Genomic DNA, 72,089 nt, shown 5'->3' with positions numbered 1-72,089 from the left:
TTGTGATAGCCCAAAAGAATGTGCAGTGCTGCTATATGGGCATCATTTCACCAAACTTGTGTATAATATTCCGTTGCATGTAGAACTTTAACTGTAATTTCCTTAAAACTAGGTTTCCGTCACTTACCTCCTTTTTGTTCTAAGCCCCTCAAATATAATTAGTATCATTATTACGCTATTATCATTACTACTACCACTACTACTGTATTTTATATTATGTATAATAAGTCTAATTCTGTACCTAATACTTTTCCATTTTTGTATTTCTTTGTATTACTAGTATGTATAGCAGGCCTGATTTCAACACGGAACCGATATCTACTTTCCTTTCTGTATATTACTTATTCTCTACCTTACACTATTAGACCTATACATTCAACCAGAGCTAGTAGATCTGAAAATCCACGATCCGCCACAGCTCCGATCTCGGCTCTGACTATTTCTCCGGGCCTATTCTCCGAGAGGAAAAGAGTGCTCCGACGTCACAACTCGACCAGTTGGTAATGACTGGTATAGTGGAGTTGTTACGACCGATAATATTTGTAGTATAATTGCACATACTGTATCTTATGCCAGGTGCTGTGATTGTATAATTAATATTCGTCATGGACTCAAAAGAAACGTTTTTGGAAGAATTTATAGAATTATATAGACAAAATAGTTGCTAGTGGGATATGAAGTCAGAAGATCATCTTCATAGGCCTATCAGTTTTCTGTTACCAAATATCTTAGACAGATAACTTTCCCTTTGCAGTTATATTTTGCTTCGTGATTTTGCCTCGTACTAAGTTCAATAAAGCGTTAAATTTTCCACTATGCATTCTTGAACAATTTTTCTAATCAACACGTTCATTTTCACGCAACTCTCATAGTAAATTAATATCAGAGTACATATTTCTTTTTAACAACCTATCCTTGCAACACTTTGTTCTTTTCTTTTTCTTCCCTTCAGTATCATCTAACAAAGCACTACCGCAAGAATCGTAGCTTTCTTCTTCTTTGGTTGCATGGACTGATACTAGTTTTTCTGTTCCCGTCTACTCCGCGGACACCACCGGCATGAAAACATTCACATTTTAGCGATCAGTAGAGATGGTAGATTTTTGCAGTAACGTTAAATGGGAATTGTGCCCAAATTATATCAAAATAAATTATTTTATGTTTAAAAACATGTTAAGTATATTAGAATAGTCTTATAATCCGCCATAAAATGTGAAGTTGAATACAAATTGCAAAATGTACTGTATATGGTTCTGCGAAATAAGAGTAAAATTACATTTTATAAGGCATTTACGTGGTTTTCTTTTTGTAAAAACAATCGAATTTATCTGAAGGCCCCGAAGATAGGTTCTTAAATTTTTTTTCAAATACAAATAGTTCGGTAAATCTACCTTCTCTAGCAATCAGTAAAATCGTACTACCTGTCAATCTAGTTATTTACGTTTGTGGGAAAACAGCGAACAAGTCTAAACGAATTTATTTTCAACTTCTAGTACGACGTATCTTACAACATGTCGTTTCGTCTGTGGACCGTTTCAGAGTTCGTGGATATCCTGAATACCGCAATCCTTTGCGCCGGCAAATGGGCAAATGCCGACAAATCGGCCATTGTTATTCCAACGCGCGCTATTTCCGTATGCAATCGTACAGAAATGTGTGTAATGTGAGTAAGAAAAAATGCCGTGCTGTTGTGTCCCAAACTTTTCACAGAGAACTGGAAAAGATGTCCGTTTGTTTTCTCTGCCAGAAGGTGAAAGAAATAAAGAAAGAAGAAAGAAGTGGATTATAAATATAAAAAGGGAGGACCACTACCCCAGCGAGCATACATTTGTGAGATTTGTTTATTGTCTAGAAAGAAGAAAATAACTACAGTATTACAATGTTTTCATATATCTGATGCCTGTTATAGTTAATTTATCCTCTACTTTAATTCCATTTTATTTTACTGCATGGTTTTTTCTTAAATGTAGGTCTATTCCTTTACAGAAACATTTTAGCGAAAATCAATTTGAAAATAAACGACAAGATAACAAGAGACCGTTGCGATGGGATGCTGTTCCTACTATACTTGAACACAGACCACCAACTAAACGTAGAAAATCGCCAGCGATCAGGAATATGTCAGTTGGTAAGATCAATATTATTTTATTATTTTTGTTCCTACTTTTAAATCAATCTAATAAAGCGAAAAGAAGCTTGGCAATTACAACGCTTACAGAAGCAATAATTTTATATAATAGGTTGTCGTATGTGACTGCTGCAATGAAGAAATGGTTAGTACCGGTAATGCTTCCTTTTTTATTCAATATTGTTTAATATTATTACAGATGATAGGGAAGATCCATGTGTTGCAGATAGACAAATAATATCTGACAACGAATCAGAAATTCAGGGTAATGTTGAAGTAAATCCTGAAGTATTAGAACTTCGAAGAAAATTAAAATTATCTCAGAAGAAAGTAAGAGCACTGACCTGTCAATTAGATTCTACAGACACATAGGCTATCTCAAAAAATATTTGGGGAAGATCAGCTGCAGTTTTTGAAACAGGGTACTATTAGAGGTTCACAATGGCAAACGAAACAGTCAAAAAGGCGATGCAGCTCTATTTAACATGTGGCTCTAATGAATAGCTTACGGATTCAGAATTATCCTCTGCCAAGCATTAGAATACTACAGAAAAGGATGGGGAATTATAAATTTAGTTTCGGCATCATCGATGAAATGTTCCCATTACTGAAAATAAAAGTAGACCGCATGAATCCGGAAGAAAAACGCTGTGTTCTCTTAATGGACGAGACGGTCATAAAACCAGGGATCAATTTTGACAATTCAACTGGAGAGGTAATAGGTAACTCTTGCTATAATGTGCAGTTTATTGTTATTATTATTATTATTATTATTATTATTATTATCATTATTATTACTATTATTTTATATCTGTATTCATTCGTAAACGTCCATTACAGGTAGGCTGACAATACCAGCATCAGGTTCCCTTGTGAAAGATGAACTTGCAACACACGCTCTGGTTTTTATGATTGCGGGCCTGACTACGCGTTGGAAGCAATGAATAGGCACCGGATGTTTATGTAATATCACAGTCTACTATATACAGTCGCGAAGCTCAATATGTAGTAAAAATGCAAACATGGGTAGTTACCCACCACTAGGATCGCTACTATCGCCTCATCATCGCAGATCTCTCTCCTAGTAGACGACAAAATATGTTACACTTTCGTTGTGTTCTTTTGGAAATATTAACACCTTCCTTCCATTATTGAAATATTAAATGCATAAAGTTAATTTATTATTTTAATGAAATATATTAAATTCCACCATAAACTCGAAGATACCTGCAAGAAATAGGTTAATATTATTTTTGTTTGTGCAAAACGAACTGAAATTTACTATAATCGCTTCACTCATTCAAGATTATAGTGATAATTAACTATGAAACCAATAAATATTAATTTGCATTTCCCTTTACAATAATAATAATGGAAATATGAATTAATGGAGTAACTTAGGTGTACCGGTACTTGTAGTGTAGGCTTACGTAGTTAACAAAGTGGGATGAGGTTAAGCAATAATAATCACACCAGAATTGGAAATAAAACGTGATCAATAAATTTTATTGTAACAGACTTTTTCTATGTCTCTAGTAAAGTAACAAATAAAAATAACAACAAAATTAACAGCTATAATTAAAAACATACCCTTTGAAAAAAAAAAGCAGGCCTAAGCAATAATAATAATCCCACCAGAATTGAAAATAAAACGTGATCAATAAATTTCATTAAAACAAACTTAATTTTTCTACGTCTCTAGTAAAATATTATTATTCCAATTATTGTATTTTAGCCATTAACATTTCCATTACAACCAATAACGAACATTTCACAAGCATCAATGTGAAATACGCAACGAGCTAGCACTCGATGGAAATACGACACAGTCCAAAGTCGACCGTGGACAGTCTATTGTTTTTAATTGCTAACCGCTTGGAGCGCTTTATCACGAGATTTGCAAAAAATCACCTCAAGCTTCGCGACTGTATATAGTAGACTGTGTAATATCAAGGTGTGAAATATGTACATATTTATGTAAGAAAAATAAGCTGAATATGTACCAAAATATGTAAAATCATGGAAATATTTAATATCAATATCCGGCAGGTATAGGATAGGTAAGACTCTCCAGTTGTGTTTTCATAGAGCACCCGACCTTTTTTCAGCGCACACTTGACACATTACTATTTTTCCATCTGTAGTGAAAGCTTCGCAATCCATGATTTTATTTTTGTCGTTAGGGTTGAAGATACAGGGGCCATTTTAGTTAGTTAAAAGCAGTTGATAAACTCACTTTCACTTTATACTGTAAGTACTAAAACTAGAGAACTGAGTGAAATGAATGACAACAGTAATGCAAGCACTGTTTCGCTTTACTGGATTAGGAGAAAATAAGAGGAGATGTGGGACACATGCATTTTAGCTGCTCCATGTAAGAAACAAGTATCTACTAAAACTTCAAACTATAGGCATTTACAAACTGTTGTTTGAAAAGTGACATTCCTGTCTCATTCAGAAGGGTAGGATAATTCCAGCCGAGAACCATACTTTCTAATTGCTCGGAAAATTCCATTTCCATATAGATCTACTAAATTTAAAATAAAGAGGTCAAGCAATAACCTAATATCATGTCAGACTTGACACGGGTTTTCCCTGGAAGAATTAGGAAGAGGATGGGTAAGGTTGCAAATTGCATGGGAACGACTTGTTAAGACGTGTGCAAAACAATTTTTCCCTTGAAATTATTCAAAACAATTATAGTTCGAGACAAATCAAGTCGTCCTCTACCACTGAACCGCATGAAGGCAACGCTACTTTCTGAGTGATTTTTACAATACATGGTAGTTGTATGAGAACGGTTACCTTTTGTTCACTCATATTTACAATGGGTGGTATGGAGTGAGTGCCTCTATTACTTCCTGAAAATAAGGACGTTATGTTTCGTCCCGAAATATATCCTTTCGTAGGTAGGTAAGAAGACTTTTTAAATCTGTGTATTTCAAATTATAAACTTCCCCAGCAGATTTTTTTTTCCTTTCAGAGAAGTAAAAATGAATGAAACCCCTAAATATGTAGATTTGTGTAATACGAAGCCATAATATGTAATGTGGGGTAAATATGTAAACATATGTAGTATCAAATTTTAATATATTAATGGTAATTACAAGATTCGGAAAGATTTGTTATTTATATACGGTTAGGTTGAAAGGAATATAATATGTAATTAAATAAAAATTCGGTCCCTACTTATGAATTTACAGGAAGTTCGTACAGTGCAAACGAAGCAGCAAGAAATACGAAAGAAATAATCCAGAAGTGTCATGACATTGCACTGCACGTAAGTGTTATTGTAAGCGACATGGGTTCGCCAAATCAAGCAATTTGGCGTTTGAACGGGGTTGTATGTTCTAGATATAACTGGCCAAAACACTTCACGCAGCATCCGTGTGATCCCGATGACAAGTTGTATTACATGCCTGACACGCCTCACGTGTTCAACAACTTAAGGTTGGCTCTAACTGATGGTCACACATTCTTTCTGTCTGATAACATAAAAACAAAGTATAATTTGCCTTCAAATGAAGTTTCAATTGAGCCAGCGAAAACAGTTTTTCGAGTTGAGAAAAATGTCCAACTGAAACTTGCTCCGAGGTTAAAAGAAAATGCTAAGTTATGCAACCTGGACATTATGAAAAAATGAATGTTGGGCTGGCGATATCTTGATAAATCGTGATGTTGCTGTTGCAATTAAATACTACATCACTCAAGGTAAAATTTCTCCATGTCACTACACTACCGCTTGCTTTTTTTTTTTTAAACATTTTCGAGAAATGGTTTCGAGTGATGAATTCGCGGTCACAGACTCTGGCTTTAAGTTATGATCAACCAGATATCTACAACGAAACATCTTTCTTGATATAAATAATTAACATGACGACTGAGTTGTCCGTTGGCAAAAATTGGAATTGGAAACCGTTTCAGACAGGAATTATTTTAAGTACGCAGACTGCACTAGACATTCAGGAGCTTTACTTGAATAGTGAAAATTACAAGTACTGTAGCCTACATCATGCTAGGAAGGCTTATCCAAGACGCATTAGAAGACTTATTTTCTAATGTGAGATCTATAAATCCTGTACCTGGGGCTAAAGAGTTTAAATCGTCACTGCGACTTATTTCAGTATCCCAGTTTTTCAATCCACCTAAGCGTGGCAATTACGCGGTAAGTGATTGTGAACAACTTCTGAATTTTTTCAGACTAAAAGAGTTGACTGCACTGACTTTCATGGTAATCTGCGTGATGATGGTGATGATGATGATGATGATGATGATGATGGTGGTGGTGGTGGTGGTGGTGGTGGTGGTGGTGGTGGTGGTGGTGGTGATGGTGATGGTGACGATTTTGGTAGAGATTGGAAATGTGAACTGAATATTGACTTAAATTGCAACACTATTATCACTGACTCTGAAAAGCTATTTTTGTATTATTTGTTAGGATACGACCTTGTAAAGATAAAAAGGAATTATAAAACATGTGAAGATTGCCACGAAAAAACTAACTAGTAAACAAGACGAAAATATTGCTGACTTACGTCGCATTATTCAAATGAAATCATATAAAGCAGGTGCTTTGGTTTACCCTTCCCGAGAAATGTTTGATTGCATCATGAAAGCTGAAAGTTTATTTAGAAGGAAGAGCAAAAGTGTCATGTCACATAACATAAAACTGAAAGATTTAACACCAACTTTTCTCGATTCCAATCCTAATAATTGCTTTTTGCCAAAATGTCATAATATAGCTGTGAAAGTTCTGAATTTATTCTTCAGAACAAGATTGTATTTTTTTATTCGATTGGAAAATACAAAGAAAAGTCGCAGAAATCCTATTAAATGTGGAAGTCGAAGGATGGGCATGAGGAATGCAGTTGGAAATGTTTAGATTTATTATTTTAATTTCAACATTGTTGTTTTAATTACTGTAATGCAATTCATGTTGCTGTAGTACTTATAATATTGTTATGAATAGGAATGTATTGAAAATTTAAATGTATATTGTTGATGTAATAATTATTAAATGAAGCTTCTGTACATTACTTTGTTGACTAACAACAATGCTCTAAAAATATGAAGATCCTTTTGAAGATTTTGCTCTTTAAATTAAAAAATATTTGAGTTTTACATTAAATATTCCTATCCCAAGCGTGTTTAAGTGGAATAACAATGGCGGCCGACTGGATGATTGCGCTACTCTGAGTATCCACGGACTCTGGGCCGTTTTAGACTTTTCTGCCATCTAACGTTGACGTATGCAATTAATTGATCATTTGATAGGTAGAGAATATTAGCCTATAACATGAAAAGGGATCAACAAAACACAAAAAACGGATATTTATGACCTGAACTTCGTTTCTCATCTCTCCTATAAAACTACTTGAGAGATTTTCCCTAGACACTCCAACTGATGAAATATGTCAAAAGTTGAACGATCTCAATTGGAATGTAGTTCAAACATACAACTTTATTGCCTTCAGTTTCACATCCACTCACAAACCCTACACGTACAGTTACCCTTAAAAAGAATGAGATGATTCTTGGTTGTCGGAAGTTAAAGTTCTACAGCGCGGTTCACTCGGTATCGACGTATAACGATAAGTAACATGACAAATAGAACAAGAATTGTTACAAGGACCACAACAAGGACAGGGATCAGAATAAGGATCATGAAGAAGACAGCCATTTAAAGCCACGATTTCACAACATAGCTCGGGTAACAAAATATCATTGCTTCTCTGTACCGAATGGCAAATGCCTGCTATCGGATCTATAATCTGGACTGCTGCTGTCACTGTCTTGTCTCGGTAGCTCATATAGTAGCGTGTCGGTTTCACCGTATAAACGAAACGTTTCGTGTTCGATCCCAGGTAAAACTCTTTTTTTTTTATTGAGGTGTAATTAATTTGTTCAGATTTCCTCGACTGTATAATTTGTCGAAAAATATGGAATAATTTATGCCCAATTTTTTGGTCTACAAGTGGGCTGAACCTCGTCGAAAAATAAATAAATCTTACTTGGAAGTTAAAAGTATTCTTCCTGAAACAAAAATCATAAAAAACAAAAAGAGACCCGTTAACTTAAAATCTTGTCCGCATACCATCATACATTTCTCCAATCGAAATCCACTCGATTGGTAGCGAAGGCAAGATGGTTGACAGCTTGTGCTTCCCCCAATATTTCCATTTGCGCAGCCCTCCGGCTCCTAATACCGCGGTTCCTCAACCTGCTGATCACAGTCCGTGAAGAACCGGGAAAGTTAGATGCTGCTCTTATTTCGTTAGCAGTCCGAAAGGGTCCAGTCGAACTGTCTCGAATAAGAGAGCATCCTCTTCCAATGAAGAAATCCGCAGACGCCCATGGAATAGGGCGATTTTCGACCTCCCCTGAATTTTGTAACGATGAACCCCCTCGCTGCTGTACTTCCAGGAACACCGACCAAACGGCCAGCAGATCTAGCCCCATATCCAGCCTCAACTAGAGCTATAACTCGCTGTCTCATGCCACGTCGGTTCGCCATTACGATGAGAAATGAGAGATGACGATAATACTTCAGTGTAGACAATGACTATTTAGCGTGATATATAATTATTGAAATAATGGGCATCTTGCACAGTAAGAGTTAATAAGTCAACCCTAAATTAAATATTTAAATAACAGGATATAACAGGAAGTCCAATTATTGTTGCGAAACTAATCAAATTAAATCTAATTACGTTAAGTAAACAAATCCCAAGTTATGACACCACATTACTACAGCTAAATTCTAGGTTATTAACATAATTCATTTTAATTGTTAGTTTTTAATATATATGCATTTACATTGTATGTGTGTATGTATAAATGCATTCATTAGATTAACGTTTACAATATTATAACTTGTAATTTTGTATTGTCTGTGATCATTAACACAATCTGAGGAATTTGTAAAACTCTATTTCAACGTTATTTAGCTATTTCAAAGTTATTTAGACAAAAAAAATCGTTGTATAAACTAGGAATCGAACTCGCACTCTTCTACACAAGACGCAGAAGTCTTAGCGTCTGAGCTATTGAAACGACACGAAAGCTTTCCTTTCTGTGTTGAGTGTCGATCTAGTCATGAAGGTCCATTGTCGATTTAACTACACGATTTATGTATATATTTATCTTTTATTTACGTAATATTATCATATTTTTTGCAGTTTTTGAAGTGAATTTCGGAACGATGCTCATAACAAACCAAATAGCCTGAATTTAAGTAACTCAATATTCGTTATCTTGTGTATCAGTGCTCTGGTCTCCGATCATGCGCAGTGTCTTACATCTGAGACTTAGGAATATTCAATCGTCTCATCCTTTTCTAGGGAAACTGTACGTTACTGACTATTTGGATGAGATGAGAAGTGAAACCTAGAAGATCTTAAAAAAACACACACAATTTAACACGTTTCATTTTCTCAAGTATAAAGACCTAAGTTTATCAAAGTTAGTCTGGTCCCTATCAATAATATTGGCAGAACTTCGGACATAATGGAAGTAATATTGTTAACTGGCTCTTACCTGCGTCAGTGTATCAGAAATTTATCAACAGGATATTCAATATCAATAAAATGGTAATAAATGAACCAGCGAATTGCTGCTTTTGTGGAGGTGACTACCCAGAAAATTTTTCCTGATGTTCGGCCTAAGCAAAAGTCGTTCCTTCCTGGTTGACTCCATCTCACAATCACAATATCCGAAGGCATTAAGACAGATCTACTAAATAGCTACAAGACTCACATTACCAGGTTGGAGAACAAATAAATTAACACAAAGAAACGCCATTGACATAAATCGAAACAAGTATGATTATGACTTAGCATCATTTATAATTAATATTAGTAATCCCTTTAAACAAATTCATTAGCTATCATCAATGAAAGTTCGATCAGTTACTTAATGAAAGAAAAACCTTTAAGCAACCATACTTTTAACCTTAGTCGACACAGCAGCAGAGAATGAAATAAGTGCCTTCGGAAATAATCTGCAAGTAATGGCCAAATCTCAATATATGACTAGAGACCGAAATCTTTGCCACTACTCTTTGAAGTTGAATGAATACGGAGTTTATGCATTGAGCCAAATGACTTGACGAAGAGTAGTGGCGCGTGGTGCTGTACGATTAAAACAGATTACTTCTGCATCAAGAACGGGTTTGTTGTGTATTACAAAAGAGAAACATAGCCTTTGCTTTAAACTTTTGACTTAAAATGTTAGTAATTTCATGTTGTATGGTTTATCCGATAAGCAAGTTGTAATACAATGTTAAAATTGAAATGTACCGTCTATACTTATCTAGTTTTTATATGATTGATTATAACATAAACGTTTTCGGCACTAATGTGCCATTTTCAAATGTATGAAAATTTGCCTAATTACATGTTCAAATAGATGCACATGAACTGTGTGAATGAAAACATATAATGAGTACCCTTGATGATCTCATATCACATATAAAACAATCTATATATAGATAATTAAATAATTAAAAATTAAAAGCACACACTTATTACTAACATTTAAAATCTGTTTTTCTGCTGCAATTATCCATTATTTGGTGGAACACTGGGGTTATCTTGACGTATTATGTAGTCAAATGCAGTTATTCAATTACTTAAAATGTTATAAACTTACACTGAGATACTAACTGTTAATATATTAAAATTCTTTATATTAATTCATTGTTATTGCACCAAGGTTCCTTGTTTTTTGTTCACTTTCACATATTGGAGCACTTTACCATAATCGAATGTGGTGCGTAATATAAGTTACATTGATACCTGGCTATTGTTTTCCTTCGGCAAACAAGGAACCTTGGTGCAATAACAATGAATTAATATAAAGAATTTTAATATATTAACAGTTAGTATCTCAGTGTAAGTTTATAACATTTTAAGTAATTGAATAACTGCATTTGACTACATAATACGTCAAGGTAACCCCAGTGTTCCACCAAATGATGGATAATTGCAGCAGAAAAACAGATTTTAAATGTTAGTAATAAGTGTGTGCTTTTAATTTTTAATTATTTAATTATCTATATATAGATTTGTTTTATATGTGATATGAGATCATCAAGGGTACTCATTATATGTTTTCATTCACACAGTTCATGTGCATCTATTTGAACATGTAATTAGGCAAATTTTCATACATTTGAAAATGGCACATTAGTGCCGAAAACGTTTATGTTATAATCAATCATATAAAAACTAGATAAGTATAGACGGTACATTTCAATTTTAACATTGTATTAAAATGTTAGTGTTTCACTCACTACTCTTAATGAAATGTTTAAGCCTATATTACAACAATCTTTGATGTAAAATTTTAACTTAAAATGTTACTGTATCAGAGGCACTATTCTTGACATGTTTAAGTCTTACTTATTTACTTACTTATGGCTTTTAAGGAATCCGGAGGTTCATTGCTGCCCTTACATAAGCCCGCCATCGGTCCCTGTTCTAAGCAAGATTAATCTAGTCCCTATCATCATATCCCACTTTCCTCAAATAAATTTTAATATTATCCTCCCATCTACATCTCAGTCTTCCCAAACGTATTATTCTCTCCGGTCTCCAACTAACACTCTATGTGCATTTCTGGATTCCCCCTATATGTGCTACATGCCCTGCCCATCTCAAACGTCTGGATTTAATTATGTCAGGTGAAGAATAAAATGCATGCAGTTCTGCGTTATGTAACTTTCTCTATTCTCCTGTAACTTCATCTCTCTTAGCCCCAAATATTTTCCTAAGCACCTTATTCTCAAACACCCTTAACCTCTGTTCCTCTCTCAAAGTGAGCGTCCAAGTTTCACAACCATACAGAAGAATCGGTAATATAATTGTTTTGTAAATTCTAACTTTCAAATTTTTTGAGAGCAGACTGGTTGATAAACACTTCTGAACCGAATAATAACACGCATTTCCCATATTTATTTTGCGTTAAATTTCCTCCCGAGTATCATTTATATTTGTCACTGTTGCTCCAAGATATTTGAATTTTTCCACCTCCATGTTTAAGCCTATATTGCAACAATCTTTGATGTAAATTTTTAACTTACAATGTTACTGTTTCATAGGTTCCACTCTTAATGCAATGTTTAAGCCCATGTTACGATAATTTTTGTTGAGAAATTTTAACTTAAAACACCGGTACAACTCTAACACAGGTACTACTCTGAATGAAATGTTTAAACCTATATTACAATAATCTTCGTTGTAAAATTTAACTTCATAAACATTGCTAAACTAAAGTATACTGTACTTGTTTAGAAGTAAGGAATCTGTTGTAGAGTGACCCTGTAGTGCGCATTACTTGTGTTTGTGAGCAGGGTTTCTACTGAAGGATACGTGACGTAATGTATACCGTAGGGCTCTCTAAAGTATTTATAGAGCCTTATATACCCCGTGCACACTTATACTCATTCCAGTGTGTGGGACTAAGAAAACGGTATTTATGACCAATAATAAAAAACAACTATTCATAAGAAAGATACCGATTATTCAGAGATCTAATGGACCAGTTTATGATAACAAATTGAATTAACTTGATCGGAAAAGAATTACTGTTCCAGAAATTTAATAATTGCACAAACATATTTTCCATTTGAAGTTCGAAACCAAGCGATATGGTACGAGAAAATAAAATTTCTTCAAACAGCATTCGGCCGAAATAACAGATATACATCATCAACAGTAAAGAGAATTACACGGAAAATGCCTTCAATGAAAGCAGCCGGAATTGATTGTGTAAATTACGCTATTTTGAAGAACCTCCACAGGAAAGGACTCGCACATCTCACAAAACTACATAATATAACTTTCAAAATCAGAGTATGATACCCGAAATGAAAGCAAGCGAAAGTACTAACAATACCGAGACCCGATATTGACACCATAATCATTAGGAACTCAGTCTTCTAACTAGTGTACACAAAATATAGAAAAGATTTATACAGTATTACGACGTATAAAACTATAGCCGTAAGTCATATACAAGAACATATACTATACAAGAAATATTTATATTACGACGCATATACAAGAACACGTAGGATGGTTTGTTTTCACATCAAGACGATCAACGACATTACAAATATTTCGGACAATTGCTCAAGTAACGGGAGCTTTTCAACACAAAGAATTAACTGCATGAATATTTCTGGATGTGCATGCAAAAGGCGTACAACCAAATGCATAAAAACGGGTTATCTCTCAAGCTACCAAACCATAGCCATATTTGTAAAATGCAAAAAAGACGAAGATCATGGTTATCGGAAGAAAAATGAAGAAGGTAAACGTGCGAAATCTAAATAAGACAGTAGAGCAAGTGGACAGCTTCAGATACTTATGGTGTGCTAAACGCTGTAACATGAACTGCTGCCAGGAAGTCAAAGGGAGGATAGCAATGGCAAAGGAAGTTTTTAATAGGAAAAGTGGCATCTTCTGCGCAGTGACGTCGCCAGGATCAGAGCAAGGGGGGTGCGGATGGGGTGCGAGCTCTAAAAATGTGGTACATAAAAAATCCAAAATGTTCTTTCATGCACTTGCGCGCATACTATACATCTGTTTATTTATTAATATTAATATTAATATTATTATTATTATTATTATTATTATTATTATTATTGCTCATCACATCTATTACGATACACTATGGGACGTAGTTGTTTTTTCACATCCAAGAAATTGTTTGTTTGTTTTTGTTCTTCAAAATAATTTATGCCTCGTATTTTGTTAATAAAGTTCCCTTTGGGGTGCTCCGATTTTTATGGGGTGCTTGCGCACCCTTTCGCACTACCCTAGCGACGTCTCTGCTTCTGCGGATCTCTGGAAAAATAACTAAGGAAGGGACTAGCGAAGTGCTTTGTGTGGGGCAGACGAAGTGAAGAGAAGCAAATAGAAGCATTTCAAATGTGTATATGGAGAAGAATGGAACATGTGAAGTGGACAGACAGAATAAGAAATGAAGCTGTGTTAGAAAGAGTGGGTGAAGGGAGAATGATGCTGAAACTGATCAGAAAGAGAAAATGGAATTGGTTGGTCACTGGCTAAGAAGAAACTATCTACAGAAGGATACACTGGAAGGAATGGTGAACGGGAGAAGAGTTCGGGGCAGAAGAATATATCAAATGATAGACCAAATTAAGATACATTATATGGATCATAGGCTAATTCGAAGACTAAGAGGAAGGCAGAAAATAGGAAAGATTGGAGAATTCTGGATTTACAGTGAAAGACCTTCCCTTGGGCATAAAACTATGAATGAATGCTGCACTTGGTACTACCAATAGGTACTGAATATACAGAATCGTATATTATGCACTATACATACTGTACATGAGGGCGAGCGATATACTGTACCTCAACCAGAAAAATGTTATGGAGAGAAATATTTTGAAGAAATCCACTCATAACCTATCAAGGCATAAGTAATATAGTTAAGATTTACGTTCGGAAAATTTTAAACCAATAATAATAATAATAATAATAATAATAATAATAATAATAATAATAATAATAATAATAATAATAATAATAATAATAATAGTCCACCGCTGTGGAGTAACGGATAACATGTCTAACCATGAAGAGCGGGCTCGGATTCAAATCTCTGTTTTGGTTGGGACAAGCTACCTACTGTAGTTCAGGTTTCTCCGGAGTTTTCCCTCAATATATTATGAGAAAATGCTGGATAACTTTCGGCGCTGGACCCTGAACTCATTTCTCTGGCATTATGACCTTTATTTCACTCACGCTAAATAACCGTCGCAGTTGATAAAGTGTCGCAAAATAAACCAATTAATAATAATAATAATAATAATAATAATAATAATAATAATAATATAGTTATAAAGAGTGTTATATAGGGCAAAACGCAATGAAGTCTGTATATGTTGAGGGAATTTTACAGTTTATATTCAAAATATACTGCACTACTGACTACAATATTTATAGATAATTTATGTTTGATGAAAAGTCACATATGTCTGTGCTATAGGAGGTTTGAAATCTGTACAAGAAAAGTTTGTAAAGTACGTTGCGTTCATATACAAAAAAAAATACATGGACGTTATTTTGTACTCGTCTTTTGATTGCGATTGGTTGATTTACGCATCAGTCTGCCACCGTACAAGTGTCGCCGTCTGTGGGCAAAGTGTTGGTGATTAGTCAAATCCATTTTAGTGGATGGACTGAGGTGAGGGTTGGAGGAACTGTGGATTGCTGACATGAACTACCAAGGTAAACTTCCAATTTACTACTTAGATACTGTAAGTAATAGTGTAGAATAGTCTACATGCGTCTTTAGTTTTTGACGGTGAAAAGTCTTTCTGAATGGACGTAGAATTTTTCCTTGTTTTTGCGAAGTAGGCTTAGACGTAGGCGTAAATAAAACAGTCCTACAGTATTTGTTCCTTTCAGACTTCTTACATTTTTTACGACATTAATTACCGAAGTTTTAAATTTGTATGTAGATTTATCAAAAGAGAAGTATTGGAAATTTTGTTTTCCATATTCCACTGAAAATCAACGTTCTGCTATTTGAACAAAAATGTGTGCTTGCATGCGAGCATCAGAAATACAAGTGTCTGTGCATTCATGGCTCAACTGTCCACGTTGAGTAATCCTTGTTAAACATACATAAATAGTTTTAAAGAGCACAGTAATTATGTAGCAATAATGGTATTAATACAATTCTATTTGATAAATAAAACGTCACATTTTACAAATAAAATAATTGATCTAAATTCTTGAAACTCAAGAGAGTACGAGTAAAACTGACTTTCCTCTATACGATACCTTGAGTTACATTTGATTAGCCAATGTTAGGGCTACACCAATATTAGAACTGCGTAGTTGTTGCTTGGCGACGTATTCATTTCGTGTCTATTTTAATAGGAATTATACGTTGTTGTATAGAATTCAACATTCAATATCATCCTACACCACGAAAATGTCACTGGTTCGGTTAAACTAGCGCTGAGGTACTTTCCCTTCCTACCTAGACCCACAATTCTACTGAATACATGCATACACTGCAGAACTCCCCCGTTTACTGGCTCAGGGTACCCGAGGCCACTGCGAGACACCACACACACTGGGACAATGGACAGACAACCAGTCCCCGTGAAGAAGTCCAAAATCCTCCTGACTTCACGACCGGGAATCGAACCCGGGCCACCTTGATTAGAAGTCTAGCATGCTACCTCGAGACCAAGGAGGCGGACTTAAACTGTCTAACTCGTCATACATACAAACATAACTCTGGTGACATTACGAAAGTTTCACGCTAGTGTTCACTCATGTTAAGCCTTGCATTTACGAATCTGTGACAGGTTAGGCTCTTGTTATGCTTTGCATATAAGGATCTGTGGCAGGTTAGTTTAGGTTAGTTTAGTTTAGTCTTTTATTATGTCTTTCATATACGAATCTGTGCAGGATTTTCAAAGCCTGGCGATTTTAGTTTTGTAATGTCAGTACTGGCTAGGGTAATGGCGGACGAAGTGAAACTGTATGTGTATTTCATTATTATTTGTTGCGATTCACTACTTTTCAGTGGTTATTGAATTAATACAAGTTTTGCTTTCTTCATATTATAGCATATTGTGTGCTTTATATCGTTACTTTTCTTTCCTTCACTGTAAACCACAACGTTTGCACTTTCATTACTACGCACCTCTCATTTCACACCTAATTTACTACTCTTACATTTCCCAACAATTTCCTTTTCTTAAAATATTTCCCTTTAAAATCCTAGGCGTTTAAAATCCATCTCAAAAAAAAAAAAAAAAAAAACCTTACAAATTCAACTATTTTCGCATTCAAAATCACCGGAACTACCTCAGCTCTAGTTTCTCCAGGTCTCAACCTCACAAATGATACCAATAAGGCATCATTTATGAGGCAACTAAGCCAGGAGATAATGGGGTAAGATGGCCAGTTCCTTTCTCCCTCCATTGCGTATATCGCTGACTAGTAACATATTACATTAATCAGATTTCAGATGCATAGGCCTACAAACAATTTGTTCTTCCTCAGACACATTGTCAAGTGAGATGTAGGCTACTGCCTGATAATACATGCAGCCAGAACCTCAATCAAGTGCATGGTTATGTTGATAATTTGTAATCCTATAAAAAACTATAAGAATTACATTCGCTTATTACGAATAGTATAGAGTATTGAACATGTGGTTTTACTTTCCGGCATCCAGCAACACTTTCCACAGAATAACCTAGAACTGCACTCGCCTGTTGAATGAAAGCAATGCCACCATAATCTCGTACTTTACGGACGATTGATTATTATGGCTACTGTGAAATCTGTTCAGGCGGTTACTTACCAAATTTTATCCGGGGTTATTAAATTTCTGTAACGTTAATGTTAGTCTCTCGTGACAATATTAATTCCGGTTACACTTTCATTTTCATAGTAAACAATCTGAGGTGATTTCATAGCTGTCATAATACGAGTCTGTAAAGTAGTGAGGTTATAGGTTAGGTTGGGTTATACAGATCTGGGTTGATGTGACGTGTTAACGATCAACCATCCAGGTAACATAATGCTTATTTTGTCGTTACGTATTTGTGATCAAAAATATTTAGCGTCCGACGTCTTCCTCAAACGATTTTATCGTTCGTGGGGAGAAAAATATAATTGCAGACGTAGGTGAAAGGTGTCCCAATGAAAAATATCTTTTGTCCTTTTTAATTCGTAGAAAAGTAGAGTTGTACAAATTCTGTGCTTTTTTGCCGTTTCCAATTACAATTACATTGAAAATATTATTAAATATTCCCATATTTAAATGTAAATATACATGTTTTAGAGATCCTCAGAATATATTTCATTTATCATTTTTGTATCTGCAGGTTTTTTAAACAAATATTTTGGTCACACTGATTAAAAGTTTGGGTGAATGTTACTTATGTCCCGACCACTACAGGAACTTGATAAAATACCTTCAAAATTCCTTGGATTGAAAGTATTTAGTACTAGATAATTAATTGATGTGATCACTGGGAGAGCTGCAAGTCCACCCTGCCCGCCTTAAATACGTACCTTACTTATAGGCTATACGAAAATCGTCGTGCGTGAACGAAGAATACGGCCATATTTCTTTAATGTAACAGTGGGTTTCATTGTTGCCAACAAAGTAATATGCGCACCTAATCAAACCTAACCTAACCTTTCTCATAATATACACACCTAATCTAATCCAATCTGTCACATAATACTACACACCTGTAGTAACATTCCTCACACTTAGTATCATTTTCGTTTTCATGTATTGTCGGCTCTGTCAATCGTGTCGGCTTCCATCTAGTGGAAGTGGATCGTACTAATATGAAGAAGAAGCAATGGCGACTTTCATAATAATTACATTTTCATGTTTCGTGATATACTAAATGTGTTAAGGTAGTAATAATTCTCTATATATATGGTACAGTAAGATTTTAAATGTGTTGTGGTTGTGATGAAAGTATCGAAAATTGGTTTATAGCGCCACATTGGCAGTGACAAAAGTGTGCAATATTCGTTTAGTGGCCGGTGGATGCTCTACATTGACCAAAATTTGGTAATCTGATTTCAAATCTCGTTGATCGGTAGAAATGCATATAAGTAAAATATAAAGTTGCTTTGCTGAGGCTAATATTGTTGGTCCCATAATTTCAGTGCTAGTTTTCTAGGTAGGGATCCCCTATAGGCGTTTGAGTGGCCTGGAGGTAAAGCTTATGCTTTCATGACTGCGCCCCAGCCGCAGAAAGGGGCCTTTTGATACGAGGCAGAGTGAACCTCGGGGACGTCCTGGAAGGTTTTTGTAACAATAAAAAGTCCTTCGAATGTAGGCTTTCACGGCCGGCGTCAGTGGGGGGAGAGTTATCCGGGCTGGGCCGTGGTCTACTGGCGATGTTATGTCCAGACGTTTCGTCTACCGCAGCTGTAGGGCGATGTCTGGATGTAAGATCGCTGGTAGACCACGGCCTGTAGCGGTACACGAAACGTCTGGACGTAACATCACCAGTAGACCACGACCAAGTAGCCCAGGTAACTCTCATTTCATATAAAAAAAATCCTTTACTAACTGGAATTAAACCCAAGACCTTTCATTCCGTAGTCAGCTCTACCAACTTAGCTAACCGGCCGCGATAATTCTGTAACATTCTTGAAACTCGGCTGCATAGAATTAAACATTATCTAATTTTATTTTGATCAGTTAATTTCTTTTGAAGGCATTTTTAGTCAAGTGTAAATGATAATTCTAATATTAGGCTGAGATTTTGCAAACTATTTGAGTGTTTCAAATTTGGTAATTTAAATGTGGTAATTTTTTTAACTGATTGAAACTTTGTTTTTAAAGGTCTGTATTAATATACGGGATGTAAGGCCGTCCTTTTCACAGTCGTCGGGGACGGTCTACAGGATCAGAAAATGTCCATACAACATAGGGTCAAAACTTGATAGTTTTCCGAGAAAAAAAATTCTTCTTATTTTATTCGCATTATACTGCTTATATCGTTAGTGAAATTACGAAAACAATTACATCAGTAGGTATATCTAGCAAAGAGTTAATATTAGTTTAAATACATATTTGTGTGTTCTATTACGTTTTCGTGAAATTAAATAAAATTGCATGCTTAAATTTGTTAATATTCTGGCGAGAGAGACGTAGCAATGTATTCAGCAGGCAGTACTCTGCACAGACGTAAGTACGAGTCAGCTGAGTTCAAGCTCCCTGTCCATAGATTACTACCGAGCGGATAGCAGTTCGGTACCAGGTATTCGATAAACAACTTACAATGTCATTTACAGTTTAGGAATATCATATGTTATTAATTTTCGGAGAAAGTCTACGTAATTCAAGTGAGGCTAGAAGGATGTACCGTCAATGTTTTCCGCAAAGAAGGTTACCCAATCGGCGAACTTTTATAGCAGTTTCTAAACGATTATTAGAAACTGGGAGTCTCTTATTCCGTTTCGAAAATCACACAAACAGAAATTTCTTTAAAAACGGTTCTGCTTTATGGAAGCGGGAGAGATTGAAATGTTGCATTAAAAAAAAGTTCGTGTGATTTTGTGTAGTAAACCGTTATTGTTTATTTTTTAGACGTATAATAAAAAAATGGATCAATATTGCCAGTATTGTTAAATACAATGGAAATTTACCATAGAGTTCTATTACTGAGATTGGAAGTTTGTATTTGCTGTTCGTTTTATGTAAATAACGGTCCTCCCCTGCATTAGAACAGATCATCTGTTTGTTGCCGATATGTCTATATCCGCTTGAGCTGTACTGTGTACTTGTAAACTCCCTCCTCCCCATCCAGCAACGTTGCCAAACGCCTAATATTGTAAACTTTAATAATTGGTTAAATATTGCAATGAGAAAAAAAATTGAGGACATTTTTTTTTCTTATGACATGAACAATCGGTATGAACCCTGTATAATGAACTTTTTTTTTTTCAGTCAAGCAACTTGTCTGTAATTTTGCCTTAGGAAAATGAAGTAAGACTACAAAATAAATAGCGCAATGATTTACAGTACACAACTTTCTCATACCGTTTATGGTATTCAAGTCGTATAAAATAATTTGTATTAAGGAAAATTGAGTAGACAGTTATTTTGGTCACGATTAAAATGTGAAGTCTTTGAGAAGAAATACAGAACATCCATGTCCGTAATTAATTTCGGTAATCTTCATCTTACGATGTTTGGTGACGTATACACGTTCATTAATTTCGGTAATTTCATAAATTCCAATTGTTGTGGATAAGCGTATAAACGAGTGGTTTTATGTGGGGCGTCGTAACCTATATCATAATACAATATACCGGTAGGTAGTAGAAATAGAAATATTTTATATTTTTCATATCACAGGATAAAGTTAGGCGAAACTAGCGCACGGAAAGTTCAGGCGATACCTTTGACTTAACCGAGAATCGATCCAACTTTAATTCTATATTCTAACTAATAAAGTAATGTATTAGCTATATTCAAACCTAATCCGAAATGTAATTTTGTTTGTTGGGATGTAGCCCCCCCCTCCCACATCCCCCGCTTATACACTGTCACTCCAAAACTCCCACTGGCGCTTAATACAAATAAAAAAATCATTAAAACCAATAATATACACGAAGATAGCAAGTAGTACTTCGAGTGAGATTAAGTTAGCGAAAAGCGACATACAGTACATTATTATGTAAAAGATGGGCCTCTCCTATCCAATTACCGAAATTTGTATAGGCTACCGATACTTTATATATTTCTATATATGCCTTAATTATTGATAATATTTTGAAAAATAATTCGAAGTCTCCTTTTTTTTTTTGTATTCTTTACTATCGATCGTAGCATCTTAAGCATGATATTAAGATGCGCTTCGTGGTTTGCTTTTGTACCCAGTACACTGCTTCTATGAAATTACCTCAATTTCGGATTCAATGAATTAGAGTTTAAGCTGCAACAGAGGACTAACTGACCCAAATATCTTAAATTATGCACTAAGTTAAGGATCGAGCAATGGTATTTAATCTGTTAAGGAAGAAAGACATTAGTCTTATTTTTTTTTACAAAAAATATATTAACATACACGTTGCAATTGGCATTTATACACCACAATAACCTTCAGTAACACACTTCCAAACTGTGGTCCAAGTTGACTTACGACATCATAAGCCTTAGGGGGGGGGGAAATGTCCTCTGTTACGAAAGGAATTGAAAAAGACGTTACCGGTAATTAAATATACGAAGTAATGAAGTCACATGTCTGCTGTCTGTGGCCAATAAAAAAATGGAAAATTTTATTATGAATACATACATATTTAAACTTCAAACACACATTTCTGTTATACTTTTGTTAGCATATTTTAACAGAGAACTAAAATCATAATTTAGATGTTATGGAGAGAAAAAAGTTCAACTTTTTATTGAAATGTCTTATTTGGAGATTAGAATAATCAAACCATGCTGGGTAACTTTCGGTGCTGGACCCCGGACTCATTTCACCGGCATTATCACCTTCATTTCATTCAGACGCTAAATAACCTAGATGTTGATACAGCGTAAAATAACCCAATTAAAAAAAATCAAACCATTTACATTACTAGAATTCTTAAAAACGTATCGAGGACATCATGCCAGAAGGGCATATGAACAAAACTGCAACTTTACATTAGAGCCATTTAAATAGTATAGAATAATTATTGTTCCTATCCTTGTTTACTTAATACGGCACTTTCTTTGATTCTTTCTCTTGCTCATTGTAATTCTCAAACTATTGTTTTCAAGCATAAATAGGTTCCATTAAAATATTTCAATAACACTGCATTTGTTACTGCGCACTTCTGGTATGATGCCCTCGATATAACAGCTCATGTCGAGCTTCCTTAATACTCTTATCAACTGGAACATTAAAATAATAACGCACACGTTTTGTTTCTACCACTCATGGGTTTGGAATGATACTGGTTATATCTGTTTCTGAAATCACAGAAGTCATTCACTGCATTTTAACAGGCCTACTGACAGCCACCGGCGTGGTTCAGTCGGTTAAGGCGCTTGCCTGCAGGTCTGAAGTTGCGTTTGGGCGCGGGTTCGATCCCCGCTTGGGCTGATTACCTGGTTGGGTTTTTTCCGAGGTTTTCCTCAACCGTAATGTGAATGTAAGGTAATCTATGGCAAATCCTCGGCCTCATCTCACCAAATACCATATCGCTGTCACCAATCTCATCGACGTTAAATAACCTAGTAGTTGATACAGCGTCGTTAAATAACCAACTAAAAAAAAGACCTACTGTGTGATTCGTGTCCATACACTTTAGTTCCATAGCTTTATAGTCCTCTTACAGCACTTCCTGAACAATCACTAAATAGGACCTATCTGAAGAAATAATCTTGTCTGCAAAAAGAAAATCTTGCCAGAACACAAGTATCTCCTGAAATATTTTCTGCAGTATTCCTATGAATATATTCATAAAAAAATATCACTTTGCCATTACTCTTTTTCAGACAAAAACAGAAAAAAATTATACCACTTTGCCATTACTATCTTTCAGAGAAAGACAGAAAAAAATTATACCACTTTGCCATTACTCTTTCAGAGAAAGGCAGAAAAAAATTATACCATTTTGCCATTACTCTTTTTCAGAGAAAAACAAGTTCTCCAAAAGAAGTCGCGTGTTTTTGTTTTAGGTACAACACAATTATTATTTTGGATACCATGAACATTATTACATTTCTTTCAAGGTTATTTTAGTTTGGCTGTACTTATCGCTCTAGTATATAAAGAATGTTTGCTAATGGAGTCGGTTTCATTGCTGTATTAACTCTTTGGCAGTGTTCATTTTCTTATGTAGCTCTGCTCTTAATACTACTATCTATACTTCACCACCAATGCAATCATGTTGGCCTTCCCCATGCGAGGTGCAAAAATAACTTCTGTCTGCTGTGCAGCTATAATTTTTACTTGAAAAAGGAAATTTCCCAAAATGAATTTGCCCTTGAATTGACTTGGTTCCATCTGTGAAATAACGTATGGGGATAAGTTGAAATGTAGTTTTTCTACAAGAATTCCTTTACAGGGCTTAATTGAGCATGTGAACTGCTTATTTCTTGTGCTGTACACTTGTAGAATGCTGATAGATTTTCTTTAGGCCTATATTTTCTTTCTCTCTCTCCCCCCCCCCCTCTTTTGCCTTCTTCCACAAATGCATAGTAGAATTTGGCTTTCTTGTTCTGTACATTCTAATCCTTTGTGCAGTTGATTTTGCCATATTTAGCATAAAAGGTTAGAAAAAAACTACACTAGGTTTACGCGTAGAAACAATATGGAAGTCTGAAGTCATTCTGCAACAAAAAATTTCCTTCCCTAACATAAATTTTATAAACAAAAAACATGTAAACTAATACTTACAATATAGATCAATTTCATTATCTGGTAGCTCCTAATCTCAGAAAGGGAGATTAATTTACTCAAACTAACAGCATCTATATTTCTTAAAGCAACCTGAAAAATATCTTGTAAAATGTTACGGAAAGGGAATTTAAATTTTAGGGGTTCTTTTTCGCTTATGTGTAATGAAGCAAGCGATTTTCTCTTACTGCAGAAATATATTGGCCTGTTAAAAAAATTGCACAAACAGTAAAAAAAAAAAACATTTCAGTAATGCAAATTTCAATTTAGCAAAACTTAACCGTTTTCTTTCCGTAACACTCAAAATATATTTTTTCTTCACTTTTCTCTCTTTCTTATTGAGATTCAACATTATTTTGAAAACTAATGTTATCACAGCAAGCTCTGAAGATTATACCATCTAAAAGAATTAATTTCCATGAGAAGTTTTAAAATGAGTGGTCATGTCCATCAATACTATGGTTTAACACTTAAACATTTTATGATGGGTGAACGTCAACATTGAACGTAATGGACAACGGAAGATCAACACACAACACTAGAGGAAAACTTGTCATCTAAAGATGTACCTGTTCCAATTCACGTTACCTCTCGGAGTGATGTCGCTACCGTCTCTGTTTACATCAGAACTACGGTGACTGCGGGCAGCAAGCGGAGTTGCGGGGGTAGGAAATATGGTACAGTACATGTCGCAATGTTATAGACAGTATGTAGGTTCTCGCATACCATGCAACAGTAGAATGGAAGCGATCATAGTATAACAGGATTCCTTGACGTTTGTAGTACCTGACAATGAACAATATTATATTAGGTTAATATTATACAGTTAATAATTATAATAGTTTATAAATTATTTAGGTTCGGCCTATATAAGGTATAATATTATAAATTACAATATTGTTTTTGTGTCTATGGTATATGGTAACATTTAAAAAGAAACTTACTGTATTATTGATAATGCTGTAAAAAAGCTTCTATCATTTATTCTGCTTCGCTTTCCGAGTCTGTTGAACTCCCTGCTGTATCAGTGGTACTGCCACCTTCACGTTCATTGCATGAGGCCTCACAGTTATTATCGTCTCCTTCATCATCGCTTGTGCTCAGACCTACATTAATTGTAATTTGCTCAATTTCTTGTTCCATTAAAGCATCACGTCGCCAATAATCCTCCTCAATCGTTTTGACTTTATCGCACGCCTTTTTCCAGTCCTCAACATCGATATTGTGAATGCACTCGCTAGTTAATTGTTCAAGTTTCGTTAGGGAACACGGTTTTACATTTTTTCTGCTATTTTGTGTTTCATCACATTCCATTTTCATGCAATACACAGCATATTAAAATATATTACAACTAAATGAATCACTAATGCAGTATTAAAATGCTTCAGTGGAGTATAAATACGTACCGCTCGATTCAATGCACAGTATATTCAATGATAATACAACTAAATAATTCACTAATGCAGTATTAAAATGCTTCAACGGATTGTAGACACGTCCCTCACGCTGCTCTAGTCTAGACTGATAGACTAATATTCTCTCGCGACTGTACAGTGTATGACGTAATGGATGGTTCACGAAGACGCCGCGGGTAACGTGAGCTGAAACGGGTTTTTTGTAAAGTATTGTAAATAGTATAGTTTTGTCAGTTGTCAAATCTGTAGAATAATTTTATTTGGAGCTAAGTTGCAAGGTCTTCGAAAAACGCGTAGACTACGCTTAAACTGCCGAAGGGGAATATATTTCTTTTTAACTTGTACTTTGTTAGCATTCTATACAGGTATTATATTTAAATTGTCTTAAAAGTACTAGCCAATTGTTTCGTTTAACTTTTTGTGGTAAAAAGTCGAGAAATAGCCTATTGAGTAAATAGCAAGCGTTATTTTAACGAAACAACGAAACTTTTTAACGCAAAATAGTAGATTGTTCAAATTTTCAGTGAACAACTTTTAATAATAATAATAATAATAATAATAATAATAATAATAATAATAATAATAAATAACAATAATTAATAACAATAATAATTTTTGCGGCCTCCATTAACTGCTCTTCGGATCCCTAGGGGGCCGCAGTTCTCTATTTTGAGAGTCAACAGCCTTAGACCACATAGCTTTTCGGCCAGTGCTGTCAACTCTTGAACGAGAATTGTCTCCCGAAATACTTTGCAAAGTTGATGGAACTCTCAAAGTATTTCCAAACAAAACAATTTCTCGTAATTTAGAGTGTGGAGCAAATTCAAAAGTAATAGCAGTTCATAATCCATTAAAATTGTCTCCAGATGTAGGTACTTAATTTTATTAGCAGTCTGAAGAAAGATCGCTGTCTGCACTCTTTCCTCGTTTCATGGTGAAAAATGGACTTCAAGTTGCATTTTCTTCTATTTGCTTCTGCTGACGCTGCGTTTCAGATGTTGTGATTACTCTTCAGTTTTTTTTTTTTTTCGTTTCATTTATTATATTTCATAGGCTAGATCTTACATTAGCAATGAAGTTTTAAAATGTGGAACAAGTCAAAATTTATAATATTACAATTGCAATTTTTACAAATTTTTTACAATTTTTACAAATGTTTACAATTTTGCAGTTTCCTACAATTTTTTTTGCGAGATGTAGTGAGATGAGGTGAGGCCCGAGGATTCGCCAAAAGATTACCTGGCATTCGCCTTATGATTGGGGAAAACCTCGGAAATCAGACCAAACGGGAGTGAAATGAAGTGAGACCGAGGACTCGTCATAAACCATCCGGCATCAATCCCACGGCTGGGGAAAACCTCGGAAGAAACCGAAGATTGCAAGAGAAGCATGTCTTTCCGAAATATTTCAAATGCGTTCCTACACTAATATTGCATTCAGCGTATCAGTGCCTAGTGTGTTACGACGTTTTGACTTTACCACGTTCACTGTGTTACACCACAGGGGTGTCGTCGTGCCAGTCGGTACTTCCTTATGTAACCTAGAAGCGCCCTGCTTCTTTATTTTTACTTTTTAAAATAATAATTGTCTTAATTGCGTCTTACTCAATTTTGTAGATTTTAACCTCTTGAGTCCTAGAATATAGTAAACTATACTATACTCCATACATGATTATGATATAAGATGTAGTGTATGTGCAGACCCGAAGTATAAAATAATATAGGAGTCTGACCTCGATTTCTCGAACCTGTATAACTCGAATATTCCATTTCTCGAAGAATTTTTTAGGTCCCAACCATATTATATGTACTTCACCTTTTGTTATATTATTAAGTTTTGTACTTGTGAACTATATCAATAAATCAATATGTCAATATGTACTTCACGAGTTAATAATAATAATAATAATAATAATAATAATAATAATAATAATAATAATAATCATCATCATCATCATCATCGATAAGTTGAAATTCAGTATCTAGAAGCAAAATTTTGATCCGAAAAGGCAGAAAATACTCTATCTAGAATTCTATAGTGCTTGAGATGAACAGATTGGCTTTGACGATATTGCCCAGCCCATCCAAAGATAAGTACTTACAATGATCTAAAATCGGTGCGAGTGGTTTTCTAACTCCTGAATACAACCTCAAAATTACAACCAAAGGACCAGTATATAATCAAAAACTTAAAACACTATCAAAAAAGTCGTTCGGAAGGTCGTCGGGAAAATTGATTGTGAATTGGCATTAACTGACATCAACCGTGTTGATTCTATAATGTTGCTGCTCAAGTCGTGGGTCGACGTCAAAACGGAAACAATTTCAAATTGCTTTCGAAAAATAGGATTTTCGTATGGTGACTAGGCCGATGATGTTGAAGATAAAGAGGAGCTAAACTCCCCGTTCCTGATGAATGGTAGTGCAATTGTGGATCCGGTGGAATCAGAAGAAGATGAGTTAGTTGAGGTTGGAGAGGTCGAATGTTATCCAACACCATCTGCGAACCAGGCGTTAGGTGTTCTAGCAACAATTCGATCTTACATCCAGGTACAGTCATATGTGACTACCCCATTATCCCCTGGCTTGTCTCATGAGTGTTGCCTTGTTGGTGTCACTTGTGAGGTTCAGACCTGTCTTCGAACAGCTTTATTTAGAAAAAAATAATAATAAACTTTTCGCGAAGCGCTCTGGTATTATTTTATTTAAGACTACAATCCTGTGTTACATCAGGTGTTACGCTCCGTCTCGGTATTAGCATATTAGTATTAACTTCCATAAGCAGGGTGCGAATTAAGATTTCTGATGGGGGGGGGGGATAGAATTCTAGATAGAGAATACCATGCATAAAATTATTATTATCCCCATTCGATACACCTCAACTCTTGGTCGCACTGTGTTGCTTGTCTTGCATCTTGATCATAATAATAATTATATCCGTGAGCAGGCTTAAGATAAGATTGTAATTCCTAAGTTATTGATTGTTGTCAGCTTGCCGGTGGTGATACTTTATACTTTATAAAGTACATATACTTTATTTTGCTTACTTTATACTTTATAAAGTATACTCGTTTGAAAACAATTATATTTTGTGAGGGGAATAGAAGTTATCCCTGACAGGGATGTTAATATGAATTTATGAGAGGGGGATAATTTCGCGGGTGCTCGTGTAAAGGTGGTTAAGTCAAATTGCGAGGTTTGTAAACTTCTCTCCTTTGGTACTGAACAAAACCCCTTTGTCACAAAATATGGAGCACTGTAACTGCATCATAGATGGAAGAATGACCTAACTCCTTTAACATAAGAGAAAAGTAATTTGTGGATAGTTCAAATCTGTACTTATTCCAGTGTAGCCAAAACAACTTAACCCCCTTTACACGAGCACCCGCGATTTTCCAACAGGGGAGGAAATCCCCCTCCATCCCCCCGTTAATTCGCACCCTGTGACCATAAGCGAATGTAGACAGATTTATCGCTAGTTGCTAAAATGGAAAACCTAAATTTGATCGTTTTTCATGCTATGAAATCTTCAGTTCTAACGACAAAGTCGACAAGTTGACAACACTAGCTGCTGCATGGACACGTTTTGGTTTACTTCGTGTATATCTGCTGTCCTCGCTTGTTAAATTTCTTGCCTACAATATCCACTGTTTGGTCAGAACTGTAAACTGCGAAAATCCCAAGCTTCTCTTACTAACGAGTATTTCAAATTTTTTTGCTTCATCTCTGCACAGTCCACAGTGAAGTTTCTTTTATAAACATACAAAATATAAAGTTGTGTTTATCAATCTATACAGCGAATTGTTTTATTTTGAGCTGTACACACTTAATAAGCTTGAGAGTATGTAGACCGGTGGCCCTTTTTATGGAATGTTTTGATGTTTTCCTCAATATATGCACCAGTATTCTAATTTTACTGCATAACTTACTGTTTCTTCCCACTCGCCGATCACAATAATCATTTCATTATAATGAAAATCTTGATTATTTGATAGACTTAAGCCACCCTAAATTTATAATAGTTTAAGCCTTACGCACAATAATCCTAATGCTGCGTCCGGAACAAAAGAAAAAAATCTCCCTTACAGATGCGTTGTTAATTTTCAGGATTTCAATCAAAATGAGCTAAGGGTCATGCCGTTGCATGTAGTATAGCTGTAGTAGTAAAATCAGTTACACAACTTTCTTCGACGTCTTCCGGTTGCCCGACCCCTCGTTTGCATTATCCGTTGTATTTCGCTCAACCTAATTCTGGGGTGGCCTCTCTTTCTTCTTTCTGGTGTGGTCCACTGAATTATCTCTCTGGATTCTTCGTTCTTCCATTCTTTTTAAATGGGCGTACCACTTCAGTTGTTTATTTTGGACATCATCTAATATAGTTGCATGCATATTCATGATTTCTCTCATTTTTTCATTCCTTATTCTGTCTATACGAGAAATCCTAGCAAAACGTCGACAATCCATTTCTTCTGCTGCACTCTCCTATACTTCTGATTAGGGATGGGCAAAAATAACCGGTTATTTTGATAACCACTTATTTTCATATGGTTAACCGGTTAATTACCGGTTATTTTTGCTTACGGTTTAGCCTGATAACCGGTTATTTTCCACAGTAAACGAACGACCGGTTATTTTTTTAAATATACATCTTGGAAAATTTTATTATCAGAAATTTCAAAAATATCGTTAGGAATTTAATTTTTAAAGAATATATATTGATTTAATATGTATATGTATTTGTATGACTTAAATTGTTAAAATTGAAATTGTATTTTTAAATTAAATTTATTCCTGTAAATTTTTTTCTTGACCCAGTTTGTGTCAAAAAATTATCTTTGTGTTTATTTTTGTTTAGATATCTCCCTGAGCACGAGTTTTTTTACTCCTTCAGGGAAGAACTAAGAATGTATTTCTGTCAATGTTATTTTATTAACAATAAACAACAACATCGAATCAAATGTTTCCCTTTATTATTTTGTACTCTATCTAATCAACCCTGCATACAAATTCTCATGGGCCATTCATAGATGGGGTATGGGTTACTACTTTACTCACTTCATCTGTCCATAGATAGCGAAATGAAATTAGACTTTGATTCAGTGTCAATAATAATGCCTGTCTTAATCGCTGACTTTGTCTGATTGGCTTATAATGCACATCTGAGGGTATTGGGGCATTTCAAACGGCGAGAAACTTTGACTTCAATATCTATTGGTTATAGGAGAATAGAGTGCCCGTCGAAATGTACCATAATTGTAAAAGTTATGCAATTTGTGTTACTGTTTATTTATCTGACCTATAGCGCTAATGTGAGTGAAATAATTAACTAAATGCAATTTCATATCGTCTTATTATTGTTTATATATTGTTAAGGGACGTGTTCAGCATCTAATGACGTTCTTTGAACTATCTTCTGGTTGGTTTACTGGTGACTGCAAATTGTTTTTTTTTTTATATTTCTATTGAAAATAACGTCTCATTTTGTTTCCCTGACTAATTTCATGGCTTTAAAATTTAAGAAAAATAATAACCGGAAAGTAACCGGTTAACCGGTTATTCTTGATCGGTTAACTTCCTTCAGGTTAAATTAATTTTAAAATAACCGGTTAACCGATAACAGGTTATTTTCTAATAACCTCCCATCCCTACTTCTGATACATACAGAATCACACTTTTGATTATTTACTTACGGCTTTTAAGGAACCCGGAGGTTTACTGCCGCCCTCACATAAGCCCACCATCGGTCCCTATCCTGTGCAAGATTAATTCAATCTCTATCATCATATCCAACTTCCCTCAAATCCATTTTTATATTATCCTCCCATCTACGTCTTGGTCTCTCCAAAGGTCTTTTTCCCTCCGGCCTCTAAACTAACACTCTATGCACTTCTGGATTCGTCCATACGTGCTACATGCCCTGCCCATCTCAAACGTCTGGATTTACTATTCCTAATTTTGTTAGGTGAAGAATACAATGCGTGCAGTTCTACGTTGTGTAACTTTCTCCATTCTCATGTAACTTCATTCCTCTGAAGCCTTAATCTCTGTTCCTCTCTCAAAGTGAGAGTCCAAGTTTCACAACCATACAGAACAACCGGTAATAAAACTGTTTTATAAATTCTAACTTTCAAGTTTTTTGACAGCAGACTAGATGACAAAAGCTTCTCAACCGAATAACAGACATCTCCCGTATTTATTTTGCGTTTAATTTCCTCCCGCGTGTCATTACATTTCTTACTGTTGCTCCAAGATATTTTAATTTTTCCACATCTTCGAAGGATAAATTTCCAATTTTTATATTTACATTTCGTACAATATTCTGGTCACGAGACATAATCACTCTGTCTTTTCGGGATTTACTTCCAAACCTATCGCTTTAGTTGTTTCAAGTAAAATTTCCGATTTTCCCTAATCGTTTGTGGATTTTCTCCATACATATAAAACGTCATCCTCATAGACTTACTGCAATAATCGTTGGTTGGATACCTCACAGCAGTGCCACAGTCTAGCTCAAGTATATAGTCATGAAGCTCAATACGTAGGAAATACTCATCCATAGATAGTTGCTAACCACTAGGATCGCTACTGTCGCCTCATTACAGACAATGCGAAATAGTACCTGCACAGTCTATTGTTCCTAGTACCCTCACAACTCAAGCTTCGTGACTGTATATACTAGACTGTGGCAGGACTCCTTACCTCGTTGCACGGTTATTTGCACGCGTGAAATTTTGAGCATTTCTGAAGCCCTGGTCTAAGGCATCCTACCTAGGACTTGCGTTACGGAATGCGCACTGGTTCGAGTCCTCTTGGGGAAGATATTTTCTCATGAAATTTTGGCCAGTGCATGGGATCGGTGTCTACCCATCATCGTGATTCACTTGGGAGCTACGATAGGTAGCGAAATCCGGTTACGAAAGCTAGCTATAACGGCTGAGGAGATTATCGTGCTAACCACACGATACCTCCATTCTGGTTGGATGATCATCCACCTCTGCTTCGCCATGTGGACGTGAGGCCTGCAGCCGGCTGGTCGGTCATGGTCCTTTATGTGTTGTCGTGCCTCGATTATTATTATTGTTATTATTATTATTATTATTATTATTATTATTATTATTATTATTATTATTACTTTAACCTTCCTCTTCTCAATGATCCATAAATTACTACATACCCTATGAGTCACGTATTGTCACCTCCAAAGGCCAGATCTTTGCTAGCCTCTGCGTGTGACTCCCGTAGGCTCACTGTGGAGCGAGGATATCGGAGAATTACTGTTTTTCTGCTGAACCATTGGATCATTATTTGAATTCGAGCTGTCTACCTGGATGGACGCAGTAGGTAGAGTGCTGGCCTAAGTCCGAGTTTGAGGCTTTGATTCCGGCCCAGATCGATGACATTTTAGTGTGCTTAAATGCGACAAGCTCATGTCAGTGAATTTACTGGCCTGTAAAAGAACTCCTGAGGGACAAAATTCCGGCACACCTATAACGCTGATATAACCTCGGCAGTTACGAGCGTCGTAAAATGAAATATAATTTAAAAAATTTGAATTCTAGTTGTAACTTGCAGGCAATGATCGCTCATCACTTGGCAAAATGGCATTGCTAAGTGTGAAATAGTTTGTTTAATTGACTAAAAGTTTATCATTGATTTGATGTTAGAGCTGGATTTTGAAGAAAATATCGACAAAATTGAAAACCAGTGGAGGAAAATCAGCTGCATCTGATGGACGAATAAGACATCCACTCCTAAATTCTGGCAAGAAATGACGTCTGATTTGATCTCGCTAGAATTTTCCGTCTTCACTCTATCGCATTTTAACGCGGAAGCCAAACAGATTTTCAGCCAGGAAAACATAGTGAAAAATAAACTTAGAAAGATACTTAAACCAAATACCCTCTCTGCTATTTTGAACGTGAAGTTTGGGTTGAGACGTCGACATATATACCGTATGCTGTTTTTCATACTAAGTCCAGAAGAATATTGAAGCTTTCTGACAGAGGATGATGATTTATATCTGATAGGTGAGTCTTCTATTTTTTTTTACTCATGAAGTTCGTTAATTTGTGTAAATGTTAAAAATGTACAGGAACATCATTTTATTTTTACTTCAATTTTTATTGTACCTGAGTTTCTGAATGCACTTCACACCCACCCCCTCTACTAGTAAACTTCTAATCGTCCACACAGAACCAAGGCCGCATATCCAGTCAAAGTCGCCTTACGGTCACAGTAAACAGTACTGAGTTAGTGAGTATAATACGTTCCAGAAATGTGTTCGCGTTTTCCAGTGACGAAAAACTTTCAATATTGAATCATATTTTCGCACAGGTACTGTCATCCGTTTGCCTACTTCGCATTCCGGTTTCCCCCATCCGCTTCTGATCTTCGCTCTGTAAAGGCTAGTGGCTGGACTGTCTTAGCTATTTTCTGAAAATATTAATTTCCGTTATAAATTGGACTTCTACGTAATATTATAGAGCTGTTTAAAATAACGTAAATAAAAGGGCCTCGTTAAGTAATTAATTGTCACGTGATCCCCCCTCCCTTCTACGACAAAACCACTTGGACGGACAGTAGATAGCATGTCTGAGCAATTTTATATTTTCGGATCGGGTAGAAGTGAAGATTGAATTTACAGTACGTAAGATACTCTTTTATAAGTAGGAATTATTTCAACATGAGTTACTAGTACGAAGGACGAAAGTGCTAATTGGAATTAGGGACAATAGTCTATAGTGTGATAATTTGCACAAAAGAACTGAAACCTGTATCGAAATGAACGGCCACCATTTTCAACAATGTGTTTAAATATCCATATTATGATTATTTTTCAATTTAACTTCGTTCTCTAATTTGTACGCTATTGTGCTGTAGACAGTATAATATACACTGCATAATTAATACGTCCGAATGGATAGCTCAGTTCGTAAGTAAAATCACTTATTGTTAATATAGTACTGTATTTTGATTAAACAAAAACCTAATGAAAATGATCAAACTCAAAACCGCGATATTTCCTAGTTTACATAAATGGATAAACTACTTTTCTTCCCTCCTATACCTAGTAAAGTGATTTGTTTATATTTTACGTCAGTATCGTCGAACTCCAGTCGTGGAAGGGGGTAGCAAACGGTGTTTCCGGTTTTCAACCGTTAATCCAAAGGTTCCATTCACATTAGAAATTTTAGTAAAAATAAAATGATGTCCCTGTATAATTGAGCAATTTCTGGCCTTTTTTGGTAATCCGATTTACCTTATTTTACTGAGCGATAGTTGGAAATATTTCTTCTGTTAAAGGAGCAGTCCGCGATAAAATTCGAAATTTTGATTACATTATAGTATGTTTACCTAAGTAATCCTTAGATTAACGGCGTTTGTCTCATCTCTCTACGCCTTTTAGTTTGTGAAATATTAAAGGTCTTACTGCAAGCTCTGACGTCATAACCACTGATCGCTTCATAAGACTGCATTGTACAGTTCCGTTTGACATATAGTGTAGGCCGAGTAAATACAAATTCATGTTACAGTCAGTTATTATTAACTCACTTAGGACCTATCACATGCATATACTGTAATAGTAATAATAATAATAATAATAATAATAATAATAATAATAATAATAACTTACCCAAACTCTATCCCACTTTAAATCCCGTGTACAATGCATTCTGTTCCATTCTGTGATTAGAACGACTTGGGTCTGATAAGGGTTCAAACTGAAAAGGTTTAATATTTTGATCAATTATAACCTAAGTCAACGTCTTCACTGAGTGAGTGAATATATGTGAGACGTGAAATATTCGTTATGAAGGGACTACAGATACGTGTTTATCTCACGTCAGCAATAAATTAGTACATGGTTTATATTATTCTATTGCACCATAGTTGTTGAGTCGCACGGTTTAGGCACCGGGGCTTGTTTGAGAGAACTCTAAAACATGTGCATCATCGAATTGCAGTAGTGGATAACCACGAGCTACTTCCAACACATTTCTCTGTATATCTTCTCTCCACGCGTTTTCCTTCCTGCTGTATGTTTTCTTTTCCATCCATCGTTTAGTGACTTTAGGGTACTGGAGTCTGGAGCCAGTTACATCTCTTTTCACGTTGTAATTATGGCCCACTATCGCAATCATAGTTCTTGTTACTATTCCATCATATGGAAAGTGTTTTCTCTTAGGAATGTAAACCAAACTCTCGTTATGATATGATTCAAGTTTGCTGGTGTGACAAAACTGATTAGTCTGCTTTAAGTCTTTTAAAGGGCAGGGTTGCATACAACATTATTCAGAGCATTGTAATCGTTGGGTCCAGGTTTGATCCATTCCCTCTCGCTATTATATGGGTGAATGTGTGCATATTTTTTATATGTCTCTGTTCGTGTATATTACAAACATGATTTAATACAGAAATGAATCTGTCTTCTAAGTCGTCAGAATCACCTTCACATGTAGTACATAACCACCATGAGTGATTTATGATGCTGTCTTTCCACATTTGTATTTTCTCATATGTTTTTGCAGCGGCTTCAAGGTTTTTAGATAAGCTTTTTGCAATGTGCCAAATGTCAAATTGATGGTCCACCATTCATATTTGGTCCTTATGAATTTCCTAATTCCTCTATTGCGGTCCGAAAGAGAGGATAATGTTCATTTTTTCTTTTAGGCGATCTAGAACTTTTTCGCATGCTGCTTTTTCAAGATTGCCTACAATTAGGCCCTTTTGCAGAACTATGAAGTCTATAAGATTATCTGAATCGAGGTCCATTACACTGTAAGTCACATATTTTGCACTGTAACCAGGTGAGTCAAATTGGTCATCACCGCGATTCACACGTTTTTATCTTTTAGGGAATTGATAAGTTGTTCATGAATGTGAAAATAACTACACCTACTGTTGGTTCTACTAATTTTGAAATTATTTTATAAAATGTTGTCTTGCCGATGAAATATAGTTGTAAAGTTTTTGAAAAATTTTCAAACAATTTGTACCTTATACCTGATGAATTAGAATTTGAAGTTTCTTCTTCTATTTGAAAAGATCTGTCTAAGTCAGTTTATGGCTCACTCACATCTGATTCACCACACACATTTCTTAGCGTCTCTCACCCTATCTCACACTGCACAGTTTCGTTTATATTAGGTTTCTGTGAATTTTCAGCCTCATCGAGAACTACACATACGTCAATATTTTCAGCTATAGGTGCATCAGTGCAACTTGCTATTACTTCTTCGACGACCTTTTTTCATTTATAAGCAGAGGAGCGCTTAGTATTAGAACTGTTTTGGGGAGATTCTCCTTTCAAAAATAAGGGACAGCAGTTTTCTTCATTTTCAAAGAAGTTCTATTGTCTTTCATTAAACGTCTTTTTAATAGACACGATTCTTCAAAATTAATTTCATGGAAATGATTAGAACACACAACAGCAGTTTTCGATGGTGTAAAATCTTTTCTGTTGATTTTCTTCGCCCATGTTTTAAATATTTGCGGTGACTTTTCTTTGCTCGGAAATACATGAAATGATACCTCTTCTCCATGTTGTGCTTTTGTTCTTCCCTCTGAACACGAAAAATCACAACACCACGGCATTTTAAACTGTATTACGATACAATTTCTTCTGTTTAGTCTACTGTAGTTCAAAGTCGTTCATATAAAAGAAAATATGCCCTACATAAAACCACAACGTTGGTATGTGCTGTTTTATGATTAAATGAAAAGCAAAATATAAATTCACTCAATCACAACGAAGTCCGAAATTCTGTTTACGTGTATTACGGCGCGAGAAGATTATTTAATACAAAGCGCTGCACTCGGGATGTTCTCGGCCTACTACGCAATCACACCAGTTCAGTGGCTGTGACGTCATAAGTATTTGTGCGGAGTCAGTAACTCAAGAACCATGCCTCGCATTGACATGCGGTAAATTACATTCTACTTAGATTGAAAAACGTGTTTGATTAAAGCCAACTTAATTTTATCGCGGACTGCTCCTTTAAAGTGGATCATCATGGCAGAGCACGGTGAATCTAGCAAAAGAAGGGATAAGGAGACTCGATCTGATAGGTCGTGGCACGACAGATACTTTATAGCTATAATAAATGATCGTATAATACAATAACATTATTATTACAGCAAGAAAATATAATATTGAAAGATACTACGAAGCTAGGCATGCTGTCACGTACGAGTATGATGAATTAGAGGAAGAACGTTTCGAGAAGTCTGAATATCAAAAGTAATCGAAAGCGGTTTTTTTAAAAATTATATTTTGTATGATGATTTTTTCTATGTTATTGATATGTTATATTTTATCGATGTATTAAAGTTTTTCAAGTTAACTCTGATTTATTTTTATTTGTAGATTCAGTAGTTTTCTTTAATGTTTCAAAAAGGGAACGAAGTTAGAGGCCAGGAATCAAGTTGCTGTTTTAGCTTGCTACAAAATCGCATACTTAATTGCGAGGGAATGCAGCCTATTCTCAGAAGGACCTTCCGCGAAGCCGTTCTTGCGTAATACTGCTGTTAAATTTAACATGACCTACGTCTCAACTCGAACTGTAAGGGTTACGTTTTTGTACAAACTTCTTACGACTGCTCATCACTAGTGGCGAAACACGGACGAGCTGGGTCGCACAGGTCAGACCGCATTGTCCTAACACTTCCTTCTTATCATGTTGCAGTACACTCCGTCTCAAAAATCGCTAACATTATACACGAAATGTGTTAATTATGTAAATGATTTTACTTATAAGTATATGGTATTATTGTACTACAATTAATTATCTTTAAATTAATTATCCACAATCATTAAAGTTGCTCAACACAAGATAGGCCTGTTGTCTCTTCCTCACTCGGTTCTTCTGATCAGAGCTCTTCCTCAGTCGAACTGTGACTAATATTTTCTATACCTTCAATCAGAAACTGTTCAGTTGTTCAGTTGTTTTCCACTACAATATTTTGTTTTTATTGTAATGCTGTTCCTCAATTTTGTCCACATGTCGGCATATGGGCGTATTGTCATTTTTCCACTCCTATTTCTTCGAACCGTTTATTGCAAATTAATACAGAAATCCGGCACCGCATAGCTCTGTCACCTGAGCCGCTTACCAGCCGATCCGGAGTTGCGCTCGGGCGTGGGTTCGATTCCCACTTGGTCTGATTACCTGGTTGGGTTTTTCCGCGTTTTTCCCAACCGTAAGGCAAATATCAGGTAATCTATAACGAATCGTCTGCCTCATCTTGCTATCACCAATCTCATCGACTCTAATCTAGTAGTTGATACAGCGTCCTCCCCAAAGGTATTTTTTTTTCCGGCCTCCCAACTAACACCATACATTTCTGGATTTCCTCATACGTGCTACAAGCCCTGCCCATCTGAAACGTCTGGATTTACTATTCCTAATTTTGTTAGATGAAGGATATGGTGTGTAGTTCTACGTTGTGTAACTTTCTCCATTCTCCCGTAACTTCATCCCTCTTAGCCACAAATATTTTCCTAAGCACCTTATTCTCGAACACTCTTAGCCTCTGTTCCTCAAAGTGAGAGTCCAAGTTTCATAACCATACAGAAGACCCGTAATATAACTGTTTTATAAATTCTAACTTCCAGGTTTTTTGAGAGTAGACTAGATGACCAAAGCTTCTCAACCGAATAATAAGACTATTCCTATATTTATTCTGCGTTTAATTTTCTCTGGAGTGTCATTTATATTTGTTACTGTTGCTCGAAGATTTGAACTTTTCCACCTTTTCAAAAGATAAATTTCCAATTTTTATATTTCCATTTCGTACTATGTTCTGGTCATGAGACGTAATCATATACTTTGTCTTTTCGGGATTAACTTCCAAATCGTCTATTTACTTACTTCAAGTAAAATTCACGTGTTTTCCCTAATCTTTTGTGGATTTTCTTCAAATATATTCATGTCATCGGCATAAACAAGCAACTGATGTAATCCGTTCAATTCCAAAACCTCCCGGTTTTCCTGTACTTTCCTAATGGCATAATCTAGGTCTAGAGCAAAGTTGAAAAGTAAAGGTGATAGTGCTTCTCCTTGCTTTAGCCCACAATGAATTGGAAAAGTATATGATAGAAACTATACGGATTCTGCTCTACGTTTCACAGAGATACATTTTAATTTAATCGAACTAGTTTCTTGGGAATTCCAAATTCAATAAAACTATTATATGGAAATGTGCATTAGAGAAAGGAAAATGGTTTTCCAAGTATGCAATGTTATAGTCTCAAAAAAATGCTTTAAGTAAACTTTTAGAGAAAAGGAGAAAAAACGGGAAAAATTATCCATTTATAACATAGTAGGAAAGAGCAATTTACATTCGTTCTATTGTCGATGTTGTTCAGTTTCTAATGTCTAATCAGCTGTCATTAAGAGATGATAGAAGATGAGGAATGTTGGGCAACGATTGCAGTGGTTTCTTTTTATAGCTTTTTTAATTTTCAATAAATAAAGATAAAAGATTTGCTGAAATAGCAACATATACAATTCAAAATGCCAAATACACTAGCCTAAACCTTCAAAATGAAATAATTCTTGTAATGGCTGACACACTTGTCGAAACAACAATGGACAGAATTAAAAACAGTGCCTTTGTTTCAATATTGGGTGATGTTGAAGATCTGGCAATTGCTTTTCGACATATGTTTAACATGAAGCCTACAGAAAGGTATACTGCTGTTTTAGGGCTTAAATCTTAAGACGAAGAGAATATAGATGGTAATATTTTGGAGACACTAAGAAAAGTAGGATTGAATTTAGACCAAATAATTGTACCCTCATATGATGGTGCGTCAGTGATGATAAGTAGGTCTGGATGTGTCCAAGTTTTAATTTCAAGAGCTCTCAATCGCCACATTATATTTCTTCATTGCTTCAGTCACCAGCTTCTTTTGGTTACTGTTCATAGAACTGGAGCAGTCCCTGATCAATTCAGGGATTGCTCCAATTTTATTATTTGATATATGTGAACAGTTATATGTGTTCTGAAAAAAAAGTCGTAGTGCTGAAATTATGAATGCTAAACTTTGGAAAGGTTAATGACACAGGTCACCTCCAATTACTTCGAGTTATGAAGTCTGAGAAAAAGCATTTTTTCTACTCTTTTCACAGTTTGTCACCAGCATATGATAACTTTGGAAGTCATAAAATGGAAGCAGTTGGATTGCTTAAAGAGATATAAAGTCTCGGTTTTTTTAATAACTCGGCCTTTTTTCATAAACTTTTTAAAAAAACCTAAACTAGAATTAACCACATCACAATGAAGGAAACGCAGTCATACAGTATCCCAAAAGTATCAAGACAGTATTGATGCAAGTGTGAATTTTGAGCCATCTTTTGAGAGTGAAGCGCAACACTTGAAAAGTACTGTATTTTATTCAATGTTGGATTATTGCAGCTGGGAGTTCCAAGCAAGATTTCAAGGGAAAGAAAATGTGACTCTTGTCTGTCCCCACCCAAATTTATGATGCCCACCCCTCTCAAATACAATAAGCAGGCTATGGGCATGCGGCTGACTACACTAAGGTTCGCTGCATTCCCAGGTTTAAAGCAGGCAACTCCCCCCCTCCCTCGTCCTTAGACCAGCCCCCTCCGTGCCTCGGGGAATGCTATGTAATGATGACGAAATGATGCAGATGCTTAATATGGGGGAAAAACTCTATTGATAGAATTAATAGTCGAATGGAAATTTTCATCTGCATGTCCTAGTCACGAAATAATGGAGTCCATCTCTGTAATGATCTTACTGGAGGTTTACTGGAGGTTAACTCAGAAACTAAACATTTCCGGGCCATTGCTCACATAACCTAATTCATCTCTACATGTTGGGAAATGACTTTTTAAATTTTCCCTCTACTTTTGTAAACACCCTGTGTAACATAATAAGAATTTTGGCATCAGCGGATATACTGTAAAAAATATTATTTTGGTTAGTATAACGAACAGTTGCTTTCGGTCGTAAGATGTTATTGAACATATTTATAAGATGAATTTTTCATTTTTGTCTCCTCTACAGTCCCTAAGGTTTTGTAAAACTTATTCTGTATACAGGAGATAGATATACTACATATTAACAATTTATGATTTTCGTAGGGAACTTCGAAATACAGATGGAAGAGCAAATGGATTCGGTTTATCCTTCACTTTATCCACTAAACAGGAGCCTAGCTGAAGAAGTTGAGAGATTGTTTTCTAACTGCTGTTTGTCACTTGAAACTGAAGGAGGTAAGATATTTCAATATAATTTCTTAAATGATTAGTTGATATTACTTTAATTTCTACACTTAAAACTTATTACGATAATTAATTGTCATTATTACAGACATTATTCTGTAGGACAAATTAATAAAATCTTTAATATTCTCATAGCTAGCAGTGCATATTACTGTGCACTTAACTGCGGAATCCCGGCCAGTCAGTCACTCAGTTGAGTGCGCCCCTTGTGTAATGGCAGTTGACTTAGACATGAAACGTCAACGTATTATGCCTAACTTGGAGTCAGGCCACAAAGGGAAACACCGATGGAGGATAATTCGATCCGGTGCTGTGGATTGAATTCGGCGTAGCTCAGTGGTCAGAGCGCTTGGTACGTAGAACCAAGGACCCGGGTTCAATCCCCGGCGCCGGAGCGAATTTTCTCCTCAAATATTAATTGTCAATATTACAGATATTATTCTGTAGGACAAATTAATAAAATTTTAAATATATTATTATGATAAGTTTTTTCTTGACCAGAAATTCTTAGTCAAACGTAATTTCAATGTGCTTAGGAGTATGAACTTGTTATTAACTGGTTTTATTTTGTTACTTATTTCATCATCATCATTATTATTATTTTTAACAGCTCTCCTTTTTATTTTTACATATAATTTCTCTACATAATCACTTTTCATAAATTTGATATAAGCCTACTTTTCATAATATATTAGTGTCCACAAGTGCTTATTGTTCGGAAATAATAATTATAATAATAATATTATTATTTATAATCTAATTACGAGGCTATTCCAAAACTGTCGACATTGTTGAACCCACGGATTGTGGTTTAGGGCCCTTACACACAAGCCGCTTTTTGCAGTCGACCTTAGCGGCTTGTCGCGGGTATGCAGTCGGTAATGTATTTAAATGGAAAACGCCAGTTGCTTTACACACGAGCGCTGACCCCGACTGCAGCCGCTGTCTTGCAGTCGATCCCTGCGACTGGCGGCAGCGTTTTCTGCTTACACACGGACGACTTTTAGCCGCCAAGGTCGGCGACACGCAGTGGTCCAAACGTAAATCTAACTGGATATAATTAATATATTTTCACCTATTTAACAGATTATCATGTAACTTTGTACAGTAGTTACAAGTAGTACTTTTTTTTTGTATACAAACTCTGATTATGTTTGTACCTGCATAAACGAAACTACTCGCTATACTAGGAGGTGCGTTTAGAAAAAATTGATAACTTTTTTCCTATTTAACAGATATTCATGAACCTCTGTACAGTAGTTACGGGTAGTAGACTATATTTGTTTTGTATACAAACTTTGATAACGTTTTTATAAGGGAAATTACTCCTTATGGGATGCACCTAAAGAAAATTAATAACTTTTCTCCTATGTAACAAATTTTCATAAAACTTTGTGCAATAGTTTCGGTTTGTATATTTGTTTTGTATACAAACTCTGATTACGTTGGTACAAGGGGAACTACCCCTTACAAAGAATGTATTTAGAGGAAAATTAATAACTTTTCTCCTATTTAACATATTTTCATAAAACTTTGTGCAATAGTTTCGAGTAGTCTATTTGTTTTGTGTATAAACTGATTACGTTGGTAGAAGAGGAACTACCCCTTACAGGGGGGTGTACTTAGAGAAAAATTAATAACTTTTCTCGTATCTAACAGATTTTCATGAAACATCTTTTAGCCGCCAAGGTCGGCGACACACAGGGTCCAAAATGTAAATCTAGCTGGACGTAATAACGTTTCTTCTATTTAACAGATTATCATGTAACTTTATAGAGTAGTTACAAGTAGTACATTTTTTGCATACAAACTCTGATTACTTTGTACAAACGAAACTACCCGCATGTAGAGAAAATTAACAACTTTTCTCCTATTTAACATATTTTCATTAAACTTTGTACAGTAGTTACAGGTAGTACATTTGTTTTGTACCCATATACAAACTCTGATTACGTTGGTACAAGGGGAACTTCCCTTTACAGGAGGTGTATTTAGAGAAAAATTAACAACTTTTCTCCTACTTAACAGATTTTCATGAAATGTTGTATAGTAGTTATAGGTTGTGTATTTTTGTGTACAAACTCCGATAATGTTCGTGTGAAAGAAACTACTTCTTATAGGCGCTGAATTTAGAGAAAAATTAATAACCTTTCTCCTATTTAACAGATTTTCATAAAACTTCGTGCAATAGTTTCATGTGGTATATTTGTTTCGTGTACAAACTGAGATTACGTTTGTATAAGGGGAGCTATCTCTTAAAGAGTGTGTATTTAGAGAAAAATTAATAACTTTTCTCCTATATAACAAATTTTAAGAGGTATTATAATATTTATGAAGGTGTAATTGATGGCTCAATGACTTTGCATAAAAGGACGAAATCATTCTCCTCTAATTCTGTGAGGTTTACTATTTTCATTGCTGGTGTCGTTTGAGAAATGCTCCAGAACCTTCTCATGCTTTCGAAAACATAATTGTCTTGTATCGACCGAGGATAGGGTTATTCAGAAGTCGGGGTAGTTTCTAAAGCGCAGAAACTATGTGAAATAAGGTGTATAACTTCTCTAAAAAAGAAACTGAGCTACCCTAAAAAAAACTAGGACGTGAGATTCCTTTCTCCATATGGAGGAAAACCATTTATTAAAATCCCAGCATTTACGACATTTCGTAATTTAAGGAAGCGTTGTTACATTTAACAATTTCAGTTTTCTAAAATTTATATAAATTTGATTTGGATACAACTATTTCAGTTATGGGCTCTAAACAATGACTGCTAGGAGCCCCAGTATTTTCAGATACAAATCCCGTTTAACGGACATAGCCTACCTATGGAAGTGATATAATTACAGTACCTCGGGGGCGGATTCATATGCACTAAAAATGACAAAATATGCATGCACGTATGTTTAAAAAAACCAGGACATATGCACTAAAATTAACAAAATATGCACTATTGAAATAAAAAAAAAACTATTTTATTTCAAGGAATTTACTATTATTGATAGTTACTCTATTATAGTCTACATAAGAATATCGAGACACCACGAGTTGTTAAAGTTGCGTGTCCTTCAATCCACTGATAAGCAGTACACTTTCGGCACATTTTTCGTTAGACATTGTTGATAAAACTAATTCAAAATTAATTATTTTCGTGTGGCTAAGCTGTTATAAAATACAATCATGGGCGGAGAGAGAACAGCAAAACCATAAATCCCCATATAGAGAGATTATGGGGGACATAATTTACCTTCTCTCCCGTTATAGCTTGACCTTGGTACAGTATATCGGAATATAATCATTTAATAAAGGTATTGTAAAAGAAAGTAAAATTGTAACAAAATACACAGATAATTTTACTTTTTTTCCTTTTGTACGGAGGAGGGACCTGAAGGTTGCACTGCAGCCTGAGGCTTATTGTGCTTGCCATCCTATTCTGTGAATGACTGGGTAGCCGAACGGTCGCGCTCTTGTACAAGTACAGCACGCCGCACCGTGAACTTAATCCGGGCTATTGTATGGATGATGATATGTGAATTAATGATGGCGTAATGAGTCGCAGATCCAACACCGAAAATTACCCAGTAATTCTGCCTCAGTTGGTTGAGGAAAAACTCCGGAGAAACCCCAACCAAGTTACTTGTCCCAATCAGGATTTGAACCTGAGCCCGCTCGTTTCATGGTCAGACGTGTTAACCATTACTCCACAGCGGTGGACCAATTTTACATTTGCTTTATCTGTTTATTTAAAAAAGCAAGATGTCATATGAAATGTAAAAGCAAGATATCATATGAAATGTAAATTCTAATTATTTTATTTAATCTCGTCTTTAAGTTTACACATTACACCGGGATCACTTTTCTTTTTTCTGCATTGTTGTCCAGTATGTTATTTACTTGCAGAGTTCTAACACACGAGTACTAGCTGTTATTAAAAAAAAAACATTACAGTACTTCCGTTCCTCAAATGAGGTATAGAAATTCTTATACAGGGTGTATCTATATATGTGTCCATAAATGTGAGGGCGTATTCCTGACACCAAAACATAACAAAAAGTTCATATGAACATGGGTCCGCAAACCCTTCGTTAGGGAGTTATGGAAGGAATTTCCTTTAGTGGCCCCTTTATTCACCTCAAACTTGCATTATTCCCACTTTCTTCATTACAGTTGGTCACGACATTTGTTTTGTTTGCGTGCAAACGTTTTTCCACAAGGTAAGTGCCTCCCAGGGTACCTTTCTGCATAAAGTTGACGTGCTGCTACCGTATTCCTATCTGCTAGGTCATAAATGTCATTTTTTTCACTGAAACCTCTTGTGATGTGATGAATGTTACTGTGAATAACACAAAACAGAACAAAAGGCAATTAGACAAATAAAACAAATGTCATGACAACTGTAATGAAGAAAGAGGGGAAAAATGCAAGTTTGAGATTAATTACATAATCAGGGGTCTCTATAGGACATTCCTTTCATATAACTCTCTAACAAAGGGTTTGCGGACCCATGTTCATATGAACATTTTGTTATGTTTTGGTGTCAGGAATATGCCCCCACATTTATGGACACATATAGAGATACATCCTGTATATTCAGAAATTTAAAATACATATGCCTATTATAGTCCAGACACATGATCTGAAGACATTAATTCGTCAATTTAAGCACAGAAAGTTAATCATAAACAAAAGCAAGAAAAAAACTTTTGAATTCAATATTTTCTAACGTTAATTGACATGTCACCATAATAAAATGAAATATTCTGATTTGCCAGTAGGCAAATAAAACACAGAAAATTGCATTATCATATTTATATTAAGCATTTTCTTGACAGACGGCAAAATTCGATTTTAGCGAACCCAAAAGTGTCTTAGCAAAACTTTCTGTAACTTCCGCGCCGATCATTTTGCAGCGTTCCTGTGGCCGGGAGGAAAGAGAAGGTCTTAAGTCATTTTTTTGTGAAAAGGAGAATTTGATATATTCTGAAAGCGGAAACAATTCTCTACAATCTGGCAAAACGGTTAAAGTCAAATAAGACTCCTGACTGGATTTATAGAGCGTTACCAAATGTCTAAGTACTTTTTGAATCGAGCACACACAGAATAAAGGGCTTAAGAATATTTATTTCAATACTTTATTCCTTTTTATATTATAAATATCTCATTTTCACAAAAAATTAACTAAGATCTTTTTTCTCCCGGCCACAGTTTGAAGTAGAAGATAATGCGGCTTCTTGCTTTGATTATCTGTTCTTTTAATCTCAACTTCCATCCATCATAACTCAATATTACATATTTTCAGAGTCAGCAATGCATTTTTATGGAGTGCTTTGTTGATTTCCGCGAAATAATCACAATGATTCGCCGACAACAGTGCACTGTCTGCATGTTGTCAGATTGCCATAAAAAAGTGTTCAATGTCTGCGTTTTTTTCTGTATTCCATTTTCCCGATTTTCCGTGTTAAACTTGGTTTAAACACCAGATCTCTAAAAAAGAAAAAAATAACGAAATTTGTAAATGCGCGAAAAGCTGTAATATGCATTAACCCCTTAAATATGCATGTATATGCACTGTAAATCTTGACCTTTGGTTACAAATAACTTGTAATGCATTTATATAATGGTAGCATGTGGTTTACAAATAAGGAATAAAACGTGTAAATATGCTAAAATCCACCCCCTACTAATTACACTAATAAAAATCGTTCTAAATTACCCTAAGCCAATCTGTTCAATTATTTCTGCCTTAAATGAATAAATAAAATATTAGTTTCATGACTGAAGTAATCTAACATAAGACAGTTATTTTGCTTATATTTTCCCACAAAGCTTATTACAGTTTAAATAAAATAATGTTGCCGACACACTCTCGGGGAGAAAAAAATAAAAAGAGAAGAAAATGAAAATTCATATTTAAAATGCCTTCCAAATTAGGGACTAACAGGCATTTGAAAATGACTTTGTACATTCTTTGTGGCTTACTTTTTCGAACTTCATTCGAAACTATTATGCATGATAGAATTTTCTTAAATAGCATAATTCGATGTATCTGATGGTCTTTTCACTGTATGGGTTGTGAATTTAAGTAGACAGTTCATTATAAATTCATTGAGCGCTTTCTTGAGGCTAGAAACATTTCCAAGTCAGTTCGATTGGGTGCTTAGCTTTGTTTAGTGCAGGGTTGCAGAACTGAGGAAGAGCATGGGGAAAGAGTTCGTTCCCCATCCACAATCCCCGGGCCTTGAATTACGTATCTGTGATGTCCGCAAGCACACTGAATACACATTTCCTCTCCCCTATCATAACCAATGACGTGTGAGGGTGAAGAAAGGGATGAGTCACGTGTTCCCGACACAATTGTAGCACACTTTTGCATCCCTGGTTTAGTGGTTGCCAGAAGTGCCTCACTGGAGTTTAATAGGCCACAGTTTAACCCTTTGATAAAGTCGCCTTATAATATGGGGCTAAAGTGTCTAATAATTACGTTGAAGAAGAGTATAAATCGCGATACCGGCTCTATTTTTCATGTATTTGATTTTTTTAAATTGTCACTTCACTACAATTTCTAGAATAATTTACTTTTCATATAGCCTACATTTTTTTTAATCAGATACAAGCCTTGAGACCAGAAGAATTTATTCTTGGTATCTTTTTAAAGCCAGACCCAAAGAAAGGAATATGGAAATTGAACAAAATTCCAACAAATTTGAGATCTAGGGCTGCTTCCTGTAATTTAAGCAGTGTGTCCAGGAGAAACGGTAAATATCCTGATAAATCATAGTAACGATAATTTTGAACAAAAAAAGTTCATATGAATATCGAACGGTTATCGAGATAAAATATTTGAATGTGAAAGTAAAGAAAAAGAGTTTTGTTTATATATATATAAACAAAACAAATTATATATATATATATATATATAATTTAATGTACCGAAGTACATAAGATGTTTCCATGCAGATATTCTGCGTCATCGTACGATGAAAGAATAGTGGAACGGAGAAAAATTCTCTCCGGCACCGGGATTTGGACCCGGGTTTTCAGCTCTACGTGCTGATGCTTTATCCACTAAGCCATGTTTTATTCCATGTTATTTCTTCTTCAGTAGACGAAGATTTTACAATACATTCTCAAAAATTCCATCGTCCGCCTCAATAGTTTCAACTCGGTGTGAGAAGAAATGTTGCTCGTCGAAGATCATCGTGACGTTCCTTGACGCAGCAACTGCATCCATCATCGAGCGAGCATCTCGTGTCACTCGTATATTACCTTCACTTCTGTATACCCTATTTTATTTCAAGGAGTGCAGTTCGGTGGGTCCTTTGAACACCCACTTACAGATTTATGACTTCCTACACAAACAACTCTGACAATTCCATCCTGTCCCCTCGTCCCAACATTGCACAGTTGCCACAATCCTGGTGACCTTCGAAATTATGCAGTGAAACTGACGGGATTCTTGAAATTGGGAAAAGATGCGGCAACTCTGCCTCCACGTGGATTTGACGGGCACCTGTCAATTCTTCTGAACGAGGGTTGTGATTGGTTACTAACAAGAGAAGACAATATTTCCGTCACAGTAAGGAAGACATTTATTTATAACAATCAATTAGTAGGGGGCAGTAGGTCTGTCGGCAAAGTCTTTTCTATGAAACTGCACTCCATGAAAAAAAATAAAGTATACACTTCACGTCCACACCTGTGGAGTAACGGCTAGCGCGTCTGGCCGCGAAACCAGGTGGCCCGGGTTCGATTCCCGGTCGGGGCAAGTTACCTGGTTGAGATTTCTTCCAGGTTTTCCCTCAACTCAATATAAGCAAATGCTGGATAACTTTGGGTGCTGGACCCCAGACTCATTTCACCGGCATTATCACCTTCATCTCATTCAGGCGCTAAATAACCTAAGATGTTGATAAAGAGTCGTAAAATAACCTACTAAAATAAAAAAATATACACTTCACTTCCTTCATGCAACTCCATAAATAAAAAGTTCAATGAGTTGAAGTGTGGAAATGTTGGTGGCCAGAGAATTGTACTTCCACGATCAGTCCACCGATTTGTAAATTTGATGTTGAGATGGTTTCTTAGGCAGTGCCAATGACAAAGGACTCCGTATGCTGAAAGTACATAACACTCCGTGTAGCCAAAGGAACGTCATCTAGTAGTCCTGAAAATGTACAGTCCCCCCAAGAAAGAATGAGACGACTCTTGGTGATGCGAAACTAAGTTCTATAACGCGGTTCACAAGCAGAAGACGTCTGCTGTGCATGCGTATTTTCACCCTACTCCAAAGATACTCCAGTGGTCCCTGTTTACGTCCATGATATTTTATCGTTTATGGAAGTATGGAAGGTACTGTGTGACAAAAAAGTCACTTTCCAAAGGGGTCGTCTTCGTTACAAGATCTTAAAACGCAGTACTGAATTACTTTGGATCTCGTGATTCGATCTCCATGAAAATGTCAGTGTTGTTACAATACCAATTTCACAGTCAAAGATAATTAATTTTAGAACACAAGTTTATTATGCTTTTTTTATTAATAATAATACCAGGTATTGTGTGTTCACTGTATAAGACTTGCTGAACTTTGTAAAATATGTATAGACTAACTCGTCAATTTAATTAATACCGCTTATCTGTTTCATATGTGTTAAACATTGATTCTTTAGCTTTTCCTTCGATAATATCTTTCTTTGCGGCTAGTTTTATTGTATTCAAAGTGAAGAGTTCGGAAACAACAAGTGAAGAAAAGTTACTTAATTACATAAGTATTTTACTGTAGAATAATAAACCATATTGTAAATCAAGTTGCAATTAAACCTTCTTCTATTGCAAGATCTCACCATTCAAAGTTGACTGCCACCTTATGTTAATATGAAAACGGTAGTATTGAAGGAACATTATTTTCAGGAGTCGTAGGCCTAATAATTTTGATACTCAAGTGATGAGTTTATTTTCATACTGTATTTAGTTAGATACGCGTACGGTATATAGTTCTGCCACAAATACAAGAAAATTGTGTTTATCTGTATGGAATAATATCAGTAAATTCTGAATTGTGACTGTACGCTAGAAACCAGACAAATTAATGACATACGGCACAACACAACATTTTCACACAGACGTACGGTGGCAGTCAACTTTGAATAGTGACATTTTTATAAGTTATAAGAAGGTTTGGAACTGGTCATCCTATCCCATTATCTCCTGTCCTAGTTGTCTAGTAAGTGTTGCCTTCTTGGCAGGGTGCGAATTAAGATTTCTAATGAGGGGGGGGAATAGAATCCTAGATAGAGAATACCACATATAAAATTTATTATTATTATTATTATTATTATTATTATTATTATTATTATTATTATTCTCATTCTCATTTGATACGGCTCAACGCTTGGTCGCACTGAGTTGCTTGTCTTGCATCTTGATCATAATAATAATTATATCCATGAGGAGGCTTAAGATAAGTTGGTAATGCCTAAGTTATTGATTGTTGTCAGCTTGCCGATAATAATACATCAATATTATTTTCTTTGCTTACTTTATACTGTACTTTATAAAGTATACTCGAATTAAATCAATTACATTTTTGAGGAGGGATAGAAGTTATCCCTGGCAGGGATATTAATATGAATTTATGAGAGGGGGATAACTTTCCAAAAGGGGGGAAATCCCCCCATTCCCCCCGTTAATTCGCACCCTGCTTCTTGGTATCACTTGTGAGGATCAGACCTGTCTTCGGGTAGGACTAAACAACAACAATAACGACGACGAAGACGTTTGATTACAACTCGCTTCACAGCAGAGTCCTGCAGACTGGCCCTTAGCGCAGCACTGGCAGTCCTAATGCTTAAGCAGCCCAGCCCACCCAAGACCAACACTGCTTGGCGCGGCCGCTTCGTAGCCCAACAAGCTGGGTTACGCAGCCCAACTTAGCCCACCGCACTAATCCGGTGACGTCATCCCACCAGTTGATTGCATTCTACTCCTTTCCTGCTTGTGCTTGGCGTGTGGCATAAGCATACAGGACACAGTACAAAATTAAAATATTTTCCACTGATGTCGAACACGGATATAAAAACTGTCCCTATGATACTTTTTGAAATTTTCATCCGACTTTGTATTTTTAAACTTTCTAGCAGCGATTTTCTCCTTCACTACTTTTTATCTAGAGAGATTGTATTTTAGAAAGTATGCTTTCACGGCCGGTGTCTGTGATCTTTTTCCGGGCTGCTATTACACTGTCAAAGTTTTTTGCAAAGATCTTTTTATAAAATATATATTATACAATATATGACAGTGTAATGGGTTTTCTTTTGTAAAAGTTCCTTTGATAAAATATCTTTTATTAAATGTAAGTGCAGCTTGTTATCTTTGATAAAAGATTTCTATACCTTGAAACAAATATGGCGGAACGTAAATATAACTAGGTTGTTGCTACCACAAAAATTCTGATATCGGAGTATGAAGCAAATGAAATGTAAATAAATAATTTTTATAATATAATATTAATATTATTTGGGCTAATCCGGAAATGCATATAGAGTGTTAGTTGGGAGGCCGGAGGGAAAAATATCTTTGGGGAGGCCGAGACGTAGATGGGAGGATATTAAAATGGATTTGAGGAAGGTGGGATATGATGATAGAGACTGGATTAATCTTGCACAGGATAGGAACCGATGGCGGGGTTATGTAGGGCAGGCAATAAACCTGCGGGTTCGTTAAAAGCCATTTTTAAGTAAATATGTTACAATAATTTGTATAACTTTTCAAGTCCTCTCATTGTAAGTCTTTCAATAAGTTCTGATGTATACCTCTCTTATCACGTCTTGCAATCCATGGTTTAACCCCTGACCACATATTTGTATTGTGATCAGGAGTTTAACCCAAAGGCGTTTCTTTCTCAGTAACATGCATACTGTAATAGCCTAATTGAACTAATTGCAGCTAAACAAGCATAATACTGTTATTTATTCATGATGTTATAAACTTAACGCGTAAATAATAGTACGGTATAAACAAATCATATACTTAACGCGTAATTATTAGTATCAACTAATCCACGGAAAGCGTGTTTTAAATGATTTTATGTAGTGTAATATACCCCAAATCCTATCTTTCATCAAAGATCTTTGATGAAATATTTTATCATAATATTCTTTGTCAAAGAACTTTGATAGTGTAATAGTAGCCTCACGGAGACAGTATTTCTTTGCGATGCACCATTATTTGGACTCATCTTGAAAAACAGAAATCAAAAACGAAAGCGTTTGAAACAGTAGCTGATCGTTGATCGAACCGCATACACAAGCACAAACCCGCGCCAACTCAATTCATAAGTAACTGATAGAAGCGGAAGCTTGGGCTTATGCTTTGATACAAACAAGTTCACCGCAATAAACCGCTCCACAAGCAGTCCGCCGCGACCCGTGCGGTGGTGCAGGGTGACGTCACGGGCTAGTTTCGTGCGACACTGCTTAGCCCAGTGACGTCAGTGGGGTATCAGCCCGTGGATTTGGGCCGATTTGCTCGACTCTGCTTCACAGTCCATCGCTGTGGAGTAACCGTTAGCATTCCTGACCGTGAAACGAGCGGGCTCGTGTTCAAATTCTGGTTGAGGAAAGTTACTTTGTTGAGGTAATTTTTTAGTGTTTTCTCTCAATCTATTAATAGAAAATGCTGGGTAACTTTCGGCTCTGGACCCTGGATTCATTTCGCTGTCATTATCACCTTCATTTCATTCAGACGTTAGATAAGTTGATAAAGCGTCGTAAAATAAAAAGTTTAAAAATTGCTTTACACCGTGATTTAATTTTTCTACGTAAAATACTTCTCTGGGTACGTTTTACTGCTATTCAACGTACACTCTTAGACAAAAAAAATGACCGGACTCTTAAAGCGTAAATTTGTCTAAGTTCCGTTCGGCTGTGCGCCTGATACACAAGACTAAAATCAGAGTAGTAAGGACGAAACCAGCGAGATCCAAGAACATACTCTTATATCGGCAAACAACGGTTTGAATTGTGTATGTCATAGCTCCGTGGTAAAACTCTGACTTCACACGCAGAAAACCCGTGTTCGTATCCGACTTCGTATAAGTATATATTTGTTTCATTTTATTTTTTTTCTAGCTAGAAATAAATGATACATTTATTAACGTGCACAGGAGTTTGGATTAGTTGAAAAATTAAATAAAAACATTCAGTAATATCGGAGACTTCTTCCTAATTACCCTTGAATTAAAACAGATGCTCAGTTCTTGGACCTTCTCCCTTCTCATTAAGGAGTATTTGTTCAGTTACTAAAAGTAGTGGTGGTGGTGGTGCAACAACTAGAATAATAGCAATAATAATCATAATGTTAATAGTATTGCAAAAACGAGATGAATAATGTTAAAGACAAAACCAATGCGTTCCAGATATTGGCTACACTCGTAAATAGTGCCGTTACATATCTGCTTTGTCTAGTCTGCTCGGGAAAGAGTACAAGTCAAAATATACAACTTTTCAGTACAATCAATTTAATGATTCACAATCTTACTGTTTGCTAATGTTTCATACTATAAAACTGATTTTTACATATTTATTGCATGGAAATGAATACTTTGAATTAAACTAGAGAAACTCTTATGAAATTATATGGAAATAAAGAAAAGCTGACTTATACTGTCTGGACCACAATCTCTCAGTGACTTATACTAAAGTGACCCAGTCAAAAGTACTAACTTATCAATATTTTAATAGTCTTGCTACTAGTAACAATGAAGTAATTAACAACTTTCTTTCCAGACCATGACCTTTTTGCACTAAAGCAATAAAAATAAAATTTCTCTCCATTAAACAAAGTCTATAAACTGGAGCCTCCGAGAACTATCTTCATTCAGTATCTATCAGTCAGTGGTTATAATGCTATTTGCTATCACTGGGAATAAAACATTTGAAAAAATTAAAGTGATTCGAAATGTCATCACCTGGCTGGAATATTAATTTAACTAAACATCAGAGAAATCATCATCCTCATCACAATACACATCTCGGGCCCCTGTGGTCTTCAGTGTCATAGAATTCATGCAACACTGGATTTAGCCTATCAATATCAGAAGGTCCGAAGATTTTTTTTCTCTTTTGACACAGGCAAGGTACTCTGAAACAACTTTCTGCATACAAATCAACTTCTATCTGACCTCTTCACAAAACACAGATGGTCCTGAATGGTTCTTCCTAATTTAGAGAGGTTTTGGACAAAATACTTTTTGTCTCCTTAACGTAGCAGAGTCATTTGATAACATGCCAAAGAAAAGTATTACCATTAGTGTCTTTTGTTCTCATCATATACTTACTTACTTACTTACTTACTGGCTTTTAAGGAACCCGGAGGTTCATTGCCGCCCTCACATAAGCCCGCCATTGGTCCCTATCCTGAGCAAGATTAATCCAGTCTCTACCATCATATCCCACCTCCCTCAAATCCATTTTAATATTATCCTCCCATCTACGTATCGGCCTCCCCAAAGGTCTTTTTCCCTCTGGCCTCCCAACTAACACTCTATATGCATTTCTGGATTCGCCCATACGTGCTACATGCCCTGCCCATCTCAAACGTCTGGATTTAATGTTCCTAATTATGTCAGGTGAAGAATACAATGCGTGCAGCTCTGCGTTGTGTAACTTTCTCCATTCTCCTGTAACTTCATCCCTCTTAGCCCCAAATATTTTCCTAAGAACCTTATTCTCAAACACCCTTAATCTCTGTTCCTCTCTCAAAGTGAGAATCCAAGTTTCACAACCATACAGAACAACCGGTAACATAACTGTTTTATAAATTCTAACTTTCAGATTTTTTGACAGCAAACTAGATGACAAAAGCTTCTCAACCGAATAATAACAGGCATTTCCCATATTTATTCTGCGTTTAATTTCCTCCTGAGTGTCATTTATATTTGTTACTGTTGCTCCAAGATATTTGAATTTTTCCACCTCTTCGAAGGATAAATCTCCAATTTTTATAGTTCCATTTCGTACAATATTCTGGTCACACGACGTAATCTTATATTTTGTCTTTTCGGGATTTACTTCCAAACCTACCGCTTTACTTGCTTCAAGTAAAATTTCCGTGTTTTCCCTAATCATTTGTGGATTTTTCTCCTAACATATTCACGTCATCCGCAAAGACAAGAAGCTGGTGTAACCCGTTCAATTCCAAACCCTCTCTGTTATCCTGAACTTTCCTAATGGCATATTCTAGACCGAAGTTAAAAAGTAGAGGTGAACCACTGCTCATAATTTTTACATTTTGCTCCTGAAGTTCGTTTTGTGCAATAATCAACGCGTTAAAATAGTGAACATCCCATATACAGAGTGGAAGTTAAATAGTCCTGCAGAATTGAAAGGGACAATAGGACGATAGAAAACCTATATTACGTTTTGTAATTAACTGCACGGTTAATTAGAAAATTAAGTTGGAAGTTCCAGCAGTCTGGCAACCTCGCCGCTCACAAGTCTCTCTTTTCGTTTCATAATACAGATGTAAGGGGGCAACAAACTCTGCGTACGTGAACTGTCTCGCTTCTAACGTTGCGATATGGTTGCATCATTCAGTGGTTTTTAAATTAAATTGATATGAAAAACCGTGCACGCTATTGAAATACGCCAGAGGTATAAATGATTTTTTATTAGATTTTCTATCGATATGGACAAAAATCACGATCCAACTCGCAATAGTTATCGAATAAGAGTGTTAAACATCTGGGGGGGGGGGGGAAACATTTTTTTTTTCTGAGAAAACTTTCTACCAATATGGTATTACAGTTTTTTGTTGCATACACCATGAGCTACTCGCTCTAAAAATCTGCAAGGTTATTTCACTTCCACTCTGTATAGTGCAATAAGAAGTTAAACGTGTTGTGGCAATTGTTTGTCTAGACTAGACGAGTGATTTCCGTAGCATATCAGCTTCTTTGATTGCATTGCGAAATACTGTAATATGGAGGTGCAATAGAATATTCACATTGCCATGTTGAGATCCTATTTTAATCGAAGTTTGGGAGTACTCTAGGAATCTTGCACCCGTCACAATGTAAAAAGGTCTCATCATGTCTTTGCAACAAAGAGACATACATGCTTTAGTCACTTTATCTTTTACTCTTTGAGGAAGCTGAGAGGGAAGACGGACTTAAAAAATTCCGAATTATACTTTGCCCTGTCACAATTTTACAAGAATGCCTACTTAAATGGAAACTTCCATTTTTTTTAAGCAGAGAAGATTAAGATAACATGACATTTAATGCATTGAACAGCATGGGTCGTTTCATAGCGCGATTCACACGATAACTTCCATAGGAAGATTGACACACCGCTCAGAAGCGTGGCTTTTCGTCTCGCCTTGGTAGCTCAAACGGCTGCCTGTTGTGAGGAAGGGAACGAGTTCGAGCCTCATCCCAGTGTGATTTTTTAAATTTATTTATTGGATAACGTTTAAAATGGAGTTTTACAGATGTTTCAGTTTATTTCACAAAAAGTGAATGGGTTATTGTTAGACTTGATCTAGAAGTAATGTTACAAGGGTTAACGGTATAGAATTCAGTTGTATCTTTTGACCACTTTCGAATATACTAGGTTTAGGGCGCAGATTACGCGAAGGGAGCCACTGTATATTTGGCGAGGAGAAAGTGTTTTTTTTTTTTTTTAAAGGAAAGAACAAGTTATTGACTACATACTGAAGAAACTAAATTTGGTGAAATGTACTGATGACATTATTTCATTGTAAGGAATATTAATGACAATTTATATAATGAACTGAAAGTAATCGAACTCGTAAGAAAGTTTCAACTAAGAACAGTCATTGATTGAATTGTATTGTATTGTAACTTTCCCAGAAAACGTGTTAATGCAATTAGAGCTTGTGAAACACCAGCATCTTGTCCTAAGTTTACACCTGGTCCCAACGGAGGAACATCCTAGGATACTAGCATGAAATGTGTGACGAAAAGTAGAGGCATTATCAAGTACGAGTAGACACAAACTAACACTCTGGTCAGCTTAATTTTGCGATAGAACTAATGTTAAACTTGGGTTTCAGAGAACATTTTTTTTTTCATAATTATTGTGCTTGTATTCTTCAAACAAAATAAATATAAACAAACTAACTTCCAATAATAGTTATTTTTGCTAGCTGGAGCCTAAAATAAGTGATAGGAGTAGGGTAATAATTATTCCACTTTTTGTTAAACTGAAACATCGGGCCCAAGACTCTGTAAAACTTCATTCTAACGTAATTAAGAAAATAAAAAGGAATTTACTAGTACGAGACTCGAACCTGCTTCTCTTTGCATAACAAGGGTATACTATAGCAGTGGTTCCCAACCTTTTTTTGGCTGACGACACACCTTACTGAAAGCCCACTATATGGCGACACACTTATTTGTTTTATTAATAATAATATAATAACAACCAGTGCTTTTCTTCCGGAGAAAAAGGTGGTGGAACTCTGTCTAGAATATATTATAGCGATCGGGCAGATGATTACTGTTCATTGCACTGGAATTTTGTCATTTTAAGCCCCTTTTCGTCCCACTACGACTTTCAAGGTCTAAGCGGAATTAAAAAAAATTATATTATACCATAGTTATTCATGCATATTTCGGTTTCATGATGAAAATGCAAGAAAAGATGCCGGAACGCCGTGCAAGCGCGTTCCGCCAGAAAAAAAGCACTAATAACAACTTCCTTGTAATGTCGAACATCCAGTGTTATAGATAGGTCGAAGTTAACACGCAATCGATTATTAAAAAAAAACAATCAGCAACTTGAGTGGCATTAGTCATTAGAAAAAACAAAGTTATATGTCAAAAAATCCAACCTATCTATGCTGGATGTCCGATAAAAGATTTTTATTATCGTTTTTGAAAACTCTCCAATTTAAATTAATATGAAGTCTGCGCTTTGTGGGTTACACAGAATTTCCCTATAAATGGCCTTAAGGTTGACAGATCAACAAGTAAATCATCCTCAAGATGCAGCAGTCTGTTCCTTTGTTTAAATTTCACTATTTTCATGGTAGAAAATACTGATTCTTACAATTATGACGTTAAAAACGGCAGTTATAAATATTTTTTTAGTTTATTTCGGCACCATCGACTGATTTAACAAAACATTTCCGCTTATAAAACACTCAAGATTGTGTTTATATTCATCGCCACGCCACGTAAAACCATATTTCAAACATCCATCACTAGATATTTACAGAACGCAGTACGTTTTTGTGAACCCTGAAGGGAATTTTCGCTCACATTATTTGAATTAGCACTGCTGTCATCTAACCCAGAACTTGATTCAGATTGTCTTTTTCGAATTAAAAATTTGTCCATGATAACATCTAAAAAAAGCAATTTTGATAAAATAGTCGCACTACCACCTGCTCACATGTATATACTGAAACTGATCAATGTGTTCTGACGATTCTAAACTCTGTTTATTACTAAGTGGAAAGAGTTGAATTACTAAGCAATGTTGCAGTGTTCACTTTCATTTGAATTATCGCCGGGCATAAAAATTAAACTGAGCATTGTTGCAGGTATTCACGTTTCATTGGTAAAGTCTGTCTCAAAATAAAATGTACCATATCAAAGACTTCGTTGTAAATAAAAAAAAATGCGCTGTAAAGAGACTTTCTGGATGGCATTAAATTTATTTTTCAATTTCAAAATTTCGCGACACACTCCATGGGGCTGCGCGACACACCGGTTGGGAACCCCTGTACTATAGTACTAGCCATTGGTTCATTATAGTTCGCTTGAGATCAGGTCAGTCGTATTGGAATCCTATGGAGCTCAGTTAGTTAGGCCTATTTGTTACTGTAGAAACGCGCTGACGTTTGGTTGCAAATGTGATGAGTGCATGACCTTTTTGTGACCTGTACAATTATTTTCATGCGTTTGTGTCCCATTTTAATGTTTAAGTTGTATGAAATTCGTTGTACAGTACATAGTTTGTAATAGTTAAGCCAGAATAATTAATAAACTTCGGAAAAAGTACTTGACTTCTTGTTGCATAAAAATACTCTAATTAAGCCGGAGGTCGTTACTTTGAACAATTCCTGTAACTGACAGTGAGTAGTGAAAGAATAATTTGTTTTCCTTTATTACAGTACCATAGTATGTACTGTACTGTACAGTCAGTCATTCCTGAATATTGCTCACTTCCTCCTCTAAGGAAGATGAAATGGGAAATTTCTTTCTTTCTTTCTCATTTATCCATTTTGTTGAGATATTTTCTATTAAATAAGATAATGGTATGCAGTATTTACGTACATTACAGGTTAACTAGTAAACTTAATGTGGCTTATCCAGAGTAATGGTTATGCATAATTTTTTTCAAACTAAATTTCTCTTTCACTCTTCTAAACAATTCTCGTCATTATTGCTTTTTAATGTTAGAACCTAATTTAAAGTTAAGTTAAAAAAAAAGTACCTGCTAGAAATTTGAATTTTCGACCTCATCCTCTGACAGAAACCAACTACAGATTGTATCACAGAGACAAAGCAATATTTTATCCGACACATTTCCAACTGTATCGCTATGCCACGTGCGGGTTTAATCAATGGCGTACTGTCTCAAAAATATTTTACTCAGTTACGTGCAAATTTGAATTCGCGGATCCCTTCACAATCCCTTACTTTTTTTTCCGGTTGAATTCTGAAACACCCTGTATATAAACATATACACGTAACCCACCCCCCCCTACACACACACACACACACACACACACACACACACACACCACTGATTGAATTGAGATTCTGACTGATATGTAGACCTACACGGAGGGAGATAATTTGTCGAGCGGGCGAAAATGTTTCTAGATCTGTAGCGCGGATCATAAGAAGCTTTAATTTTAATTACTTCTCAGCATGGATAGTAATATTTAAATAGAAAAGTGAAGCGAATATCTCAACATTTATGACCAAAAAAAAAAAAAACTCGAGGCGTTCAACTATTACGTCCCTCATTCATTGTGCATCTATTTCAGGCAGTACATCTCACTTCAGCATGAAGAAAAATTGTTTGTGTACATCATAAGGCTGTTTGGTGAAATGTTACTCGTGTCAGAGATTATGCAATCTCCTGGCTTAGTTGCCACATGATTGATGCCTTAATGGTGTCACTTATGAAGTGACAATCTATCTTCGGGCAGTTAATTGAACAACTACTAATATATGATGTTTGCATTTTATAATTCTACGCTCGCGAATATGGAGCGGAAACGCCAGTGTACAGCGCGCACATGCAAGCGTGGATAAATAAAATGTATGCACTATATTTTTTTAGCTACGGATGAATGAATATTTGACAGAGTCATATTAATTAAATAATTAATTATATCTGAACTAGTTACTTCTAAAATTAAACACTGGAATTATACAATGGACTTAAGTTACTTCTGAAAGTCTGTCTGGTGCTGCTGTCGCCTTCAGAAATATCTTGTTCTATGATAATGAGATATTTACGATATTTAACTTCAGCATACAACAGACATTCTGTTAAAGATTTCTGTTGGTAACGTAGGTTAATAATGTAGGCTGCTTTAGCCGCAACGAGTTATTTTTATTTCTTTAATCGATTTACAAATCTGGACACTCCCGGAGTTCTAGGAACAATAAAGGCTGGTTCACAATAAAACGGGAACGAGAACCAGAATGAAAACGAGAAGCAGAGGACGTGAATATGAAAATTTTTTATTAACAATAAACCGAGAACGTAGACGACTATGCATATCGATATGCATGTCAATAACGATATATAAAGTCGATATTACGCATTCTGATGTTATTTGTGTATAATTGACCAATGGCGTTCTCTCATGAGTACAAGGCAGCCAACATAAACACAGGTTAACCAACGTCGAAATTTCAACTGAAACATTTTATTAGGTACGGTACTATAAATATGCCCATGCATATTTATCACAACCTATTTTAAGTCTACCATAACGTAAAATAATTAGAGAAGAAACATTTGTAATAGAACAAAAATGAACACAACAGTAGTTATTGAATTGAAGCATGAATATGCAGTGTGTAATACAACCAATACAGTAACAAAATATAATTCACTTACGATCGGTGTTCAAAGATGCAGCTATTGAAAGCCACGTATTCTCCTTCATTTTCTCATCTTTATACGAGGCGCGTCGCTTATCGTAAACGTGAGGATTTTCCTCAACACTCAATATTAGAATCTCATCAAATAAAACTTGCTCCATGATGCACAGCACAGAACAAAATAATGCATAGGTTATGTCACGGTCTTCTTGCTACAAAATATATGACGACAAAATAGCTTTTAGATGGCAATAGAATTAATCTAGTGGGCTTTGATCGGAAACGTGAACGCCAAAGTTGAAACTTGGCCAACTCTCCGTTCCCGATCCTGGGCTCCGGCAAGCTTTTCGTTAATTGTGAATGCTCACATTTAAATGTACACATTTTGACAATTTTACAGTTTTCGGTTTCGTTCGGATTCTCGTTTCCGGTTTATTGTGAACCAGCCTTAAGTGTTTTTCTACGTTGGAAGCAAGGATGAGGTAATCTTTGATCTTTTTCTTTCTTTTTTTGTGTTTCAGATGTCATGAGAGAATTCCGTTTAAATGGACAGGATTCAGATTATCCTGATTCTGTGTATGACAGCAAGCCATTGCCTATGTCGGAATTAATAGAAGCCCAAAAAATGATTACAGTTTCAGAAAGTACTGGTATACCAGTCATGAATTCTAAACAATCGAAGAAAAAGACAAAGAAGCCTATACAGGAATGTGTGTTTTGCAAAAACAACGGAGAACAGGCAAGTTTTTATCAGCGGCATGTCTTGAAAGATTCAGAAGGACGAGTTGTTTGTCCAATTTTACGAGCGTACATCTGCCCTATATGTGGGGCAAATGGAGATGTTGCTCATACTATAAAATATTGCCCAAAAAATGACAATACTGAATATATTCCGACGATGACTTCTTTAAAATGCCGCCGCACTGCTACGGGCCATAAACGATGCAAGCCGTAATTTGAAGAATGTTCTATAGTTTTTAGTTCACTTTAAATGTAACACTCCTTTTATTTGATGAGTGAATGTAAATTGTGGATATCTTTGTACTGGTATCTTAAGTAGAAATTTTAATTTCTATGAATTGCAGGAGAATTTATAAACTCTTTTTATGAAAAATTCAATATTTTGTTTTCAATTGTGAAATTTCAGCGAACTTTAATGAAAATGATGGGACACAATACATCAGTTCTATAAGAGAGTTTTGAATAGTGACAAAATACAAAATGTTTTGTAATTTGTGAAATTTCATATAACTTATTTTATTTTAGAATATTCTTTTTATACAACCGAAAAAATGTGATTAGGACGATATAATTGGAAAAATATCAACTGGAGTTAAAGGATGTAATGGAAAGTTCACGAAAAGTTTGTGTTCTATATCAGTTTCTGTAGCTATGATGATCATATTAATATGGAACATTATCGAGAGTACAAAATATATTTGTATTGATTATAATACTTACTTACTTATAATAAGCAAGAATATAATTTAATTGTGATAATCGAACAAAATTCTTGCTAAGTTGTTTGTTGTTTCCATGCGTGATTTTTTTTATTTGTTATGACAAACCATGGAACTTCCCTGAATTCTCATTTTCTCTTTTTTGATCAATTTTCGCAATTAAAATTGTTTTAAAACAAAAACAGTTTTAAACCATAAAATATGTTTCCTGAAGTCGTATTTTTTATGAAAATGGCTTTCGTTCTTACTTTTTCTAGTTTTGGTTCAAATGATAGATCATGTTAGAAATATTTGGACTCACCTTAGTGACATAGAAAGTTAATATTTTTACAGAAAGAAATTAGTTGAATCAAGTTTTACTGCAATTCTAAAGTGTGTAATTAGCCATCTTTAAGTGGAGGATATTATATTATAAATTATAAAACATCTTTAAATGAAAATAAGACTGATTGTATTCAAGCGAATTTTTAGCATTAATTTTGTGAAATGGCATAGTATAATAAAGACAGTACTAAAGTACAGTTTTTTTTTCAGGGATGATTTGTAGCAATGAACAATTTGCTGTCCAATGTAAATAACTATGCATAGCAATTATGTTTATGTACATACATTAGTTTGATATTTTGTACTCATCTATTTTGTAAATAAACAGATACATAAAATCTTTTGCAGTCACTAAACAACTTTTGATATGTGCTGGTATTTTCAGACTTCAATTTTAGTTGGGCAACTTCTTTGTAGATGTACTAGGGCCTTCAGAATTACCTTCAGAATAACAGTAACGTCATTACAACCATCACAGCTGCATCTTTCAGAGACTTCCCTCCCACGGCCACAGTTATCACTAAGTATGGAGGTGTTTATCGGGTGAGACATGGAACATCCATAAGCACCTCAGCCCAAATAATAGTATTTTTTTACACCGTGATTAAATGACACGTACCAACTGTGCTGCCCCGCTAAGCCGACTCCACCATCTGCCACACTATATATTTCTCCGCAACCATCACATTCCTATATTATCATAACACTGACGATGGTCTGCCGTATCGGACAGGAATCGTGTCCCTTCGAAAAGAAAAAAAAAACCGTGAGGAAAGGCTTCTAATGTCTTTATGCATATTTACGAGTCTTCTAGAACCTACCGCCACTGTCATCTACCAGTCTTCGGGCAAATCGCGAGGAACACTTATCATGGGAGTTGATCGATTCGGAGCCACGCAAACATAAGCGGTGTCTTATTTTTCGAGATGAAAATAGTAACCAAAAGAGAATCATTATTCAGTCTCTTGGTAGAATGACGAATCCCGAGAAAAATAACCTTCAGAATCTCGACTTTGTCAACAAATAAAACTCCGCCATGCCCGCGATTTGAACGCAGGTCTATCTGGTCGTAAGCCAGTGCTGTGACAAATGAGCTGGCAATGCGCCTACTGCTGTAACACTGTTCAACAAATAAGTGATGTAAATAATATTTTCTTATTAATTGGAAGCCACTAAATCCGAAAATTACGATTGGTTACGAATGTTTAGTTTTCGGATAAACACCATTTTTCCATTTCCGAAGAAATCGCATAGTTTAAGAAAATATAAATGGTGAAGACTTGACAATAACTTTTAAAGCAAAATCTAATTCGTAAACAGTGTTGTCGCCTCAAACCATTGGAAGAAGGTATAATAATAATAATCAGGGGCGGCTCGTCCATAAGAGCTGCGGAGCTGCAGCACTCCCTGCTTTGACAGGAAAATAAAAATAATATTTATTTTAATTTGTAGAAGAATTGTTACAGCTTTTATTGGTAAATTGCTTTATATTTCATCTGGTCGGGAATATGTACTATTATCTTATGCATAATCTTTTTGCGCGTCGACTGTATTGGAATTGACACTGCATTCAAAGCCGTCCTGGGATCTGCAGGGTGGGACAGCTCGTAAGAGAGTGTGTTTTGGTCAGGGGGCAGAGAGGTGAAGGGAAGCAGAGGGAAACTGCCGCTGTTTAAAACCCATATTTCGCTGCAGTGGCTTGCAGAGCCAGGCGACAAGGGAAGACCTTTCCTCCACTCCTACACCGCTATTGTAATGCTATGTCAAATGGATTATCTATTCCCTTGAAACTTAATGACAAAATTTTTATTTTCTTTCCACATACTTATTGTTGTAGAATCTTATCGAGTTAATATAACGAAATTAATATTCTCTTTTGCCTTATTATTATGTATAGGCTATATCCAGCCTCCAGCAGAACCTAATATTTGCCTTAACTCAAAATGATTGCACGAGTAGAATCCTTTTGGTATAGCACGTAAAATACGAAAGAAACTTCTTTTCCAGTTTCAGAACGATCAGAAAGCTCAGAGATCGTACCGCAGGCTGTTACTTTTACCTTACTCCATCAATGATAGGAATAACTGAGGTTAAAAAGCAGCATTAAATATCCTGATCTTCCTTCTGAAATTCGATAGATAACCGATGGAGATGATTTACCTGTACCAAAGCCGCCGCAGATGTATGTATCAAGCCCAAAATCTTCTTGAAGTGAACCTAGGCCGGGTATATCCAAAGAAAGTGAAGAATTCCATGGCAGTCCGTCAAAGAAGCGTCCTCACTTCAACACTAACTCAGCTTAGTGATTCAGTAAGAGATTTGGAAGTAAGTAAATCGAAAGCTGAATTAGTAAGTTCTATATTGCAATATTGGAATATGTTGGTAGCAGACGCGAATATGTACTATTATCTTATGCATAATCTTTTTGCGCGTCGACTGTATTGGAATTGACACTGCATTCAAAGCCGTCCTGGGATCTGCAGGGTGGGACAGCTCGTAAGAGAGTGTGTTTTAGTCAGGGGGCAGAGAAGTGAAGGGAAGCAGAGGGAAACTGCCGCTGTTTAAAACCCATATTTCGCTGCAGTGGCTTGCAGAGCCAGGCGACAAGGGAAGACCTTTCCTTCACTCCCACACCGCTATTGTAATGCTACGTCAAATGGATTATCTATTCCCTTGAAACTTAATGACAAAATTTTTATTTTCTTTCCACATTACATTCTTTTTACATTCAGAGATTAATATGAAGAATTTCTCGTCTCATTTGACAATGATATAGCCTAGTATTTTGAAATAATGTCTAAGATCTTATGTACGCTCTCAATATAGTGCACGATCCTCATGAATTTCGACTTTTTATTGACTCTTCCAAATAGTGTTTAAAAGCTGCACTTCTTCTAAATGACAACTTATTTCCTACTATTCCAGTTTCTTACTCTATTAGAAATGAAACTTTATGACGGTATAAAATAAATTCTTAATTGTATTTTTTGTTCTCTGTATCCGTGGTATGTGTGGAGATTTCAAGGTAGTGGCTCTTGTATTCGGACTTGCTGAAACAAGTGTTAATTGTGTAGTCAAGATGTGTAAGTTTCGTTGTCTTTTATGCGAGTGGGAAACTTCAGATAATTGATGGAAAATCTGCTTAGTGCGTACAAAAAATGGACTGCAACATGATCCTCAAAATGCATTTCTTGCATTCCCATCTGGAATTTTTCCCAGTTAGTTGTCGGTGATGAACATGGCGAGCAGTTCCGTCAGGATCTAGTATCGATGGAAAAAAGGTACCAAGGAAAGGACTATAAAACATGCTAGCTGATTACTGTTTATACTTTTCAAGAGATGATTCTGACACACAACACGAGGAAGTCAAAAGGCAAATAATTTAGACAACGGAAAAATTGGTGAGTTGATAGATATAGCTACCTTCGTACACAGTAATATAATATTTATTTTCGTATTTACTAAGTCATTTAATAATATTTTAATTATAAAATTACTCACTTTTAGTTACCAAATAATGACACGTTTTTTATATTTTAGTTGGTTAGTTAACGACGCTATATGATTGTCTCGTGGCCAGAATATTGTACGAAATGGAAATATAAAAATTGGAGATTTATCTTTCAAAGAGGTGGAAAAATTCAAATATCTCTGAGCAACAGTAACAAATATAAATGACACTTGGGAGGAAATTAAACTCGGAATAAATATGGGAAATGCTTGTTATTATTCGGTTGAGAAAATTTTGTCATCTAATCTGTTGTCAAAAAATCTGAAAGTTAGAATTTATAAAATAGTTACATTACCGGTTGTTCTGTATGGTTGTGAAACTTGGACTCTCACTTTGAGAGAGGAACAGAGATTAAGGGTGTTTGAGAATAAGGATCTTAGGAAAATATTTGTGGCTAAAAGAGATGAAGTTACAGGAGAATGGAGAAAGTTACACAACGCAGAACTGCATGCATTGTATTCTTCACCTGATATAATTAGGAACATTAAATACAGGCGCTTGAGATGGGCAGGGCATGTAGCACGTATGGGCGAATTTAGAAATGCATATAGTGTGTTAGTTGGGAGGCCGGAGGGAAAAAGATCTTTGGGGAGGCCCGAGAAGTAGATGGGAGGATAATATTAAAATGGATTTGAGGGAGGTGGTATATGATGATAGAGACTGGATTAATCTTGCACAAGATAGAGACCGATGGCGGGCTTATGTGAGGGCGTATTGAACCTCCGGGTTCCTTAAAAGCCATTTGTATTGTATTATTGTATTGTAGTTAACGACGCTGTATCAACTATTAGGTTATTTAGCGTTGATGAGATTGGTGATAGCGAGATGGTATTTGGCGAGATGAGGCTGAGGATTCGCCATAAATCACCTGGCATTCGCCATACATTTGAGAAAAACCTCGGGGGGGAAGGGGGGAACTAACCAGGTGATCAGCTCAAGAGTGAATCGAAACCACTCCCGAACGCAACTCCGAATCGGCTGGCAAGCGGCTCATCCGACTGAGCTACGCCGGTGGCATGTTTGTTTTATGTACAGGGACATCATTTTATTTTTACTTCAATTTTTATTGTACCTGAGTTTTTGAATGTACTTCACTCCCACCCCTTCTACTAATGAAGTTCAACCGTCCTCCACACAGATCCAAGACCACATATACAGTCATAGTAACCTTATTGTTATAGTAAACAGTACGTTCCAAAAATATGTTCGCGTTTTCCAGTGACGAAAGAGCTTTCAATATTGAATCATTTTCGCACAAATACTGCCGTCCATTTGCCTACGTCGCATCCCTGCTTCTATTCGCTTCTCTGTAAAGGCTGGTGGCTGGGCTGTCTTAGCTCTTTTCTGAGAACATTCATTTCTGTTAGGAATTGGATGTCTACGTAACATTATACAACTGTTTAAAATAACTTAAATAAAAGGGTATCGTTAAGTAATTAACTGTCACGTGATTTCCTCCCTTTCTACGACCCTGCGATATAACCACTTGGACGGACAGTAGATAGCATGTCTGAGTAATTTTATCGTTTCAGTTCGGGCATAAGTGAAGATTGAATTTACAGTACGTAAGGTGCTCTTTTATAGAGTAGGTACAGAATTATTTCAACATGAGTTACTGGTACGAGGGACGAAACTGGTAATTGGAATTACGTACAATAGTCTATAGTGCGATAATATGCACATTAGAACTGAAACCTGTATCGAAATGAACGGCCACAATTTTCAACAATGTGTTTAAATATTCCTATTATGATAATTTTTCAATTTAACTTTATTCTCTAAATTGTACGCTAATGTGCTGTAGACAGTATAATATACAATGCATATTGAGTAAAAACACTCAGTTAATACTGTACTATATTTTGATTAAACAAAATCCTAATGGAAATTATCAAACTCGAAAGCGTGATATTTCCTAGTTCACGTAAAGGGATGAACTACTTTTCTTTCCCTCCTATACCTAGCAAAGTGATTTGTTTGTATATTACGCCAGTATCATCGAACTCCAGTCGTGGAAGGGGTTAGTAAACTGTGTTTCCGATTCTCAAACGTTGATCCAAAGGTAAGTATAGCCAGGTTAATATTATAAATGTTAGTAAAAATAAAATGATGTCCCTGTATAAGGCTACCGATAATTACCAACCCACTAGATTTATTTTAGGTAGGCCTGTTTTAACTGTTATTGAGAAATGCAAACATTTTGAAAATAACTACAAGTATCCTCTTCCACACAAACACTCTAACCGATCGAAAGTTTTCGCGGCCATTTTGAAACACAACTACCCCAAATTACTTAGACCTACTTACTGCCAATATACAGTATTTGAAAATTAATACAATAAATTATCTTATTGATCTTTACGTATTGCTCGGTATGAATTGATTAGGAGGCCGATCATGATGATTCCATAATTGGAGAGGCTATCTAAATGAATTCCCACTCTTTGTCTCTGTTTGTGTAAACAGAGAATATTCTTGTACCACTGTCGCACCATCTCTACTATAGGCCTGTCTGGCTCTGTTATGAGTACTTTACTGCCATTATACTAACACTTGAAAAATAAATTGAGTGCAATACTTAATGCACATGGAGGACAACCAATGCCCAAATCTAGTAGACTTATACTGTGAGAACTCTGTATATCAGAACACGATTCCCGGACATTATTTTTCTCGAATACCAATTCTCCCGAAATACTATCTCTCGAATCCAATTTCCCGATAACTTTGCCTGAAATCAAATTTCCCGAAACAAAAGAATCCCGGAAAAATTATCAAACGTTAATGACTGCTGAATAATTTGTCTACAATGAGAAATTACATCCAGTGCGTGTTGTGTATCTAATTCTGTTTCCTTCTTTATATTCATACCCATTTTAAATCTCTCCACTTTCAAAAAAACTATCAAATAGAAGATAGTTATCGCACTGAGAGGTTTTTTTTTTTAATCTATCTGGAATCTCCTGAATTTTTGTTAGCGATATTGGATTAATTGGTAGATATTTTCATCTTCCCCTCCTTACAGCTTTCTTCAAATTTTAACATTCCGGTAGCAGTATTAAAACACGTGAAGGAGCTTCATGTAATAATTTCTCAAGATTTGTCCAGGCTTTAGTTCAGGATGGTCGCCTGCCATTCGTTTCAGGTTTGCTTTCACATTTTCAGCATCAGTCTCTTCTCTATTGGTTGCGTGAGAATGTGCAAAGTTCACGTCGCCTTTAATAACTCTTACTCTTGAGCTTGGCTTAACCGTAAAGGCACTTGCATTACTCTCACTCTGCCTCAGTTTCTTGAAATTCCAGTACGTTTTTCCGTCTGTCCCATTTCTACTTTTATAATAAATGTAACCATTTAATATACTTCATAATTTAGCGCCTCTTTTTTGTAGGTTATAATTCTAGGTCCGTTGTCCATTTCAACTTCTTTACTGTGTCAAATTTGTTTGAAGATTCTGAAACGTTGATTTTGTGAAATGCGTAGCAACATTAAGATGTTTTTGTATTATGTTGCTATTGAAGCTTACATTTACAGTATGTATTGTTCAATAAACGATACAAAATAGATTCAAGATACTCGATTCGGGAAAATGTTCATTCGGGATTATGGGTTCGGGATAACAGATTCGGGAAAATGTCCATTCCGCAAAATATACCTTCGGGATTTTTGGTTCGGGAAAATGGATTTGGGAATTTGGTTGGAAAAGTCAGAACACAATGAAAATTATGCAAAAATGAAAGTCTTACCTTATTGGTGTTAATTAGTAACTTAAAGATAAGCGTGGTATAAATGTGTCGTAAAATTATGGGATACTTTTACTGTCGACGTTTTTGTAAGGAAATTGAAGTTAGAAGTTACTGAAAAATGTTTTAAATAAGATTGAAAGAAATTGACACAAGGATACTATTGTTTTTAAAAAATGTTTATTCATGGCAATTTATTTGTCACTTGACAGCACTTTGCACTTGTTTGTCTGACTGTACTCTTCATTTCTTTGAAGTGAAAACATGAGTTATGTAACTTTTATTAATTTTAAAACTAATAGTGTGAGAAAGTTGTGTCTTACAGAAACATTACATATAAAAGCTTTGATTTTGTGATTAACATCTTGAAGGCTGTACCGAGCCTTATATTTCAGAAATTCTTCGTAAGTTCGTTAAGTTTATTCAGTAGTAAAACAAGAATATAGGCCTACAGTGTCTTTATATAATATTTTAATTTACAGATTAATAAAAAATACAATTATGTAATCCCATAAAAAGGAAAAGGTAAAAAAATAGTCACAAACTGGCAGCTATTTATACAAAGAATAAGAGGAAAGAACATGGTTTTCCGCTCTTTCACGTAAAATGAATGTTTGAAAAAAATGCAACGAAAAATATTAACCCATTATGTTTCAGAATTTTAAAATTAGGCTATACGTAGATAACAATGAAACATGGATGTATTGTAAACTATAATTAAATCATCACAATAGGCCTTATAACTAAACATAAAATGATAATACTGCTGTTAAAATGGAAACTTACAAATGAAATCATGGCACAATAATTATTTATATAAACATTAGAGGAAAATAATATTTCTACGTTATTTCACATAAATTGGATATTTAAAGAAGAATAAAAACAATATAAAGAACAGTATAGGCCTAATATCTTTTTTATTTTTATACATTGTATTCTGATTTTGTTTCAAATCTGGGTAAAACTGTTCTTGACTCAATGTCCTTATAAATCATCTAAGTTTTTTTTACCCATAATGGAACTGGAAGCTTCAGTCACAAGCTTCGTACACCTTTCAACTGGCTGGGTGTGACAAGGAAATAAAGAAAACTCCAACGCCGAAATTTCTGGATCATTGATCAATACTTCGATGCGATTTTCTTGACATGGTTTTGAAAATTGATGGTGCTATAATTCAATTTTCGGCTAAACTAGCGCTGAGGTGGTTTCCTTTGTACTTAGTTAATACATCTT

The 72,089-nt window shown here is 35.5% G+C and overlaps 1 protein-coding gene across 1 annotated transcript; it reads left to right on the top strand.

Moving 5' to 3' along the window:
• The first annotated feature begins 15,256 nt into the window (after nucleotides 1-15,256).
• LOC138702713 (uncharacterized) lies at nucleotides 15,257-63,929 on the top strand. The gene is made up of 3 exons (XM_069830032.1): nucleotides 15,257-15,390; nucleotides 41,589-41,720; nucleotides 62,340-63,929. Exons 1-3 carry the CDS (start codon nucleotides 15,378-15,380, stop codon nucleotides 62,771-62,773), a joined length of 579 nt encoding a protein of 192 aa, XP_069686133.1. The 5' UTR covers nucleotides 15,257-15,377; the 3' UTR covers nucleotides 62,774-63,929.
• Nucleotides 63,930-72,089: the final 8,160 nt, after the last annotated feature.

This window comes from Periplaneta americana, chromosome 7 (assembly GCF_040183065.1).
Source record: "Periplaneta americana isolate PAMFEO1 chromosome 7, P.americana_PAMFEO1_priV1, whole genome shotgun sequence".
NCBI lineage: Eukaryota > Metazoa > Arthropoda > Insecta > Blattodea > Blattidae > Periplaneta > Periplaneta americana.
The sequence above is the reverse complement of the archived record's forward strand: the minus strand, read 5'-3'. Positions and strand labels throughout refer to the sequence as shown.

What these genes read in the sequence shown, in the direction of transcription:
- LOC138702713 (XM_069830032.1), top strand. An exon ending in GTCACTTGAAACTGAAGGAG is followed by an intron (nt 41,721 to 62,339) that starts GTAAGATATTTC and finishes TTTGTGTTTCAG; the next exon opens with ATGTCATGAGAGAATTCCGT.